General features: G+C 47.0%; 2 protein-coding genes across 2 annotated transcripts; both read left to right on the top strand.

Moving 5' to 3' along the window:
• Nucleotides 1-23,181: 23,181 nt before the first annotated feature.
• Nucleotides 23,182-54,638, top strand: LOC119390345 (uncharacterized). The gene is made up of 8 exons (XM_037657948.2): nucleotides 23,182-23,449; nucleotides 25,847-25,915; nucleotides 47,433-47,604; nucleotides 50,814-50,987; nucleotides 51,937-51,986; nucleotides 52,871-52,985; nucleotides 53,324-53,473; nucleotides 54,521-54,638. Exons 1-8 carry the CDS (start codon nucleotides 23,377-23,379, stop codon nucleotides 54,558-54,560), a joined length of 843 nt encoding a protein of 280 aa, XP_037513876.1. The 5' UTR covers nucleotides 23,182-23,376; the 3' UTR covers nucleotides 54,561-54,638.
• Nucleotides 54,639-61,366: 6,728 nt separating this feature from the next.
• Nucleotides 61,367-70,084, top strand: LOC119390346 (proteasome subunit beta type-6). Its single transcript, XM_037657949.2, has 6 exons — nucleotides 61,367-61,560; nucleotides 61,760-61,827; nucleotides 62,771-62,902; nucleotides 64,303-64,432; nucleotides 68,622-68,766; nucleotides 69,890-70,084. The coding sequence occupies exons 1-6, from the start codon at nucleotides 61,435-61,437 to the stop codon at nucleotides 70,015-70,017; spliced, it is 729 nt and encodes a 242-aa protein (XP_037513877.1). The 5' UTR covers nucleotides 61,367-61,434; the 3' UTR covers nucleotides 70,018-70,084.
• Nucleotides 70,085-72,089: the final 2,005 nt, after the last annotated feature.

A 72,089-nucleotide genomic window follows, 5' to 3' on the forward strand; every position in this document is an offset into this window, starting at 1 on the left:
CGTCAACGTTAGAGGTAGGGTTTAGAGGTAGGTAAGTTGAGGCGCGACTGCCTTGCTAACCTGGAGACCGCGGAAGGCAGCGCGTGGGCGCGTTCCACAACAGCCGCCGCTGACAGACCTCCGTTCATGCAGCGCTTTATTTCCATATATGGTATCGGTGGACGCTCTCGCCGCATACCTTAGTGATGGCGCCATCGACGGCCGCACGAAGGCACGCACTACTGTGGCGTCGCGGAACCTGTCGTCTTGTCATTGTCATTCCAGCGTCCTCGCGCTCTTCTCGCTATCGCTGTCTTTCATCCTCCGCTGCGCTCCGCGTTCGCACTATTTCGTCCTCGTTCGCTCTGCCGGTTACGACGACGCCGACGCCGCTCAACGCAGGATCGTGCGCCTAAGAGCTGCGCTCTAAAGCTTGTTTATTATGGGTTAACTTGTGCCCGGAAAACTCGATGTAAAATCTAAAGGCCTGACCACACGTATGCTTTGCAGCGTGTCAGCGCGTGGCTTTTTGGCGCGTCGCCGCGCCCTCTCCCTATAGAGAGAGAAGGCGCGCAGCTTCGCGTAGCCGCGCGCCCTCTCTCCCCATAGGGAGAGGGCACTGTGCCGCGTCAAAAGGTCACGCGCTGACACGCTGCAACGCGTACGTGTGGTCAGGCCTTAACCCCCGTATTCAGAAACGCTCCTTGACTTGCCACAGCCTCAAGGCAGCGCGTTTGAAACGCGTTTGTGCTGCCTTGGCACCGCCTAAAGGCAGCGCGTTCGAAACGCGTTGAAGGCGGTGGCAAGTCAAGTTCAAGTCAAGGAGCGTTTCTGAATAAGGGGGTAAGAGTTCGCGAGAGCGTTCCACACACAGAGTGTCCCTTCGACCAACGCGCGTCTTCTTATCCCAAGCCTCGCAGGTCAACCCACTTTCTCGTGCCCGTGCGCGAGAGGCATGCGTTGCGCTGTCACAAGAAGCTCGAGCAGGCACGAGGCATTGTAGACGCAAACGGAGCGGCTCGCTGCGCTCCGCGTTCGCTCTATCAGTTACGCCGACGACGACGGCGACGCCGCTCAACGCAGGAATGGACGCCTAACAGCTGCCCTCTGAACGGCAGTGTGGAATAAATAACAAACGGGGGTAGCCTATATTCTGCAGCCGACATTGTTAGGAAGTAATGGAGCTGTGATGCGTAAGCTGTTTAACCAGAGTCTCTTACATAGAGTTCCAAGGGATGGGAAGCGTATACAGATACAGTGACTCATTAGGTGGGATGTGTGTGAGATGCAATCAGGAACGAGAGAAGCGATAATGGAGGTCGTCGGAAAGAGGCATCTTGCGTTGAAGAAGGCGGAAATAGGCTTTGCTCTAGTAATGCCAGTGTAAGCTTACGTCTGCGGTACGCCACAGGGCCGATATAGGCAGGCGAAAAATTCGTGCAAAGACCGGCCTCAGTGACCGATTGCCGTCCCGCTGCGCATTTCTTTTTCGTGCGTGTGTACAGTGTCCGCTCACTCCTTCTTTTCCTCCTTCTGTTTCCCATTCTCTTAACATCAGTGCGGGGTAGCGAATCGGTCTGGTTCCCATCTTTACCTTGTCCCACATTGTTCTATCTATCTATCTATCTATCTATCTATCTATCTATCTATCTATCTATCTATCTATCTATCTATCTATCTATCTATCTATCTATCTATCTATCTATCTATCTATCTATCTATCTATCTATCTATCTATCTATCTATCTATCTTCACCCAGAGAGCGTAAGTTAGACCACAAAATTCCCACGTTGGTTGAATGGTCGTGGTTGGTGAGTGGCGGGTCAAACGATAATTTTCTATTAACACATACACGTACCACTGGCCGTCAGAAGAGTGACGACAATGTGTTCTTGGGTGGCGAAGTTTAAGTACGGTCACTAAAGCTGACAGAAGTATTGTGGTCAGCAGGAAACATCTCCCGACTGTTACTACAGTACCTAATGTCAATTTTGAGCACAGCTGTTCATGTGCTTTGAAATCGTGTTCTATCGTGTTCATTTGAGACAGCACACTGTACTATGAAATACGGAATACTTCGATTGGTATTGTTGCGATTAGTATATTAGGCTAATGATTTAGAGTACGGTGTTAAAAAAATGGTTGACGAACTGGAGTGTTATGTATACTCTGCGGCAAGCCGCCCCAGAAAGAAGTGGGCGTTTAGAAAAAAAATTGGCCGCGTATCTGCGTGCTACGCTGCAAATGTCGTCGAAAGACGATAGCCTTCTGCCGGCCGTTATTGCGCCGTTTCAGCGCAGCCTAAGAAACACTAGGGTCTTTAGAATTACGTGTCTATGTATTTTCTAGTAAATGAACACACCACATAATACTTAGGTATTGATTTTGCGCCTCAGATATGCGTAATATTTGCTTTTTGATCGACAATGTTCACAAGTATGAACGAACCTACCGGTTAAAGATGGCTGGGCGTTCAGCAAGTGCTTAAACTTTGGCCGGGTGGCTGAATCGCGTGATAGACACAGACAGACAGATAGACAGGCAGACCAAAATTTCTGCGTTTAAGTTCCCCAAGAAAGACTATCGTCTTTAATATCGTCTTTAAAAATCGGAGGCGTCATTAATCCTTGACTTAATGAGATGTTTGATAAAGGCACTGGCGTCTCGTGGTTTGTGTGCCCTGGTTTGTTGTTTGGTTTAATAATAATAATAATAATAATCACGCTGCCGGAGCTGATCTAAGAGGCCACGTAGGGAGAAGCGTGTGATAAGGATCTGCTCGGCCAGGTTCCGCAACGATCCCAGCTGCTTTCAAGAAAACCGTCTGACCTTTCAATGAACTCACGGAAATATTTTTCATTAATTATCCTGACACTTAAGGCCTTGGAAGCTGGTGATGATGGAGTTCCAAAAAACCCTCCTCGCTTCTCTGGCCCCAATTTTCCCGATAAAAGAAAGGCTCCTGATTTTTTTTAAGTACGCTTATGCTCCGATATAAGATGTATCCAACGTATCTGTCACGTCGAACCAGAACCATCGGTTTCGTACCAGTTTTATTTTTTACTACAATTTTTTTCTTGATACCCAGAAAGCTAAAGTGCTCGACTAACTTCAGTACGACTGCGCAAAAAAAAAAAAAAAAAGACACGGACAACAGAGAAGAAGACAAACTTAGCGCGAACTTTCGGCTAAATTTATTGTGCCACTTAATCTGTTTATATACTGAAACAGTATACATTACGCATGCGTGTACATGGACGCAAGAAAGACTGTACATCTGCACATGCATGTACATTGAATGGAACGGCTGGTTACGAGTTCGAAGATGCCGCCGCCAAGAAGGCAAGTTCTTTGTCGGTGAGGGCTAGTGAAGGTGAACTAACACACTTATCACCCAATTTCACAATCGCCTCAGCCTGAGTGACTTCGCGAATCGTCTGCGCTCTGCCACGGGATACAATCGTGCAAAGATTAAATGAAGGTATAGACAGCCACAATCTCGACAATGAATGGCCAAAAAACCACCGGTGCCATTTCTTACACTATTGTGGTGTTCGCGTAGTCGGTCATTGAGGCACGGCCCGGTTTGCCCAGTGTACTGCTTCCCACACGAAAGTGGGAGGATAAACCACACGGTCGACATGAATTTCGACACCCAACGAACTTGTTTCGGTGCCGCTTAGTGCACTTCCCTGGCGGGACGGTATTTGGATCGGTCAGTTTACAAAGCCTCCCGAGCTTGTTGGGAGCCGAGAACACCACCTTTACGTTTGCCTACTGGGCTATCTTCATGTCATGGGATATCCTGTGCATGTAGGGCACTGCACCTACTTTGTGGCGCTTGCCGGAAGCAACATCAGCGGCCGGCTTTTGCGCGCTGGGTCGCGCTTCTCTTAAAATTCGTTCCGCGACACACACCAGCACATGTTTGGGATATCCTGCCGAGGACAAACGTCATGTTTGCTGCTCAATATTTGCGCCCACCACGTGGCAGCAAGACTTTCTGAGAGCATTCTTAAAGCATAAACTGACAATGGCCCGCTTAACAAGCTTGGAGTGGGCGAACGTGTCCGGCAAAGTGGTTTGTGGGCTCGCGGCTCGTACGACCAACACGTGTGGCTATCCTGAAAACTTAGGCTAAGATCTAGGAGGAGAATAGAACCTTGGCAACGGCGGCTCGTGTGTAACATGAAGGGGAACTAGGCACTTTTGAATCGTGTCTAACGCTTTCCTTGCTTCTAAAACAAAACGGTCTGAACTTCTGAAGGGCAGTCAATAAATATAGGGAAGTCATCAACGTATCAAAAAATCTTAAAAACCGTAGTGCCTTGCACTTGAAATGAAATCTCATGGTCTAAACGGGATAAAATAATTCATACATTCGACAGAGAAGAAAAAGAATATTATACTAAGGGTTCAACTAAAGGCAAGGAAAACATTAAATTAATAATCATTGTTGGTGTTTTACGGCCGAAAACCACCATATGACTGTGAGGGACAGGAAAACATTGAAGGAATGTTTTGGGCAAAGAAGCTGAAAAGGCTTTTGCCTTGATGTCTCCTAGAAGATACTTAAGGACCTTGGCAATTTCTTTTTACTTATTTCTTTACCTCTTCAGTTCCCATACTCTCAAGCGCCTAGGCGTTACCGAAAGGAGAGGGGTATCTGCGCAAAATAACAACATAAGTTACTATAAAGTTATAGAGCGCTAGCGACAAATGCATTGGAAAAGAAAAAAATATCAAAAATATCGAAAATATCGAAATATCAGAGACATATGCGCTGGGAAAGAATGGCTAATAAAAGCAAAGCGCAGAATATTCAATTGTATGAACGAACAAGAGTTCCGGCCACGTGGTATTGTCACAATTCAGGAAAAAAGCCAACAAGTTTTGTTGGAAGAGTTCATTGTCTTCGATTGGCACGATATTGACGGGAAGACCATTCAAGTCGTTCTTTGGATGTGGTATAGACGATGGGTAGTATCGTTAAGCACGAGGACGGAGGCTCGATTTTTTTTTCTTAATGTAGCATACACAGAGGTGCCCAGTTTTATCTGCTCCCGCCGCGGTGGTCTAGTGGTTATTTTGCTAGACTGCTGACCCGCATTTTCGATGGAGGCAGTATGCTAGAACCCACGTGGTGCTCAAATTTAGGTGCACGTTAAATAACTCCAGGTGGTCGAAATTTCCGGAGCCCTCCACTACGGCGTCTCTCACACAATCATCGTGGTTTTGGGACGTAAAACCCCGACAATTATGGTACAGCTAATATTATTGGTTTTATCTGCTCATATTATAATATCAAGGCTTGACGAAGCCATAAATTTAGTATCTTCTCGCCGTTTGCTACTTAAGGAAGCATGCCGCCTGGGCCACGAAGTATTCAAACTGATACCTCGAACCTATAGCAGCTGCTTTGTTATTACGTTTTGCTCCGCAGCCCAGTATGATAACAGTATAGACAAGAGTATAGGCGTCTGTGCGTGGGGACTCCTTTCTACAGCTTCGGAAAAGTACATCACGCCAGATATACTTGAAACAACTGTTCTGTGTAGGCGCATTGATATAAGCCGTCTTATACACGTTGAAGAATAACGTGTTGAGTAAAACGTAAATAAGATTTAGAGTGTAAATAACATTACGTTTAGCTTTGGGGGGACAAATGTTAAAACGCAATTATGAAATACAGAGCACTAATACAGCGGTTAATTCCTTCTTCGTTTAATAATTTCGGCATTAACTAGCCATACCTGTACTATCAAAGCACAGAACACGTTGATGATGATTACGAGATTATTTGTTGCTATGAGCGATGCATTACGACGTCATGCTCGTTCAGTTCCATTATTGAAGATGCAGAAGCGATTAGAATATTACAACTAAGGATACCTTAAAAAAAAAAAAAACGTGGACGAACGAGGAATCATTTAGAAAAAAAGCTGCTGGGCTTAGTTAAGTCGCTCTGTGATTTAACCTTCTCTTTTTGACTGCGATGAGAGTTAAACCCCAGATATTATTATTATGACTGCGATGAGATGAGGTTCCACTTTAGAAGTCCTGTACTGACTCGGTGTGAGACGCACTGCTGTTATATTTCGTACGTTTTAAAAAGATAGCAGCAATATTCTGAAATAGTTGTCCGAACCATTTGAAATTGTATTTTGTAGAAGAAGTGTTCCAAATCATCGCCAGTAAATCTTTGAATAAAATTGGGACTTTTTCTTTTAGTAGTACAAGTCCTGCTGTGAAACTCTTGCTTTAACCAATGTTTTCTTTGTAAGTTTTCTGCCAGCTGCCACGTTACCTGTACATGACAATTTCGCGTTTCCTCGGAGCAACCTTTCAGGACGCAGTGGCGGTGGTGTTAAGGGCCTTACATACAACACAGGCACCTACTATACATACAGCAATTCTGCTACGTGGATGTATAATTGTTGCTGTTTGAATAATTATCGATATTCCCACTGTCATAAGCAAAACTTGCTTACTGCTCGTAAAAGCTTATACATATAAGATAACTTTGAAGCCTTGCTACTTTTAATGATTACTGGTATTTAACATCTAGCATCCAATTTCATATTGTACTTTGGAATAAATTAGGTAACCTGATTGATTCCTTGCTTGATTGAGATAGATAGATAGATAGATAGATAGATAGATAGATAGATAGATAGATAGATAGATAGATAGATAGATAGATAGATAGATAGATAGATAGATAGATAGATAGATAGATAGATAGATAGATAGATAGATAGATAGATAGATAGATAGATAGATAGATAGATAGATAGATAAAGAATTGAAGGACACTTTGTAGATTCCAAAGTGTGTTCGGCTAAAGCCTGTGTCCATTCGACTGAGTAGGCCATGGTATCGGGGGAATCCACATTCTTGGGGCGCCTCTCCTAACCGCTTGCCGTGGAATCATCACCGGGCCGTTTGGGAGCCCTCCGACTAACTCGACTGCTGCAACGAGACGTCTGACGAAGGAGCGGTGCCGCGCGCGCCGCTGTGCCATCACGTGATTGCTGAGAGAGTGTGTGGGGGCACGAACGGACGCCGCCGCCGCGTTGCGCGACAGTTGCGCAACGGGCGTTGTAAGGAGCAACGCGCAACTGTTGCTACGCGCCGCTGTGCCATCACGTGACTGCTGAGGGAGTATGAGGGGGAAAGGCCACAGCTGGCACCGTTCCAAGGCATGGATGGATGGACGGACGGACGGACACCGCGAGTATGAGACATTAAAGGCTTTCGCCTTAATCTGCCGTGCAAGGAAAGGCCACCAGGCCTTTTGACCTTTATCACCTAGCACAACTATTGGCAGTCCAACGGGCCCGCATCGTTGCGGCAGGAGAGGCTAGGCCTATCTGTCCCGACGTGGAAATGGCCCGAAGGACATAAATAAAGTTCTTCCATTCCATTTATCACCAAAATCTGTATGTAATGAGAGTTGTGTTTCGGTCCCACAAAAATGCGGCTCCGTGGCGTCCATTCTAACACGCTACCTCATGCTATGTTAGTGTTGTTATTCAGCGTATGTTTTTGCAATGTCATTTATGATAAGAATATCTTCTTTCATTGTCGATACGAATGTGCGCATAAGTCTTCGCACGTTTGCTTGAGGTTGCTTGTGACGTTTAATTGAGGGCATCATCAATGCGGGCGGTGTCGCACACTTGTACGTGGCCTTTTATTTTTTTCCCCGCAGCGACAAAATCTTGGCTCATACCAGAAGTGAAAGTTTGAAGTCCAAGGAAGGCCAGATGACCCCCACCTTGCAGACAGAGGTGAGTATGCGGTACCGTAATTCTTTCTCTGTCCCTTTCCCCAGTGTAGGGTACACGTCAGGTCCTGGTTAAACGCTGGCTATATCCAGGAAACTAGACGAAAAATGTCCGGTTTCCTGGCTATATATAGCCCTTCAAGCGGGACCTGGTTAAGAGAGTAGCATACCAGTTTTAAGGCGTTAGTTGCCACAACAAGCGCGAAAAGTGGCAAGCCAAAGGTCGCGTGATCAGAAATTACGGCTTGATGATGTCATCATGTGACGTCATCGTGATGTCATACATCGTCAAAATGTGTGACGCCAATGTGACGTCACGCGATGACATCATCGTACGGGATCATTGCATGGTCAAAGGTGGGCCGATCCCGGAGGCAGTGCAAAACCAGATGAAATGCAGACAGTTTGCGAAACCACGTTAGGTACAGAAAGCGTTCAAGGGCGTGGGGGGTAAGGATCGATACATAGACGTTGATCATACAGCGATCAATACCTCGAGTTTTCTAGACTAGTTAACATCCCTGCGTTTTCCTCCCTCCTTATTCTTCATTTGTTAGCAGTGCGGTCCTGTCAAACACATAACCTGGTCCTAAACCCTTATCAGAAATCACTGATTCGAAAGTGTCGCGGAGTATACAATTGTGTTTAACCTTTCAGAAAGGTAAAGGTGCACTGCATATCGCTACCCAGAGGTTCAGCAGCCATTTCGCTTGAGTACAGTTCGTTTTCTGCCACTTGTGGGGTGTCCCAGCCAAGAAACCCACTCTGTGTGCAGTCCATGTTTCGTTTGTACACTTTCATGCCCACAGTGCACAAAACGCACAAGAAAAAAAACATACACACACAAAAACAAACAAATACGGAACTTCTATAGAAAAACGACGCTGAAAACAGCACGGAATGCAACCAAAAGTGTAGAAAATATCGCTTCAAAAATGTAAATTGCCAAATGCTCCGCACAATGTACACACAGGCAATGTGCAGCGTGAACACTTTTGTTTGTTACATTTCAGAAAAGAGTACGAACCGAGGTAAATGAACGCGAAAAGCAACGCGCACCCTTCATAGGTTGCACAAAAACCACTCACCAAGCGCGACGCCGTAACGATGGGCATAGAATGGGAACGTTGCGACGTAATGCCACGTTACATGGACAAAAAAAAAGAAAGAAGGCGGGGGGGGGGAGAAAAAAAGGAAAAAGAAACAAAAGAGAGAGCTAGGGGCGACGAAGAAGATCTTTAGAAGCTGTAAAACGGTTTTGAGAGAAAGTGATTCAGATGTTATCTAAGTACTGTCATATCCCGAGAGAAGCATTTAGGATTAAAAATTATTTTCTGGCGTTTTATCTTTTATGTGCGAAAACCACGATATGATTATGCGACACGCCGTAGTGGAGAGCTCCGGAAATTTGGACCGTCTAGTGTTCTTTAACGTGCACTGACATCCCAGAGTACACGCGCCTCTATAGCATTTCGCCTCCATAGAAATGCGACGCGGCAGGTACCGAACCCGCAACCTTCGGCAACCGAGCACCGTGACCACTGTACCACCGCGAGGGATGAGGTCGTCGGGATGACTGAATGATGTGACGATATGTTGTTTCTTTCTTCGATGGGGAACATCGCAGACTATATAATAATAATAATAATTGTTAGGGTTTAACGTCCCAAATCCCCGATGTGATCATGAGAGACGCCGTAGTGGAGGCGTCCGGAAATTTCGACCACCTGGGGTTCTTTAACGTGCACCTAAATCTAATCACACGGGCATCTTGCATTTTCGCCCCCATCGAAAATGCAGCCGCCGCGGCCGGGATTGGATCCCGCGACCTTCAGGTCAGCAGTCGAGCACCATGACCACTAGACCACCGTGGCGGGTCGCTGACCACAGAGGACGAATGAAAGACAGACAGAGGCGCTGAGTGTCCTTTTGTCTCTTGCGCTGTTCTCCTTCATTTGTATACGTGTAAACTAGCCCAAGCTTGTGCTCTGATATTTCTTTCCTTCTCAGCACTACAATAATGTTACATTATTTTACACAAATGAGCTCTGCTTGCATTGTCTTTAACAACGAGTTCTTACCTGGAGACATAGTCCACCTGCACGCTGCGCAGATTTCGGAACGCGATCTGCTGTCTCCCGCTTAGACAACGTCACTCATTCGCATACCATGATTAGCCTCAACGTGGCTCCAAAGACGGGTATCTGCATATATGCTAATGCTAAAAATACAACATCAGAACCACGCCTTATGACCTGCCTGCCAGAGAGAGAATAAACTTTATTAAAACAAAGCAGTAATGGGGGTGGGGGGCGGGGGCGCAGCAGCTCGAAGGGCTTGACCCAGGGTCTCCAGTTGGGGGGCGCGACCTGCCGATGCGGTCCTGCGTGACAAGCGTAGCCCTAAACGCGGTTTCTCTAAGTGCGCGCTAACGTTTTGCAGCGTTGAAGACGCGCTCCTACCTCACTAAGACGCGGCCATTGTTTCCTGTCACGCATTGGCATCGCATTGTTAACGCCGGACAACAAGAAGAAGGCTGCTGGCCGGGGACGACTTCCGGGACACGCACGCGCGCGTGCTTATGCACGTATTTGCGCGCACGCCAGCGTTTTGGCCCCGTGTTGTTCTCGGTCTGATCTGTAAGCCTAATCTAAATGAAGCTCTGAAAGATTCCATAAACGTATAAAACAGCACATAAACCAGAGAAACCCATAAACGTAAAACAACAATACGGACCGCTGCAAACTTCCAGCAGCTCAACATGTCTTCTCGTCCCACCCGTCACCATGAACGTCGGTACGTTCCATGTCGGCGTACCAACTACGCGTTATTCAGATGCTGGAGAGTAGCTTGCCAAGGGTGCTAAACAAATATGAGCTGGCTGAAGAGCTGTTGCGTGTACTGACGAAAGAAAAATTATTTGAAATTATTTGCTGACACGTACCATATGGTCTGACTGTATTTGCAGGCTTCAGGTCTGCTGCCCAACATTGTATTTGACCTTGGATTATTCAAAGTGTTTTTTATCGCTTCCTTGGCTACACAGATGCCACTGTTTCGAGTGACGATTGTAAATGTTCAATGCACACTCTTCGTTACGCTATCTCGTTCTTTTTCTCTGGTTTATCCGCAGGAAGAAAAGCTGTGCCTGGTGGGCGCCCGCTGCCTCCACGAGAACCACCCAGATGTGATCGCGCGCCAGGCTCGGCTACTGCAGCGCCTGCAGGTGGACAGGATCGGAGGTGAGGAGGCTGGGAAGCACCTGAGCCGCGATGCAAGATCATTGCTCGAGGAATAACTTATCGTCGAATCTTCTGGTACCCAGAAAAACATCGCTTCAACGACAACGACACACGAACAATGTAATGTGTACTCACACTAAGTGTGCGCACTTCAACAGGATGCAAACTGTGCGAGTTGGTAACTGTTCATTTTAACGTAAAGCGCAAGCAGATAAGGACGGAGCAAGTTAACAGGGCGAGCGCATTCCGACAAATGATTGGTTTATTGGGAAAAACAGCTCATATTAATAGCAACCCCTCATCATGCTGTGGGCTATTCACCTGACATGCGCACTCTGCGAAATTTCATGTATAAGCCGTTTTTTCTTCTTTTTTTTCAATAAACATTTGAACTGCCAGAAAAGCGCTCGTCCTGTTTACTTGCTCCGTCCTTGTTTGTCCTTGTCGCTGTACTCTTAAATGAAAAGATGTGTGCTTGCATAAATGTATATCCGTATGTCTGTATTACAGTCCGTACAAAAGCAAAAAGCAACGGAAAATGCGAAAGTTACGCCGTGTAGAGCTACTTGCGTTATTGATTCGCATACCGCGCAGACCTGTGTAAGGGCCTCATCACCAACTTTACAGCCCGAAATATGAAGGAAAATATTCCAATGAAAAAGCAATCGTGTTCGGTACCTACACATGCTACTTCCGCACGTCGCTGCCCCTCATTTGTTCGTGGGTCCTCAGTGCGTGGCGTGCAGTATCGTCAGAAGTTGTTGCGAAGAGTTTTTAATGTAACAAGAATTTCCAACGCTATGAATGGCACCGAAGACGACATGGTTCACGAGTGTGATTTAAAAAAAACAATTGTGAAAAGCACTGGCCGTGAGACTGAAGATGATAGCCATATGCGCTGTGTGCGCAAACGAATTAATGAAGTCGTTATGAAAAAGGTAACATTCGCTTTCGCAGGTGGTTGGCGGGCATGGAAGATTACGATTTATTTCGTAGTCGTCGCTAGAAAGGTTTTACTAGGACGTTCAGTCCCGTGTAAGGACCCCGCCTCGTTAAAATCTTGACACAGAAACGCGCGTCCCTTAGAAGAGTCTATACGGCGTTGACGCCAGTTTCTTCGAGAGCGAAAGGTTAGCGATACGTGCTTGTGTGGTACTTATGTGGCATTAGATTTCTCACCATAGTGTAAATGTGTCGCTTTATGTTTACACTGCTCATGCGCGTTTCGCTCACAGGGATTTTAGCAGGTCACTATACGTATATTTCACTGCTGACACGCTATCCCAACTCTTCGTTTCTTGCAGTGTTCAGAACGCCAACGCCAATAGACCGCTCATCGGCAGACTCCGTGCCGACGAGGAGAGCGGAGCCAACGCAGAGGCCGTACCACGCCCTACTCACGCATTACCCGGTAAGCTTGTCCTTGAATCCGCAGTATTTCTGCAGAGGCCGGACTTATAGAAGGCACTTCAGCTTAACGTGTTCTATTTGCTTAAATTCAATACAGTTAAGCTCCTCTGACGCTTATTCCACCTGCGGTGTGGCGTGGAAACGCGGCACCTGCATCCCGAAGTGTACCTCTGTTTACACGTTGTGATGCCGCATGATTGACACAGCCGACGACAAGAAGCAACATAACGATATTGCACACTTTGCGTTGGCTTGATTTTCTGCGCTAACACAGAAGCCTTAATCAATAACATTCAGAAAAATATATATGAGCGCTACCAAAGGGCTTGTGTTTGAGCTATATGTCACGGTGCTTTTTACTCCGTAAGGCTAATAATAATTGTTGGGGTTTTGCGTCCCAAAACCACGATATAGTTATGAGGGGCGCCATAGTGAAGGGCTCCAGAAATTTCGACTACCTGGTGTTCTTCAACGTGCACCTAAATCTAAGCACACGGGCCTCTGGCATTTCGCCTTTATCGAAGTGTGGTTGCCGCGGCCGGAATTCGATCCTGCGACCTTCGGGTCAGCAGTCGAGCACCATTACTACTAGACCACCGTGGCGGGTGAGTAAGGAAAGATATAGTTGTCTGTCTTACTTGGTTGGCTTCGTTGCTCTTTTTCAAGACAGCGTCTTCTTCGTCCTCACGGTTTCTGTAAAGATATTGATGATGTCTGTCATGTCCACTACAACGTCGACGGTAATTTCCGGTGGAATTCAACCTGCCTCAAGAAGGACAGCCCTTTCAGATTTAGCTACCGAATTACGTTGGCTAACTGGTGACTAGTGTTGACTAAGTGACGGATGGTGGTGGCTAATTTTGGCCAATGTTCGTTAACGCTCGGCTAATGTCGGCTAATGTGCTTGAACATATTGGGTGGATTCCGCGCGATACAACCAGGACAGAGATGAAGACATTAGAATGTGCTTATCTGCTGCTATAGTCTTTGTTTAATCTCAGTCCAATATTCGGGTTGTGTGCAGTTGTTTTTGCGTCTATAATTGGTCTAAATTTAGTGTAAGTAGAGAAACCTAAATCGCGTTCTTTCGCAGGTTCATCGATACGGCCCCAGGCCGAACGTGCGAACCGCCGCCGGAACCCCGGCCACCGGCGTAAGCGGCAGCAGCGTCGGCGGTGGGTCGGACACGTCGGCCGGCGGCGTTGGTTCGTCGACAGACCCGCGACGCATATCCTTCTCGTCAACATCGACCACTGTCAACTCGCGCAGCCACAGCGTGCTGCGTGCCTCCCAGCAGCGGCAGCTGCAGGCACGCAGGCCGCACGCGACCACCACCGCGACGTCAACGGCGGCCAGCCGTAGCTACGCGAGACAGTCGCAGCCGCAAACCGGGCCAAGACAGCCGACTGGCTCCTCCGCAAGGAAGACAGCGGAGGAACGCCTCAACCGTTTCGTCAACACTTCGCGCGAAGGGAACACCTCGAAACGATGACTAGGCGGAGGACGAGCCGTGTTGCTCGGTGTCGTTCACCTCTGGAAGAGGGCATTCGGAACCAGTGCGGCTTCTGCTGTTGTCGTAAGAAGCGAGGTCCGATGCTGGTCGTCCTGGGAACGTGCGGAACATCGTCTCTAGAAGTCCTGGAGACGAACACAACGTTTGGTGTGGACGTATAGTCGCGCCCAATATGACTTGTAACGAGCTGCACGTGCTCAAAACGGCGCCAACAATGCACGGTGACGCCAATATAGAAAACAATCAGTGACGTAAGCACTTTTTCAACTACTGGTATTAGCAAGAACGATTTCAGGTTTGCCACTGTTACAGTGTAGGTAGGCTTGAGGCCCCTTCAAGCACGGCCACCATGTTGCAGCTCATATTGAGCGCCACTGTACATCATAGTTCGCAAAAATGGGAGAGATAACGAGTGTTCGTGAACATCATACAAAGGAAAGCACTAATGCGATATTCTAATGAAACGGGGTATCACGGAAGGTTCGGGAGTGTACCTTCGTCGAGAAAAGGAAAATTAAGTCGTGTTCATCCGCTGTAGAAACCCAAAGGAGACAGAAGTTCAGAGGAAGGTGGGAGGCATGCACTGACGAGGAATTGTTGAACAGGGGACATTCCCCAATCAACGATTTCAACGAGTTCAACTATAATATTATATAATTTATGAAGTCGACAGTAATTCGAGTAAACGCATTTGTTGTTTCTAGCTTAGCATATATACCAGCATCAATTTTATAAAGCAAAATTCATTAGTAGACCTTCATTAGTTCTCTCTTCCAGGTTCAACCGCTCGTCATGCAGTTTGTCGTAGTATTGAAGAGTGTATATTTTTTTCTTCCACAAACGAATTACCTTTAGCTTAATGGTGTACGCCGTCGTGAAAAGAGATCGTTTTCAAGAGGTGCATGCAAAGGTACCTTGCGCCGTAAATATTGCGTTAGCACACGACATGGAGAGTCAAGTCATAAAGCAAATTGCTTGTGAGGCTCTACCGATTGTAACAAAAATAAATGAGAGTGCGTTAGACGATCATCACGCACCAAGACATTTGGCAACTACGTGCGCCGCGGCGTGAGTTGCACCACATCGTTTAGACGGCTGGACTCTTGAACCTAGGCCAGCTGCAATCATCACAAAGAAAGAGTTATTCACGTCCAACATGCATGTTGGAACCTACCAGGTGCTACTGAACATTGTTTATGTCTTTCCCATCAACACTCTTCCATGATCAATCATGGCTACCGTCTTCATAATTTGCGACTAACGTGTATGCAACGAAAGGGAATCATGAACTTTCTTGTCTCCATTACATAGGAGAGCATACATTATGAAAGGGACTCCTCTTACCCGTAGGACAATTACTCCGAAGCATTCACCGCCGTGTTCATGTTTAAGTTGTTCACAAAGATGGTCGTAAACTGATGGGGCGTGCAAGTTTGAAGAAGCAACGTAAACTTTACCATAAATAGCCATTATATGGTCTGTTGAATGCCTTGGTATGAAACCTGCTCCTCACTTACGTACTGACCGAAATCACACGACCTTTCACTTAATGTAGGGCACATTCTCGTATTCACGAAATAACTGAAAAAAAAAAAATCATGCCTCGAAGGATGAACAGTGAACAGAAGCCCTCACAAAAGTTCCGGCATCGGCAAAAGTTCCGGCAAAAATTCCGGCATCGCGCTAATACATCTAAAGCTTGCCTTAGTCCGAGAACGGCATTCAAGGTCTTCAACGATCTCGCCATTCTATACACGTGTGAACTGATACATCCCTGATAAGCGTACAATAGCGTTTCTCTGTCGCGTCGATGCCTTACATTTATATACTGCTGGTTACTACACAGCTGCCGGCTTTTGCGTCTATTGAAGCTTAGGGCGGCACTTTCTTTCGCCTATGTTGTACAGATCTAGAAGTGCACCGGCCGACACACAAAATGTTACGGAAGACAAAGACAGAAAAGTGTGTCGGTTCAACCAACGCTGGTTCAACGTCAACCATAGCCAACTAGCCAGACATGACATCTTGTGTCTCTTGTTGCTTTGCCAGATTTAGGGGGTATGCACGTGATTTCAATGTACTACGCCATTTTGTTGTACGATTCGCAACGTTCACTGTGCTTTCGGAAATAAGCAGACGACAAGCGTACTGAGATGAAGCGGAGTTTTTCACCGCGCTGGCTATACAGAGAAATGGCAGCCTCGATGAAGTATGCCTATTCTTCACGAGTCTGTTAGCCATTCACAACGGTGCACGAACGCGGTGTCCTCTTTCTTGTATCTAAAGCATTCGCGCAAGAGCGACCTCTATCGCGTGAAGGTGTAGGTAGAGCCCTGAAGCTCATCGCCGACCCGCCTTTCACATTTTGCTGTGCTGCCCTCTGCCGTTTTGATAAGGTTTTGGTCGGGTCGGGACCACTGGTATCGCCAGAACGAAATCTTCCGAGATGAAGAGATATTCCGCGACATTGCCGCTAGGGGAAGGGCGCATGCGCCGTGGCTTCGTGGAGAAAGGAAGACTGTGAAAACGCGATGGCCGTTGTACCTCGTTAAGCACCACTTTGAGCGGCACTGAGCAGGAGCTAGCGTTCAGCGCCTTAGACATTATCTATGGCCCTGCGGCAAATAGCTTTTCGATTTATACTGCTACGTTTGCTTGTGCAAACCTCTATAGTTCAGCACGTTTTCCGCACGATTCTCCCAATAATTAAGAATTCCGTTTCCCGGCGACGTTCGGTGTATTAGTGTTGAAGACATGCGTAAGCTTTAGGCTGCATCCGCAGATTTCACTAGCACACGGCCGCCTATATACTTCCACGCCTCCATTACGTCAACTGTGACGTCAAACAGCCGTCAGGTCGTGTAAGCGTATAAATGCGGGCGTGGAATGCGCTGATTTTATTACTTTTCCCAAGAAGTGTTTGTGATCAGTTAGTCAGCTTTGTTATAAATGACAGCATAATCACTATTGCGAATGATCTCACCGTTGTGTTAAATACTCAATATGCTTTGTGAATGCGCACCCAGATTCTACAGATATGGCCACCTGATACTTGCGTGCTGTGTCCCAACCGCACTTTAATCGACGTTTCAGCTAGCATGTCTGTTTGATATATGGATGGTATTGTTTCACGTCGTTTTAATATTCAGCACAACAACACAAAATATTTGGCAAATGGTAACAAACCTCGAGTGCCGTCTTGGCGGAATTATTTCGAGAAAGAAGTGGCCACACCGGGCGCGTGCCATGAATGTTGATGTCGGCTGCGCACTTCACAAACGCGGGATGGGTTCGTATGTCTTTGAGGAGATAACCAGCAACTGGAAACAGTGAGCACCTCGTGATTACAATTACGACGTTCTGACTGTAAGTTTCACAATTTGCACATTCTCACGCTTCTGTCATCCATCCACTAAGCTTTTCATTCAAGTAAGCTTTTTTCTTTCCTTTTCCAGAAAAAAAATTCTGTACTTACAAAGCTAAATGCATCAGTACAGTGACCAGTACCATGCTGCTCATGATAATGAACCCTCCACACGCCTCTATACAACAAATATGTTGGGTGTTTCCACATGTCAGATCCACTCACTACCAATTAATTAAGCGAACATGATTTCATTACTGACTGACCTCACATCCGAAATAACAACACAGATCCGGAATCGTAATTAAAAGACGATGGTTGAGCGGTTGATAAAGAAGGAACCACATGGCCGTTTCTTCCGGAGAGAATCGGTATCGCTGAGGCTTTCACAGTGCCTGTTATATAATAATACTAATTCTGCAATGGCTAAAATTGTATAAGTTGTTGAAATCGTGTGACCACTTCCTTCAATAATGACTATATAGGGCCCGGAGAATACTACTAAAACAAATAAAAAATAAATAAACATAATGCGAAAGCAGCCACACGATAATATCATAATTTCACGGTTTCAACATGCGCACCAGGTGGTTGGCAATACGTCGCGTATACAATGAAAAGAAGTTATTTTCGTGCCGGACCGGATTTTGTTGCAGCTGCGTGCCTCACATTCTAATAAATGTAGAAAAAAAAACAACAAGGTTCTGCGCGGTTGAGGGTCTACACACAATTAATTAATTTCCACTTAGTCATCTTGGCTCACCTCTTTTAGAATGCTTGTGTATCGTACCTCTGTAACCGTGAAGAAAACAGCACCTCGTGCACACACAAACACATGTACGCATTAAAAAAGGGGGGAATGACGTAGATGTTTTTAGGAAAGGTGGCTCTCTTACAATAAGGGACGCCCTGTGGGAACGAGTTGGTTGTTATCTCGAGGTCGAGAAAAGAGAGAGGAGTTTAATTAACCTCTTTGTTGTATATTATGAATGTTAATAAATGCTTGTGATAAACACATGTCGGCGTGTGAGTGTGTGCTTTCTGCGTTGTTTGGAAGATTTCCTCATATGCAGGTAAGTTTATTTCATGAGGCGGTGTCATACAGGGCAACAGACGCATTAACTCTGAAAATACCAGGAATATCGGGACCCGCTTTCGAGTCGTGCGTTCTTACGAATTTCGGTTGATTCGTTGTGACGGTGTTTGTATACCAACATATATGTTCACAGCGTTCGCCAGCTGCAGTCCGTCTTTTATGTTTCAAGCGGCGGCAGCCGGTTGTGTGACCGGCAGACTCAGTAAGAAGCGTTCAAGCAGGCCATTCGTCCCCAGAGAAGCATAATACCCGCGGGGTCCCTTATGCACTCATCTATAAGACGACTCGAAGGCGGAAAGCCATCTTATTTTTCTACTCAGTCGATGTGTTGATCTTGCCCCGCCACCCTCTGGAAGCTTTCTGCACCTAACGTGGTTTTGCACTGCCTCCGTGATCGACCCACCTTTGACCAAGCAAGGTTGTCACGTGATGACGTCACAAATTATGGCGATCTATGACGTCATATGGGGACGTCACCGCGTGATGATGATTTTTTGTGTCACTCGTGTTGACGCCGCCGACGGAAGACGCCGACGCGGAACGCCGGTCAGTTTTCGCGTTTGACGAGTCATCTAAGGCCTTTGCCGTAAAAGTATATTCGCTGTGCTGTGAGCCAACAGGCGATGTGGACAGTGTTCTAGCAGCACCTTCACGGAAAGCAGCCAATAGTCCAGCCTTCGAAGTGTGTTCCTGAAGCCATACCAGAAATTTACTACGCTAAACTCTGGCGTTGGGAATTATTCCTGCTAATGCATGTGTTTGTCGAATCCTCGCAGGATAATAGATAGGAAGGCAAGTTGGTTTGCGTTCATATAATTATGGTTAAGGTAGCGCTAGACAACGAATACACATATGCGAGCTTCTCTGCAAAACCTGTGATTGAGGACAAGATGTGCAAGTGGGCCCATGCCGTGAAGACGCAGGTGTGTGAGGAGGAGACGGGACAGTGGCGGCGTGCCATGGAAAATAAATCCACACTGCTCACATACCGCACCCACAAGACCGACATTGGCATGGAGCCCCTTTGTGACAACATCGGTGGCAGTGCACTCCTTTTTGAGGCACGCAGGAGCGCTGCGTACGTTGGGATAACGTCGCAGGTTCGACACACCTGTGGACGTGGCCCGGGCCATAAGCCGAATATGCGGCGTTGAGGAGGAGACCACAGAACACCCCGTCCTCCGCTACCGGACTTCGGCGCGAGTTCAGAAGACGAACAAATCGAATCGACCGACGTGACCGGCTCGTTTTCTTCGCCGCTTTTCAGAGTGTTGCGGTGCGCAGGCGTTCTTCGTGCGCGAGCCTCATCTTCGCTTCACGGCGAGCCAGCTGCTCCGTATATATAGTAGGTCTGTGAGACGGTGGCCGAGGTTTTTGACACTAATGCTGCGCTGTATTGAAACTGTGAATGCGTCCACTCGGTCTGCGGAGGAGAACATGAACGGAACGTGCCGACAGCTGCTGGCACCTTATAAGGAGCATTTCCAGAATCCAGAGTTGTTCAGTCGCACCGGTTGCAAAAAACTCCATTCCGAAACCCGCGGACACCTCGCGGACAAATTTGCGGAGCACGCATGGATGGGTGGACGCTATGAGCGCCTTCTTTTGTAATGGGGCGATGACCGCAATGCTCAATTTTCAATTCAGCCTAATGTCTTGCCTACCTGAATGAAATCTTTTTTTTAAAGAAAAAAAATCTCCATAATTTCATGGCTTAACTTTCTACGTTTTACGGCAGAGTAACTTTGGCTTTCGTGCTCTCTTGTTTTTGTCCTTTCACCGTACAATGGGGTATGCAGCGACTATAGGCGGCGCCTCGGTAGGTCAAAATGGCGGACGAGACGGTGATGAGGCGATCTCGCAAGCGTGCGTGTCTCGAGTAGCAAAGCTCGTCAGGCCCTCTAGTTTCGCTACAGATGATACTTTCTATCGCTAAAGAAACGCAAAGATGTTTGAATGAAGGCGAAGCGACGTTCGACGCCGGTCACATCCCTATGTACCAGTTTGGGAGGAGGGCCGCGTGGCACCGCCTGCGTCGCTGGAATGACCGAATGCCTTTGTCTGTCGGGGTATAACACAATATCGTTGGAAAGAAATAAACCAGGGAGCTAGTGCGATATCGCCACGTCGATCTGTTTGTATGAAAGATTTAAAACCCGCGGTCTTTCCATCCTGTCCTTGTACATCATTAAAAACAACAGGTAGACGGAAACACTGGCATCCGACAATCTTGGGTATATGAACGTTCTCCCGGATATTTCTGTCTTGCCATTCTACGAAAACTATTTCTTCGGTACATCTCCCCCAAAAGCTCTCTATGTTCTTCCATTATATGCCAACTTATTTCGACGTATACCATATAGCGTCCCGATTAACGTCATCATACGCACCATCATGCGCCTGAAAAGGCCACGAATAAAGGTCTGTTTTTCTATGTGTTTCCGTACACTGCTTAAGAACGAAAGTGTTCTCACCTTACCACATGTGCCTATTGGAAGTTCTGTAGTTAATTCTCTTAAATTACGAGTACTTTCAGTGAGAATTTCCGACGCGAAGTTGATGTACTGAGAAATGATGGAACGCACGTCTTCGTGGACCATCAGTGCCCAAACAAAGGCACGATGGTGTCTCTTGGATGAGCGTAATTCATTAAACACACACACACACACACACACACACACACACACACACACACACACACACACACACACACACACACACACACACACACACACACACACACACACACACACACACACACACACACACACACACACACACACACACACGCACACACACACACACACGCACACGCGCACACACACACACACACGCACGCGCACACACACACACGAAAACAATGATTCTTAAGCTTTCGATATATGGGCGACTGGCTTTGCAACACTTGTCGCAGTATCCTTTCAAAAGCGTGTGCCTCCAAACTTGCTTGAAAACATCAAGAAAGAGTTCGAGCATGCTCGTTCTTGTTTGGTCAGTTCGCCATCGTGCGTCAGCTCTAAGCAGAATACATAGCGCAGAAACGAACGCAGGGCAAGAAGACGACGCGACGAGTGCTATAGCGCTTGTCCCGACTAGCGCTCGTTCCGTCGTCTTCTTGTCCTCGGTTCGTCTCCACGGTATGTATTCTGCTTAGTGATGACCAACCAACACGCCCAAACCCTATCTCTTCTGATGCGCGATAGCTTCCAGCAGCGCCCGCTCTTCCGCTGAAGCCGTTGCTCCGGTATTGCACCCAAGTCACCCTTCTTCAACTGTTCTCTCCTACTGCTGCCCTCTAGGCATTTTCAGCGTCAACTGGGCCGGATAGAGACTACAATCACAGCTGCGAACGTGGGCAATGAGTGTTATCGAAACCGGGTGGGCAGGGCATGATCGCCATGCCCGTTGTGCCGATGCAACGCATCTTCTATATCTTTTTTTCTTTTCAAAAAGATAGAGAAGACGCTGGCTGGGGAGATGATGGTCGCATATAGGGGCAATAAAAACAGAAAAGAAGTGCGGACCACTTGCGATACACAAAAGCTCGAAAAGGTCACGACATATTAAACGCTGGGGAGGCAAAACGTGCGGCATGCGAGCGCAACCCCCCCCCCCTTGTATAATAACGCACCCGTAGACAAGGCATGCGAGCGTTCTCTTGGGGCGGATGCAAACGCCTTCCTCACGGATGTGCCATTGACCTCAGACCCGCCCTAAAGTTGGCCGAGAAGTATGGGGCACATCACACGGATGACTCCGCTGCTTCGTTTCTTTAATTTTTATTTCATTTCTCTCTTTAGCATAGGTGCCTTTGCGCCGTCCCTCCCTTTCGCCAGAGGTGTACACAATGAGCTGTGCCTGTTCCGTGAAATTTATCGAGAGTGAGACGCTCGCCCGCATTCGATGTGGCCCTAATGCCTACTCAGCGGGCTCGGCGAGGATTCCTAGTCACGCGCGCGTGTTTCTTCTGGCGTTGACCGAAGCGTCTTTTGAAAGTTTTATTTCGAATATCTCACAAGGTGCCCGGATGCAGGGGCCGTACGGGCTCAAAGCTTTTTTTCCACGTATTCTGTAGAGCCGGTATAGATTGCGCTCGCGAGCGTATAGCCAGACGTCTGCTATCGCGGACAGCAGGTCTGCTTGTGGCAACCGAACCAGCAGGGTGGCTCGCTTCACTGACACGGTGATAAGAGGTGGGTGCCGAACCCCGTTTTTTTCGGGTGCCTCTCGACCGTTCATCATCAGAGCGCGCGGCGGCGTTATCATCATCCGCTTGGCGATTCCGGAAAGAGCCATTTCTGAGAAGGTTTCAAATCCGTGAGAAAGTGAGTGTGTGAGGAAGAGAAAGAGAGAGAAGCAGACGACGAAAGAAAGTCGGCAGCAGACGGCCGCTCGCAGACGACGAGCACGCAACGTTCACAACCCCAGAGGATCTACGCGGCATATTTGTCGACATCTCGCACCGCGGGTTGAGCCACAGCGAGCACAGCTGGCACGATATGTCGTGTGGTGCTGGTGGGGAGTGATGATCACACGCTGAGAGGCGTTACCCCCTCCGTGAGGGGTTCGACCCCCCTGTTCCCCTCCTAAGAAAAAGGGGGGGGGGAGTGAGCGAAACCAACGTCGACGGTGGCACCTAGGCCGCATCCAGGTGTGCGCCCTTTCTCCAAGGACGTACAGGAGGATCTTGAGAAGAGAGCGGTTGCGTCGGTGCTCGGCGGCGGAGCTTCTTGCCTTCGCCCTCTTCCAGTCTTCTCTCCTCTCTTCGTTGGGGTCTGGGGCCAAAGACAACAGGCAAAAAGAAAGTTCTCAGCGGGTCTTCGCTCCCCTCTCTCCGTCTCCGCAACACCCTCTCCCACTACGCCGTACTTTCTTTTTCGTTTTTATTCCGGCCAGCGCAACCCGACTGCCGCTAGACTCAAGCAGAGCCGTTTGCCGGCCTGCAGTCGAGTGCGGTCGCGTCTGTATCGGAAGCAACAAGCATGTCTACCGGATTCGCTTCCAATATCCTCGCCTGCGTCGCGTTCCTGCTCCTCACCCATCATGCGGCGCGAGGTAAGTCCCCGTCGACTCCTTTGTACAGAAGTTTACGCGACTGAACATTCGCGTAGGTTCCTTACTGAGAACGAGTTGTTACTTTTACCGTTGCACGGCGAGCATTGCAGTGCGCGAGGACACAAACAGAACGAAGACATTTCGTATCGCATGCCTGCGCGAAGTCTGGCACTCAGAAATTCTGGTCGTTTACACAATTGTGAATATGATTTGCAAAATCTGCAAGTGGCGGGAATGGCGACTGGATGAGTTTGCGAAACAGCCTCTGTTCACTGTACATCATTTGTCTGTCGTTCATAAACATGCGGAGGGCAAATTAAAAAAAAGAAAAGAAAATATGAAGACAAGTACGAAGAGTACCTTCGCAAATCCTGCTACTTGTGAATCTAATCGTAACTTCTGCAAATTACCGAAAAAATAACACTAAAGGGTTCAGCAGATCTAGGCGACGCATTTGGTTCTTATTCGGCATAATTAGGCATTAATTAAATAGCTCGGTGGTGGTGCACACTGGGTTGGCGCGATGCTTGTTTACCTTTTCTTCTTATTATTGAAGATTGATCTTTTAGTTCGAAAAAGACACCTGGGATATTTTCCTCCATTTTTAATGTTTAATTGGTATGAAGCCTGGCATGCTTACGTGAAACAGTCTGCCTCCGCTTTATTTTTAATTGATTTTGTTCAGCGGGGCAGGCTAGGCTGTAATATTTACATCCAGAGTCCACACATTTCGTACATGCGCGCTGCTGAACACAGCTAGGGTCTTGTACAAGTTAAAACTGAACGTTTTTCAGTGTGCAGACCTTATAAATGAAAAGTCTAGATAACAACCTGAAAGCCGTTGCGAGGAGCTAAGTGTGCCTGGCGAGTAACAGCGTTATTGAAACTGCTTGTATGCCTCTTACTTAAAGCGTAATATTTAGCATCTATTTTTTTATACGGAGCTGCTGCCCCTAACGTAGAATTAAAAAAAAAGACAATGTGATGCCGCGTTAAGGAAGAATTATATGTAGCAGTGAAAACCTGACATAAAACACTCTCACTCTTAGTCAGGTCACAAAAGTGCCACTAGAGAAAGGTACCACCCAAATAGATATACACGGTAAAACACATATTTACTATAACTTAATTAGATGCATCCCGTCTGGCTCTCCGCTAAAACAACCCGTTTCGTCAATGAAGAGTGTATTATTGACACTGCAGGTTCATTCCTGTTTAAACAGTGCCGTGTACCGTGTGTTGTTCTTTTGACTACACTATCTTTGTTTTGTTTTTTAATGTGACCTGTATAAATGCATACCACGTTATTGTAGCAGTTCGATTGTCCAGGTTGGCAACATGTAGATAAAAATTTATTTGCGCACTTTCGCGCGTAACATGAAATCACGTTAACTAACTTTTCTGATATTTGATATTTGGTCGCCAAAACGAATAGAAGTTTGGAACACGTCCTCGGAACAATCTAACTTGGAAAATTTCGTTATACAAGACGTGCGGGCAGGTATTTCACATTCGAAGGCACCTTCAAAGCGAAATTTCTGCTCCCTGCACATCAGCACGCATTTTCTATTTGTACAACATCGAATCAAGGCGAAATTCTTAAGTCCTTCATCAGAAGAAAACCGCTGCATGCGGTACAAAAACCCGCATGACGTTAATAAAAATAATATAAAAATCAGGGTTTGAGCCTGAATCCAATCCAGGTGTTCACCGTGGCAGTCAAGTATTGCACCACAGAGCCACGCCAGTGCTTGAAACCGCTTTGGAGAAAGATCCTATACCGTCGTCACATGTTGCAGAGGCGTAGATTTGCGCCAGGCGTAAAAACCTGTGAATTGCGCAGCGAGTGGATGTTTAAAAGCAGCCAAACCATTAAAGTGGGCTGAGCTGTGTCACTGCACCCTTATCAGTCACAGCATCAACAAAGTGTGCTGCTACCCGCGGGACCTCTTAAGCTGCGATGATGATGGTATAATAGCTCTAAGGTTTTCGCCTTCGAGTCGTCTTAGGCAACTAACACTGTGAGCTTTTTCGCTTAACCCTGCGAATTACGCCGTGAGCTTTTGTATTCCCGTTATCTCTCATACTTATCATCAGGTTAACGTCCTCACCTTCTGAATTTCATGCACCTCTCTCTCTCTCTCTCTCTCTCTCTCTCTCTCTGCAGCGAATAATAGTGCCTTGCTTTCCCACATTCGTTTTGATTATTTTTCGCGGGATCGAATCCCGCCCGCAACGCCCGCATTTGAATTGCGCTTAGATTTAGATGCACCAACCCCAATTGTTCTAAATTTCCGGGGCCCTCCCCTACGGCATCCTTCGTAATCATATCGGGGTTTTGGGACACAAAACCCCAGCAGCTATTATATTATTATGGTAATTATTTTTGTCGTGCAGCCGTGCCAACGACCACGCTGGGGCCACCGACGGATGGCAATGTCCACCACGACAGCGTCGGCAGCGAAGGTGAGCGGCTAGAAACGTGCGCAAGCTTTTTCTTCGCGCACGACAGCCTGCGCCCGCAGTCACGTGACACACGAGATCGCGAAAGTCAAAGTGACCGTTCCTATACTGAAGCCACCGCAAAGCGGTCTCCGTCTTTGGACGTGTCGACAAGAATGGCTCGGTAATCAGGGCTTCCCTTCGTTAAGCTGTAGAACGAACTCCCAGTTGAAATTACGATTTATTTGGCATTAAGGTTTATTGTTTTCCATTACATTTATTACACACCTTGCTTGCCAAGGGAGACTTTGTAAACAGTGCCAATGCATGTTGGCATTAGTCCTGTATGGAAGGGAAGGTACCGCTTTTCCGTCTATTTGTCTATCCAGTCACGAAGTTTATACTTTCAACTGGCTTGGTAAATACGTCCTAAGAGACTGTTATCCCACTTTTCCCGTTATAAGTTTCTGATATGGAGCTCTTTGCATAAACATAAGCATAAACATTGACAGAGGAAAAGAGTGCAAGAGGGGAGGTGTAGGTAAAGGAAAAAAGGAAATACGAAAGCTTTCTTACGTGCCCGGTGTTACATGCATTCCGATAAGAACTTTCTTGGCCGTCGCTCAAGTGCGCGTGTTAAGTATAATAATATAGAAAAGACACAATCTTTAAATCTACGATGGCAGGATTCCTCAAAAGTCGGAGGTCGCTTAAAAGCTGAGATTCTCAGACCCAGGAATTGAAGGGCACATTCCGATTATGTTTACGCAGTTTACGCAGTGATGCGAAATTCACGTCTTGTCGATCACGCTCAGAACATACCAGCACAAGACGCGAATGACTACGTAAAAATGTTTTCACGACTTCCGGTTTTCTTATAAAAGATTCCGCGAGCACTTTCACGGGATTTCCACTAATTTGGGCGGAAGGAAACGATATGATCAGCTGCATCAAAGTAAAGCCGCCCCAAGCTGCCGCCGCAGCCACACGTAGTATACACACAGCGTAACCAAATTCCTGTTGCTCTTGTGTTCGCTCTCAGCCCGATTAGATACAGTGAGGTCGCGTGTTCCGCCGCATTACACGAAACAAGTGAGACATTACGTAATTTCATATCCTTTCCTTCGCGAGTGCAAGCACACTTGGTGAGAGAGAGATTCCTCGTACAAGATTACGTGGTTCTCTTAAGGACAGCCTGCAGGCTCTATTAACGGTGCCTTCAAGTCATTATGCATTCGCCGCTCTTCAAGAGAAAATGGATAATCACTGCACTTACCAGGGACGTACCCAGAAATCTTTTTCTGGGGAAAAGGGAGGGGGTGTCAGCCATACCGTATATATGTTTATGTGTGCGTTTGCACGTATGCGCGTATATATTACGCATGAAAAATTGAAAATTTTCGAAAGCGGGTGTGAGGGGGGGGGGGGGGATTGAGCCCCTCAACATCTAATTCAACACACTGACGTAGCCGGGAGGCGGGGCTTGGTTACACCAGTGGAATTTTCTTTAAGCGGCTGCTGTAAAGGAAAGCGAATTCGAATAGCTCTCGTTATATATATTGTTACGGTGCGATATGGACGTGAACAATCGCGGTGCTCTCCGAAGAGGAAGACGACGAGTCGGCGTGAAGCGCTTGCGCGAGGGGCTCGTCAGCAGGGGCGTAGCCAAGGGGGGGGGGGGGGTTGGGGGGTTCAAACCCCCCCCGAAATTTTTCAATTTTGCATGTGTATATATACACGCACACATACAAACGCACGCACGAACATACATAAAGTATGGTTGAACCCCCCCCGAAAAAAATTTCTGGCTACGCCCCTGCTCATCAGCCATCTTGTTTGGCCGCCTGATTCACTGTTGTATATATCTATTAAATCGGCATCTCACCTCCGTCACAATATATATAAAAACTCCACCTTTGATGCGTAGCTTGGCGTGTCCAGTCAACGTTCATATAGAGCTATTACGCATGGGTATCGTTCTATATTCTATAGCTTATTTCGAGCACCCTCCACCTGTACACGATTGTACAAGCTGGCCGAACCTACGGCCTATTTCAACGAAATCATCTCGACAGCAATGAATGTACGCAAGACCACGGGCGAGGTGACTGACGAGACGACCACGACGGGGTGTGTCTGTACGCGCTTTCGAGCACGTGTGCACGTAGAGCACGAGTACGCAAATTTTATTGACCAGTCAACGCGGTCACGATAGAGGGGTGGCCTCCTGCACGTAGAAAACCCTCATTAAAACGCGATCCCGCGTAAAGAAAGTATCCCCGAGTTCTGCAACACCTTCCGGTGGGAAGGAGGACACCAAGGTCGGCAGTGTACGGTGCACTGTGAAAAGCGACGTCAAGGATGCGCGTGACAATGTTCTCAGCATTGCTATTATAACTCACGGGATGACTGTTCTGCGGAACAAGCCTTACATTGTCGCTAAGGAGAAACCGCCCAGGTGGATACCGCACAAAACGTCATGCCGCTGAAACGTGTGTCAATAGATAGATAGATAGATAGATAGATAGATAGATAGATAGATAGATAGATAGATAGATAGATAGATAGATAGATAGATAGATAGATAGATAGATAGATAGATAGATAGATAGATAGATAGATAGATAGATAGATAGATAGATAGATAGATAGATAGATAGATAGATAGATAGATAGATAGATAGATAGATAGATAGATAGATAGATAGATAGATAGATAGATAGATAGATAGATAGATAGATAGATAGATAGATAGATAGATAGATAGATAGATAGATAGATAGATAGATAGATAGATTCACGCTAACTTCCGTCTTCAGCAAGTTGTGAGCACGCAATCGACGTCCCGACTTCTACCGTCACTTACTGAGCTCCACTGAGCTGTCAAGTTCACATAAGTGAAGCAAAGACGAAGCTTCCGCAACAAATAATTCCCCTGTGTACACATACCGCTTTCTTTCTTACTCGGTGAAGGAAATGTGTTTAACGAACTATAGCACAAGCTGCATACACAACAGCGTAAACCCGGAGACCCTCTGGGGTGTTCGGCGCTACAGACCAAGGAGGTTAAACCTCCTTGCTACAGACCAGTCGGCGGGAGCCCGCGCTCTCTCGTATTGTCCGCCAGGTTCCGTAACTCGAAAGCGCTTATGTTCCGCGCTAGCCCACGGCAGCAGGACCTCTTCCCCTTCTTTGTCCGCCTGATCGTGCCGCGAGGGCTCCTTGTGATAAATGACCGCTAGCCGTTTTGAGACAATCCAAAAGAAAAAAAAAACAAGCCGGCCGCTATTATGACTCCGAGCGTTCCTCATTACGGGTGCTGCAGCGGGCGCAGATGCGACCACCGCGGAACACAGCGATAGCCGCGGTCTGGCCCGAATAATAGAGAGAGAGAGAGAGAGAGAGAGCAACGAAAAGAAGGCAAGATGGGCCTCGTTGGCGGGGACCGCAAGGTCAGGTTCATTGCTGAAGAAAGCAGCAACCTGCGCTGTTCTTTTGTCTCTCTCTCTCTCTCTCGCTCTTTCTCTCTTTCGGCTTTTTCTTCAGCGTCGGTGTGCCAGCTGACTCTGTTGCTGCTCCCTTCCCGGAAAGCCGCCGCTGCCCTCGGCGACGACGTTGGGGCCAAATTGCGGGCGCAATTAAACGCCGATCCCAGAACCCTCTTACGTACGTCGCTTTCACGCAGTACGGGACGTCCAACCCGGCAGGCAGAACCCCTTTGCTCCTCCTTCCGGTGCCGTTCTCGTGCACTTACCGGCCACTCCTTGAACACTACACGAATCCTTCAGTACCCTGTACACTATACCGTGTATTACCTGATGTACCGTCTATCCCGGCTGGTCGGCCTGAGCACGAAGTTTCCACCGGTTTATCGGTTCCCGGCAGTGGTACGTGGTGGATGTACGATAACCCATTTGTCGTGTATCGAATAATAATGAAAGTCACACGGCTGACCTAAGAAGACTCAAAGACGAAAGCCATCTTCTTTTTCTTCTCAGCCGAATGTAATGATGCTCCCCCCCCCCTCCCCTCCCCTTCCCCAGAAAGCTTCCTGCACCCAACGTGGTCTTGCACTGCCTCCGGGATCGGCCCACCTTTGACCAAGACACGATGTCATATGATGACGTATGATGTCGCGTTGTAATGTCCTAGTAATGTCATGATGACGTCATAATTTTTTGCGACGTGTGACGTCATTATATGATCATTTCTTTGCATCACTCGTGTTGATGCCGACGCTGACGGTTACTTTTTGCGATTAGTGAGACATCTAAGGCTATCGCTTTAATAATAAACGCTAAATATTTCCCTCGTAAACTGTTCCTTGACATGGGCCGGTCGCCTTCGCTAATGATACGCTCAGCATCGTGCACGATTGGCTGAAGTTTTCTCTTACAAACAAAATATCGTGAGGATCTTTTTGTTTGTTTTTTGTTAATATGCAGACCAGCACTACCATTATGTCACTTCATTATGAGCTGAAACTTGCTCGATATAACGAATTCCTTACTAACGACATAGACTTAAATTCTGTAAAACAAAACATCAGTGACATACACGCCTAAATTGCGTCTTGTGGGAACGAAGCCGCTACGTGCTTTTTCAGCAGCGAACCTTACCATATCGCGCATAAAAATTTGTCAGTTACGAGCTTTTCATATAGCATACAATGTGGTAAACTGTTGCGAACTCGGCCGGATCCAGAGGGGTGGGGAGACCCGGATGTCCTGCCCCCCCCCCCTGCCCTTAATTTTTGAATGATTACCTCCAAGAATACGGATATGCGCCCCAAACCAGGGCTGGGCAAAGATACTTTGAAATTGTATCGCGATACGATACAAGATACTCTGGCAAGAAGTATTTGAGATACAGATACAAGATACTAGCGCAATAATTGTATCCGATACGATACTTCCCAATTGTATCTTAAGATACTTCGATACATTTGCAAATTTACCAATATAGATCGATATAGTGAAGCAGCAAGGACCTGTTTACAAAAGTGTTTACTGGAAAATTTCTTAATGCGACCAACTCTGTATAATTTTATTGAAATGCCTGTTTGTATCTCGAAAGCTCTATCCCTCTTGCTGAAAGTATACTCGTTTCATTCCGAAACAACTTATTCAGACTTCTTTGGCTGTTTAAAATGGCAGCTCTTTATACACTGCGCTGTCAGTGGTTTTTGCTTGACACTTTTGTAATTGATGGGTGTCGCTGCTCTACTTGGCGATCAGCTAGCGGGTTGCCATCTATTTGCAAGACCACCATTACGAAGCTTCCGCACGATGTCGCGATTGCCGATCTGCAGTCTTGCCTTGTCCATAAGCGTATTACCGTTTTCGCAATACCGCATCACCCGACAGTTGTAGAACAGCAACGCTGGTAGCGATATTTCTTGTCATGCATCGTTTGCTGAACAGGACGAAGGCGGCGGCCCTCACACAACTGCAGACGCGCACGTACCCCAACCCCGCGCAGTGTAACAGATACGAATACATACCGGAAAATATATGCAAGGTCTGCCACACTGAGCTCGAACTCACATGCTCTGGGACTGTTGTAGAAACCCTCAAGGTGCTAACTCCGGAACCCTTCCGCCGCGGTGGGCCGCTGCTTTGCGCAGCCCTAGCATCGCCGACCAACTTTGGGATCTAGCAGGCCCGCGAGGCGGCGGTGAGGCAAGGCCTCGACGTCCCTACGTGGGAGACCTAAGGCCCGGTCGGCGAAAGCTCTGCAGGACTATCAATAAAGCTGTTACTAACCAAATCGTTTGAAGATGATAACTACACAGTCAGCGCTCAAAATTAACTCAGGACATAAAACTGCAACGGGTTTTCATATTCTACTTATCAGCTGGCGTAAAGCGTTCGTTAGCAACATATTCGCTAACGTGCAATCTTGTACCATTTCTTCTCCGAGCGGAGTTGTGCCACCCAGAAACGCCTCAGACGTATAGTATACCGACACAAAGCATCGCAAGATATCGCTGCTATTCACACTATTACCACTTCTAGCTCTGCTACCTGTTGATTTCTAAAAGTAAAAAAAAAAAACAAAAAAATACGGTGGCCTAAACAAGGAAAACGAATATAAGCGAAATAGCAGGGCGCTTCAGTATTAAACAATCATATTGAATAAGTATACACGTTTCACGTAAGCAGAACCAAATATTTTAAAAAGAGGTGGTTAACCGCGACTGAATGAAACCGACGGCATATAGTCTACCGTCATGTGGCGCTCGTTGTAGTATTTTTGTATTAATTAACTAAGTGCAATTATGCAACATTTTAAATATTCCCTTTAGGGCCAAGTGCGCTTCGTCGCGTTAGAGCGCATTTAAAAGCGACCGAGAAAACTTTTTTGGCGTCGTACATGCTGCGTGGTGAATGAAATCAAACCACGTGACTGCGCTCATGCGCTACCGTACGGCAGCGCTCTGAAACGTGCTTCCACCGAAACAACCGGCGCGCGAACCTTGAGCCTATCGCTTCTCAGAGACGATGGCGTTTACTTGCCGTGTGCGGCAGTCAGAAATGCGGACGCACTGTGGAGGCGATGAGCGACCGCTCATTTTGTCATTTTGGCGCGGTCCACTTGCCGGTCGTTGCGCTCGATGCACGTTTGAGAGCGCTGCAGTACGGTGGCGCACGAAGGCAGTAACGTGGTAATATTTCTCCGGCTTTCTTTAAATGCCTGAAAAAATCAGTACGTAGCATGTACAGTGGGGATGGAAAGAAATCTGAAGAGTGTTGCGCGCTGTTTTCCTCACGCTGCGACCTTGGTGACAATAAAAAAAGATGCTAGAATGGTTCTTGATTGTATAATGGAAGACTATTGGCTTTTATTACCATCCAGGCTACAATAGCTTGAAAAGAAATGCGAAACAGTGGAGAATGTAGATGCCGCACAGTTTGCGTTTCTTTCCATCCCCCCTGTACGTTTCCACAAAAAGTTGGCTCGGTCGCTTTGGAATGCCCTCTACAAAGTGACGAAACGCACTTGGCCCTAAAGTGAATATTATACATGTGGCATAATTCATCTTAGTGAATTAACAAATTAAGCGATATATAAAAATACGGCATGATTTACTACATGACGATAAACCATGTCGTTGGTTTTATTCAGTTGAGGTTAACCACTTCTTTGTAAATATTTGGTTCCAGTTACGTGAAGAACCCTGTATAAACGCGATCCAGGCGGCACCCCTAAAAATTATGACAATAGAGCATGATGAATCGTCAACTTAGATCTTAAGGTGAGCCAAGAGAAAACTCACTGCCTATGGAAAATAGCATGAAAAGGCTCGTGGGGACGCTCATGAGAACAACGGAGTGCTTATTATTATGTTTCTTAAATCCCCGTCCTAACATTTTTTAAATTTTTTAAAAATAATTTCATTCATTATAATGCAAACTCAATTTCGCTATTTTACTAAATCATGAGCAGAATTTTTGTTACGGTATACTCTAGGCACGCTCAGATTATTCTACTTTTGTCCTCATCATCGCCTTTACATAACGGTAAACTCACATGGAATCTATATATGGGAATAGTAGCAATTAAAAAATAAAATAAAGCAGGGAAGGAACTTAGGAACAGGTTACAAAAGACATATTACAGTAAACAGGCGGGCAAAAACTATACAGAAGCCCAGGTAATGCAAACGGAGGACAGCAAAGAGAGCACTGTACTAACGGTCAAATTATTATTAAAATAACTTCTTGAATGATTCAGCAGGAAGTACAAAGATACAGTGCGCCAAAATATCTTCTGTTTCGTAAATGCTCGTCTCATTCTACTGCATCTAGCATCGGCAACGGGGGTGCGATAGTATTACCTCATTTGTATATAAGTGAATCTCGTCGTATGTAAGTGAAGCTTACATCCACGATACATCACTAATAGCTGATGTGTGACAGCAGCGGGACGCAAAGCAACCCCATTCTTGCATTCCTGAGACTGCAAACGAAGCACAACGTGAGAAAAACTTCGATGACGACACTATCGATAACGATAACGACACATCAGAATTTGAGCGGAAGGCGCCGCACGCATTGGAGTACGCAACACAGTACCGTGGCTACGAACAAATGTCATAACACTGACACAACTACAAAGAAAGTAAACATCGAGAAAACAAAAGGTCGCGAGCTGTAGTTTTTGTCGAGATGGCCCGAGTGCCATCACGTGACTCTGCTCCACCAATGGGGACGCGTAGACCTAATAGCATGTGCTCGCTGAAGCACTCTGGCGGAAAAATACAAGAATGTCACTGTCACCTAGTTTTATTCTGGTGGCTTAGTGGTAGCAGTATCGGCTGGAGAAGCGGAGTTCAGCCGACGTTTATTGTTTCGCTCGGGGGTGTTTCTATAGAAGTATCTTGTAGCTTAAGATACTAGATACATTGTTGAATGTATCGGAAATACAGATACAGATACTCGTTTTGCGGGACGTATCGCGATACAGATACAAGATACCCAAAGAGTATCTAAGTAGTACCTAAGATACATGTATCTTCGATACTGCCCAGCACTGCCCCAAACTCAGCTTTCTCTATTTTATGCTAACCCTCCCCCACCCACCCTCGATAAAATCCTGTATCCGCCCCTTGTTGCAAATCACGCATAAAAATTTGTCGGTTACGAGCTTTTCTTACAGCATACAATGTGGTAAACTGTTGCGAACTCGGCCGGATCCAGAGGGGTGGGGAGACCCGGATGTCCTGCCCCCCCCCCCCTGCCCTTAATTTTTCAATGATTACCTCCAAGAATACAGATATGCGCCCCAAACTCAGCTTTCTCTATTTTAAGCTAACCCTCCCCCACCCACCCTCGATAAAATCCGGTATCCGCCCCTTGTTGCGAAGCCGTATTTCCGGCTCTGCATCGAAGTACGCTATCTTAATTCTTTATATGCATGCAAAAACACAATTACACTCCTATCATCTTTCCTCCCTCGACTTTCTCTCGGCCACGCGCCGCTTGAACGCAGGCGCATTTGCACCCACTAGAGATGCGAAAAGTGCAACACAACGCCATAATCTTCCGTTGAACTCTCCTATATACGGCACAGGACAGGAGGAGTCCTCCAGCGCGGCAGCCGGCTGTCTCTGCAGCGATCATCATGGGAGCGACTCAACGCCGACGTCGGTGAACAAATTGTCGGGGCAATTTGGCCTAAACGGTGACCGTCCTCCTTCACCGACCATTTATTTTCACGAGCGGCCGCGCTCACGGCGTGCGGTGGTCGTGAGAATAACCTTCCCGCTCCTTTCGGTGACGATGTGTGGCCCTGCGGTACAGCAACTGTATAAAAGGCAGCGAACCGCGAAGCTTTTATTGCTCCGTAAATCTCCCTCGGTTGACGGTTGCCCAGTTGAAAAGTTTGTCCTGCTGGTCCAGGATGGGACGTTTTCTTTTTTTTTTCAGAAAAATTTTCAACTTGCCTTTATTCGAAATTTTCGATTGCAAAGCTTTCGTCTTGAGAAATTCGTAAAGATTTCATTTGTAACTTCGTGTATACAATCGGGTGGGTGAATATCTTTTGTTTATTTTCATGGACATTAGATTCCTAAAAATTGAATGGGGCAATTTCGCAATAATTTTTCCATCCATGGAGTGATTCCGTAAGATGGAGGACTTACCTAAACTGTAAAGAAGAGTTCGCACGATGTTATGTCCGATGTTATATTCGCTGTTCTTCTAAGTTATGTTCGCGTTGTAAAATAATTCTCCGTTGTCCGCTGAACCATTCACTGTCTTGTTAGAATAACCTCCATACATGTAAGGGTCCAGTGGCTTCACCGTGCTGCTCTGCATACCTCGCAATATCTTAGCAGATTCGATTAATGGCCCTCATATACCATGCCTTGCCCTCTCCAAAGAATGCTTAAGAAACTTGCTTCGGGTGAAAGGAGGAAAGACAGCTGGCGAGGTCAACCAAACACGCGCCCGGTTCGCTACCCTGTTCTGAGGGAAAGGGAGAAAAGAAGTTTCCGACACGTGCCACATGAGCACTTATTAGCCCCGAGAACGAACACTGGAGGCGCGGCAGTCGCGGCGATGTGACGTCACGGCAAGGACTCGCTTGCTCCGCGGCTGATGATCGCCTTTGTCTGTGCCCGCCGCGTACCCGCTCTTTCGCGATGCGGTGGTGATTACTGCTCATTCTTGCGATGAAAATCTCCCAAGGTGGAAGTTTACACTACTAGCGAAAGTTAAGTAAGCTTTGGAAAGTTTGAATAATATAGCTTATAATGGGCGAATGCCCGTCCGAACGGAAGATTCACTGTGAAAATGGTGATGTACGAGAGCAAGACATTCGTTGTTTTCACCGCGTACTCCAAGACATTGGCGCTAATAAAATTTACGCTAATGGTTCTAACTTCATTACAACTTGGCGTAAACTCCACGGTTAGAACACGCGTCCCGAAGAATTACAAATGAAATTAGCGCGTTTTCAATTCATAACTACATTGCGGTTTATCGTACAAGTTATGTCTGCCTTTGCAGATTATCTAGGTGATTTGACAGAATTGCGCTTTCTGCTAAAGGATACTTTAGATGGATCTGTCTATCATAAAGAATCACTTAATACATCCGGAACATTAAACAAAAAAATTGGCAGATCCCACGTACCGAGGGAATCGATGTTATGCGAAGCATGCGCGGGATGTTGACTGTGGCATAATTTTTCACGTTGAGCGAAACGTTACGGAATGACGCTAGAGAAATGTGCAAGGGGTATACGCACACTCATATGTTGAAGAGTTGCATATCTATTATATAACAAGGTGTGTACAGTTGCGTAGCGATGCCAACAGCAACATGGGTGTTACCAACCCCAGACGCGGTAAACTGATATGTAGTGCTTATATTCTTCAATACTAGATAGCGCGAATCCGAACAGGACGAAGAAGGAACACAGATGCACAGGACAGGCGTCACTCGCAACTAAGCTTCATTCAGGAAAGTTTCCCTAGAGCCGAATGGCACGCGCAGGCGCACTGCACGTACGTTACAGTCATAGTTACAGTTGTTATGCTTATACTTGTCCGTCATGACGGAGAACGCACGCACGTTTCACGAACCCCTGTGTACGTGTAGAAGGGGTTCTTGACAGTTCTCGAACAAGGTCATCATCACCGTGATCAATGAGCACCAGCAGCTGGACCGGACTTGTTAATAGGATCCGTTCGTGATCGTGGTTACGAGGGGTCTAAGTGTAGTTAAGTGCGAGGTATAGTACAGCTGGTGGAAATCCTCGAAGCCTCTTACGATGAAATGATCTATGATGCCTATGATCTATTATGCAGCGATGTCTTTTGATGCCCTCTCCACATCCAATCCGTCTTTCACGCAATATAAGGACCAAGCATTTTTGGGTCTTGATAAATCAATGTTCAAGACACCGGTAATGATGAGAGGCCTGGTTCTCACAGCAGTTTTATTGTAGGAAGCATTGACGCCGGTTTTTGCGTAATCCCCGTGGTCCACGTTACGCACCATGTGGACGAGTGGATGGTACTTGAGCGTCTTCCAGGGGTGTTCTGTCTTCAGTTTCCTCACATTCTTTGCGTTCGCCGCGATGGTGTAGCGGTTAAGGTGCTCGGCTGTTGACCCGAAGGTCACGGGTTCGATCCCAGCCGCGGCGGTCGCATTTAGATAGAGGCAAAATGCTAGATGCCCGTGTTCTGTGCGATCTCGGTACACGTTAAAGAATACCCAATGGTCAAAATTTCTGGAGCCATTCGCTACGGCGTCTCTCATATCATATCGTGGTTTTCGGACATAAAACCCCAACAATTATTAATATTATCCTTTTCCTTGCGCGTCAATGTGTGCGTTCGCGGTTACTGTGTTGGTTGAGACTCTGTATCACCTGTGGCACATACCCGCATAACATTAACTCTGGTTTACGGGTATGTGCCACACGTGACTGAGAGAAAGGGTTTCATGACGTACGAGGCAGGTATTTTGCGTTATCCATGTCATGACCAGTGAATCGTGTTCGTCATACACTGTTCCCCTGCTAGGCCAATTTTGGTATATTACAAGCTATGGAGACGACCAGGAGAGCGCCCAGACGTAGGCGGCTAGATAGATAGATAGATAGATAGATAGATAGATAGATAGATAGATAGATACGCAGATAGAAACGGCCAAAGTGCCTGAGGTTCGCTAAGAAATGCTTCGCATTTAAAAAATTCGGCAAATCCCACGTACCGTGGGAGTCAATGTTATGCGAAGCATGCGGCGGGTAGGTGACTGTGGCGTAACTTTTTTTACTGAGCGACACGTTACAAAATGACGCTAAAGATTTGTATATATTTTATACGCACACATATATATGTTGAAGAGTTGCATATGTGTTATATAAGCAGTTGTTTACGGTTGGGTAACGCTACCAATGACAACGTGGGTATTACCAACACCACAAGCGGTAGGCTGATATGTAGTGCTTATACGTATCCTGAGAACGCACGCGCGTTTCACGAACCCGTGTGCATGTGTGCAAGAAGTTCTTGGCGGTTCTTGAACAAGGGCATCATCACCGTGATCAGTGAGCACCAGCAGCTGGTCATGACTTGTTATAGAATCCGGTCGCGACCGTGGTGAAGAGGGGTCCATATGTATTGAAGTATGTGGTATAGTAGAGCTGTTGGAATTCGTGGATGCCTCGGTCATTTCGTCGACAAATTGTCTGTCGACAGAGCCGGCGACATGTCGGAACCTAAAGCCACCTTTCACGTTGGTGAGGCATAGGCCGTCGAGGCTGGTAGGCCTGGATAGTGCTACGTAGACCAACATCAGTGGATGGTGTTTTGTCCTATTCGTAGACTACCTGGGCGTATGTGGCCTACGTAGCCTAGTCTACAAATGGCTGTCAATCAATCAGACATTATCCTCGGTCAGCATGAGGCCATCACCCAGCCTCTTAAGAAATGAAGAGGACACTTCGTCGTTCTGGTGGACGAAGTGCACTTTACGATGCGGTGATGTGGATATCATATGTAACTTTCGTTATTGTATTCAACCGGGGTCAAGCAATGCTTCAATATAGCTTGCTGAATCATAAGAATACAAACGTAATGTTTATTAGACTGCTATAAAAGCGGAGCCAACACTGGAACTACAGACGTCAATCTGATATGACGCCCGTATCGTAGGAGTACACATCGTAGGAGTATCATGTAGTGTTTATTGCTTTCTTGTAAAATGAGATAGTCAGCACCACAACCACAATTGACGTTGCACCGATATTACGCCTGCGTAGGCTGTTTTTCCAAACCAATTTATAGACCTGGCGTGGCTCAGTGGTAGAACACCTGAATGCCACGCAGAGTGCTTGGGTTCGATTCCTGATGGGATCCTAATTTTCATTATTTCCATTCGTTGTGTCAACGCTGCCGATGTTGGTTTTACTTAACTCTCTAGCATATAAGTTACCAATGTCTGTTCTCGCCGTTCCTGGGTAGACATAATCTGTCAATCACCTGTGGCGCATACCCGTACACCGCGGCCCGTGGTAAACGGGTATGTGCCACACGTGTCTAGTGGAAAGGGTTTGACGACGTATACGACAGGATTTTAACGTTATTTATGTCATGACCCGGCAGTCATATTCGTCAAATCCTCTTACCCTCCCATGCAAATTTTGGTCTATACCAAGTTAAGGAGGCGATCATGAGAGCGCCCAGACGTAGGCGGCTAGATAGATAGATAGATAGATAGATAGATAGATAGATACGTAGATAGAAACGCTCAAAGTGCCAGAGGTTCGCTAAGAAATGCTTCGCATTTAATAATACTGCCATACACACAATGGTTTCGGAAATGCTGAGATGTTAGTATACTTGGATTATGTAAAGAGCTCTTCTCAACACTCGTATGGGATTATATGGGCGTATAGCCTGATTTGCATGAACTGCTGGTCCGATCAACCGGCGGGTCACGAGCAGTAATGTTAAATTCTCGTGGAAGCGCTGTTGATAGCAATCGCTCACAAAACAAACTCCTGAAAGTCGAAATGAGTGTTCTGAACTGTTTCGATGGCGCTCCTCAGCGAGGTGGCCCACGTATTAATTAAACGTCCTTCGCCTCAATGAGTCAATGAATGGTCTCGCACATCATGAGGTTGATCATGCTCAGAGGTGTGTCAAATGCAAGGATAGGTAATTTACGAGCTGGCTACCTAACTATATATATATATAGTATACTTATACAAGTGTAACAGCGCCGTTGCTGCGATGCTGCACGAAAATACAATCTGACAGCAATTAGAAGTTTCCGCAATTAACCTCAACTTGTTTTTGTGTTGAAATGAAGCCCTTAAATTACTGCGAGGAAAACGTGCAACTAAACAACACGATGACTGAGCGAGTACACAAGAAAAACCAACACAACTCCGGCGGTATTCTCAGGCGAGCACTTTCGAGATATTTTGCGAAACTCAATACTGTGCAGTATTGAGTTACAAAAAACGCATGCAAAGGCGTTTTTGTAATCGTGCGCTGGGCTTGGCATACCGGCAGAAACGCTGCTCGCAGATCGCAGATGCGTCCGATGCAGATAACATTTGTGGAGGCGAAGCCATCATATTTTTTAAAGGAATCGCCCGTGAACAACGCAACCTAATAATGTGAATAAGGTGTCTTGCGTGCCAAGACCACGACATGATTGTGGGGCACCTTGCAGATTAATTTTGACCGCCTCGAATTCTTGAACGTGATCCTGTATCTAAGCAGAGGGATGTTTGCTTTTCACACCCATCGGAATGCGGCTGCTGTGGTCGGGAATCAGACCCATCCCCGGGGTTAGCAGCGCGACACAACAACAAACCTGATCACCCCTTTCAAAGTGTGCACGATGGAGCACGGGCACCATTGGCGATTGTGCAGAAAAAATGTATAGCTTTTTGTCGTTTTACTAGGAACATTGTCGATGCTGTTTTCGCCATTCATCCCAAGCTTGAGACAGGCAAAAAGCAAGCGCAAACAGCGGAGCAGCGTACGAAGCAAGCGCATGATATGCCGGCGCGTCACGGCGGGCGTCGAAGAGTCCGTGCCGTGACGTCATCCAGGCCTCCCGTAAGGCGACGCCACCCCAAGTTGTCGGGGCTAATACCGCCGTGTGTTTCAAACTTCCCTGGCCGTCTCACATTACATAATGTGAGCCACGGCAAAGCCTTGTGTTGCTGTCACGACACTGTTAGTCACAGCTCAAAGCTGCCGCCGGCCCCTTTGTGCCCAACATTCTCTTTCAAACTTGAACATGTTCAACTTAGCGCAACGACAAAGTAGCCGGCTGTGTTTATTCTGGGTGTTGTCAAATTTCGGGAATCAAAAAGACTGGCCCAGGAATCTTCTATCAATTTTAATAAAGGCTCCCAGCATGCCGCTAATTTCCCCTTTGAGATGTTGTAAATATAGGCGTGACCCCCCCCCCCCCAAATGCAGTACCGAGGCAGCGACGTCAGCCCTTGTACTACCGCGCAACAGTCCAGAAAGGAGGGGATCTTTCTCTCTTATGGAAAGGTCCATATACGGCTTATCTGTTTGATCAACAATGCACCATTTCAGAATTTGACAAAAGGACGGAATTCTACAATGTGGAGAACATATTCTGTTCCTTCCATACTACATACTTGCCGGAGTTCGCGTGATGTACAGTGCGGTCCACTGTTGAAGGGAACCCTCGAATCAGCATCTTTCATATTGTTGGGCCCTTTACGGCAAGTTTATGCAGAGACGTTGTTCGTACGCGGCACTAGTCGGCCAAAAGGAGTCAGAATTGTCAACCAGTAGTATAGTCTTATGCAAATCCACTAGATTCTTCAAGACAGCGAAATTCGGACATGTCCTGCATGCAAGTGTTCTCTTTAGCAGTGGACCCGTCCGTACATAGCTTGAACATTTAGCTCCGCCTACAATACAACTCTCGGCTTTCCCGAGGTGTCGGCAGATCAAAGAAAGCAATCGAGTTCCCCGCGTGCCAAGACCATTCTTTGATCCCGCGCGTTCAGTAACCTTCACGATCGAGCTTGCAGCGCTTAATAACGAGACGCAGTGAGGACATAATCGCATTCACAGCATTGCACCCGCCAGTCGTTAGGCAAGACGTTACAAGTCGAGCAAGTTACTTGCGGCAGCAGCGCACGCGCCTATTTTGATAGTTCGAATAAGACGCTGGACGGCTTCGCTCACAACCCCACGCTGCAATCTCGATCCCCCTGCCACAACGATTGCAGCACCAGGCGCCACCTGGCTATGCGCGTGAAAACACGGAACACGCATGTACCTCATTATACACACACCCGGTGCGTATACGAATGGCTTTCCACCGCGCAGTCTCGGGTGAGACAGCGGCCAAGCTTATGCGGGCGTGTGTATGAATATAGTGGCGTCCATTATGAGGGCAACCTGCCGACTAGGTATAGTTATGAGCACCGAAAGAAATTGCGAGCTCGGCAGCGTGCACGTCTGCGTAGGGCGTCGGCATCATTTGTTTTCTCTTCGCCGAGCGTCTACAGAGTTGGCCGCGCGAGCATTACGCGCACCGAGCCAGCCCGTCGCTTCGTCAAGGGCATCTCTCGGGTTATCGTCGCCTCAGACAGCGCGACGACACCGGTCAGACCCCTACATATGGGGGTAGTGTTGAAGTCAAAGGGATGAAGTCACGCATTTCGAAAAATGTTTCTTTTTGTTATCACTCTTTCTTTTCAAGGGCACGCCCCAGCCTTCTGGGCTTCCCTCCCAGGTCGAGCTGCGGTGAGCTTCATCTAGCCGTGTAGCATTCTTGGCTATTTTCCGCCGCGGTCCTTTTGTTGAGCGTTTGGGCACGGTCGCTATTAAACTGTTGCACGTTAAGGTGTCAAAGCGAGTGCTTCTTCTGTGTACATAACCACGACGCGGGGGGTACCTGCCCGGCTGTGGTTCGTGCTCGGAATGGTTTATGACCGAAAGCGCCGAGCAGTGGTCGTTTCGCCACCTTTCTTCTAGTCAATGCAACCTCGGAGAAAGGGAGAGTTGGGCCGGGTACGACGAGTCAACCGTTCTCATCCTGTTTCTACTTACTTCATTATATATATATTTTTTATATTTTCTTGAAGATTGAAGGGGTTCTTCGCCGAGACGCGGCCAAAGTGGTGTTTGCCAACGCACTGACGTCGACGGCGCGTGGGGCGCAGCCTTGAGACTATGCAAACAAAAGCAGTTAAACGTTCTGAAAAATGAGGCCTATTTTGACTGCGACATCAATTCGCGGAGCGCCGAGCGCGCTTTCGCACCACAGCCTCATCGCCTGAACAAGCGGCTGTTAAGCGAACGTGACGTGAATGCGTAACTACCAGCTTTTCTTTGGCTTTGTCTCATTCTTCCATGAAGTGGAGTTCTCGGTAGAAGGAATTGCTGTACTGAGCAGGAACTTGTGCGCATCGGCGCGTAAATTTGCAATCCACCGTATTCCTTCACTTAAGCCAATAATAGACGCAACCGGGCTGCAACATTTATTTGCTCAGAGATCGCATGTGCCATGTAAAGGACAGCGACCGTATATGTTTATGAGCCGTGTGCATTCGTGCGTTGGGATGCTCGTTAATTTGCCGGTTCATAACACACTGCGCCGTACAACTGGTGAAGACTAAATGCATGAATTAACGACGATTTTAGCTCGTAAAATGTCGTGTCGCCGCCCGGTCCCCTTCTCTAATCGCAGTCGCGATTGACGGACGTTTGTTGTTACGAAGGACACTGTCGTGTGAACTCACACTTCGGGAACTGCGCACTGGAATCGACGTCTATACTGTACTGGATGTACCACGACTTAATCCTTTATGCGTGCTTCTGGCCAAAAAAGAGAGGGAGAGAGATGTGAAAGCATTATAACGCGTATAGAGCGCCAGCGATAGCCGTATTCGCGGAAATGTATGGCGACTTTCCGTTCACGTAGTTCTGTTTATATCCGCGTTTTGTTCGTGCCATTTCCATAATGTTCCAAGTTGGCGCACCGAGTTGTCGCAGTCCTATAGACGGTGGCATTTCGCTTGTCCACGACACAGTAATTAATTTTAATGAATAATAAAATTAACTTCCAGACGCTACACAGACATCCGACTGCTAACATTCACTCTACAGCGGGCATGGCTGTTGATCGAAAGGCCAAGCCGTAAAATATACATATATATAATAAATTAATTGAAAAGGTATTTATACCAAGGCCCGTTTCGTTGTTTGAGAGGCCTCTAAGGTTTCTCGTCCGAGAGGAGAGGGGCGTGTGAGGAAGCGAAGATGCGTTGCCTTTCAAGCATGCCATCCACGTACGGCGGCAAAACAGCCGAGGCGTAGCAACGATAAAAACTGCTGCGCGGTCGCTCGTTCACACGCGTACACGCATACTTGGCGACCAGGACGCCTTTTGAAAGCTCCCTCAACGAGTACGCGCCGCGGTGCCGCTCGCATGCGGACTTGACTTTCAAATGAGAGCCCTCCCTTCCTGCTTGCCCTCAAGATGTCGATCCTCCGTAAGTTTACAGCTGCGCGCGCAACTCTTCGCTGGGGCTGCTGGGATACGCTGAGTGCGCGACCACTTTGGGACACTGAGGAAGAGGGAGACGAGAAGAAGATGAAGAAGAAAACCGTTTATTCTGCGGACCTCGCGTGAGAGGGAGCGTGAGCGATCGTATGTTAAGCCATGGCGACGGCAGTTTTTCTCGCTATCACGACGTTTGATCGAACAGGCTTCTACAAATGTAGTACGGAAGTTGATGTGCCATTTCTTCATGCAGGGATCAAGGGAGAGATAGCGAAAGTGAGATAAGACTTTATTATTGTTGAGCGGTTAACGAGCAGGTCAGCCTCTCTCGAAGCAGTGCCTGATGACGGTTACACGATGTATACGCTAAGGTGACCACAATCACTCACTTCCCTCAGCGTTTTTTTTAATGTATTTATTCGTTGAATCAAAGCAGGAGTGGGCGCAAAGAAAAAAAGTACATCAAAAGAACGCTTCAGCGAGGGCAATAAGAACCATAAACAAGAAATGAAGGCATGAAACGCTGCCATTTCGACGAGCTGGCGGTGAGAGATAGAGTGGGCATAAAGTTAAGTCGTTGAATAGATAACGTTAAGAATGACTTAATCTCTGGATGGTAACGAGGCAACTAAGAAAGCTCGCGTGTAATCTCGCGAAGCACGCCATAAGGAAGCGCAGCGCGGTTTTGCACGGCGCTTTCGGCCCATTTCCGCGGCCGTAAATTACCCATTTTATTATCTTTTTTTTTTTTCGTGTTTGCTCGTGCCTCCGCTGTTCGACGGCTGACAACACGAATAACGGCCAGCAGATGAGCTGGGCTGACTGACTCCTAGGTAAAACAGCGCAAGGATGACGGAATTTATGTTCTCGTCTATGTAAGAAAGGGACGAATAAATAGACGGAAAGACAGGGAGGTTTGCCAGTTCCAAGACCGGCTGGCTACACTGCCCTGGGGAAAGACAGCAGGGGGAACAAAAGTTGATACAAAAATGAGATGCCACAAAAAAAAGAAAAAATAAAAGCAGAAATGGGAGTACGACACCTATTAAAGTCTGTCTCTAATACCAGTTATACGTTAGAAGCGCAAGAACGCTTTGAACGCCTTCCATGCGCGCGCGCGTGTGGGGGTGGGGGGGGTGGGGTGCGGTCGTCCTTCCTTGTCACCTAAAAGGGTCTAATCATCTAAAAGGGCTCTAATCACCTAAGAGTCTGCTCCATACCTTTACTTAGGCGGACTTGTCCCACCATTGTTTAAAGAGAAGGGTTATGGCCAGGGTTATGGTCTTTGACAATAATGGCAGCTGAAGGCCCCCATGATGTTGCATTCCAGGAACTGTTAACTTCCCATCTTGACTCGCAGAAAGGCAGGGACTAGAGGCAGGTCATTGTGAAGCATGTTGTCTTTTGGACTCGACCAACGGAAAGGGGAGGGGGGGGGTATGTGAACTTGAGGATGGTTTCGGCAACTGTCCCAAGACCCTGCCCTCCGACAGGACGATTGTCAAGTCTGTCTAACGCGTTTGAAAGCTCTTTATTGTGCGCACTGAGAAGAGGGACACTCACATAGAAGACGTTCTTGGGGCAGACATAGAAGTCTGCCCCAAGAACCGCGCGGCACGTCCCTTAGCAAAATATCTTGTTGTGAGAGATGACATTTATCTCACTGACCAAAAATATGGTTATGAAATATGCGGAAAGACACCTACGTGATTTGTACGGGACGCATTCTGTTTTTTATGCTGCTATGACGTTTCAGCGCGATAGCGTTAATGAGCCCTTGTCGTAGAAAATGCGGTGTCGGCGTCGGCAGCCTTGGTTGTGAACCAAAAATCCCGATGAATGCAAACAATGAAAAATCAGGGTTCGAGGCGGAATCTAACCTAACCTGGGCTACAGGCTAAAGATACTGCCACCATCGGCGGTGGTGATTCATTGCTGCCACAAACCACCTCGTTGGGCATCCTGCACTCCCAGCCAAGACTCTGGTGACAGCTTTGGCAGCGTCATCAGCATGGACGTTGCCTTGTATTCCACAGTGGGCAGGTATCCACTGTGCTGATGACGCTGCCAAAGCTGGACATGACGCCTCGAGAGAAATCATCAAGATACCTTTCTCGAGAAAAGATGCCGCGACAATCGTATCGGCACACGCTTGGCGGCTCCAGCGATCCCTCTGGACAGATGCTAATCACCAGTATGGACCACTTTACAAGATTGACCCATCGTGTAACTTTGATATGCCGCGAGACCTAAACAGGCAAGATGAAACATGCTTGCACCGCATCAGACTGAACGTCGCATACACCAACTACTTCAGGAGCAAGATTAAGCTGTCGGACTCACCAATGTGCGTCCAATGCAACGTCCAAGAAGATTTACATCATGTTCTTTGTGAATGCAAGCGATACGCATCAGAGAGACAGTCTCTGAAGGCAGCCTTGCATCTTCAACGGGGATCGTGCTTAGAGTTGCGACATGTTCTGGGTCCATGGCAAAGCAGCACCTGTGCGCTACGTGCCACGAAAGCGCTGTTGAATTTCTTGCGGGCCACGAGCCTGAACCAAACTTTGTAAACTTGTGTGACTGTATGTGTTATGTGGTTATCACTGTATATATCATAATCGTCACCCAGCACCTGGAGTAGCATGTCAGGCGAACAGCCAGGCAAACATCTCCAGCTTCATTAAAATGTTTATCTATCTATCTATCTGGTGACAGCGCAGATGTTAAAGTACATTATATATGTTCTGAGCCCTAGGCCCAACAAAGCTATCGCGTTCTACTCTTAAAGGCGAAGCTTAAGCGTCCTGCAAGTTTTTTTTCCATGTGGACAGTCATAGGCGTACGCACGAGTGGGGCGCAGGGGGGGGGGGGGGGGAGGGGGGGAAACTGCGGTGAAACTTCGCCCACTTCGCCCCCTCCCCCTTCCCCCTAAAGCAGAACCCTTCGAACGCCTGTGTTGACAGTGAAATAAAACTTCCACGTTTCTCATTTGCTTCCCCTTCAGGAACAACCACAGAGCTCCATGCGCTGACACCAACAGAGGCGCCGCGAGCCGCAGAGAGCCCCGGAGCCTTCGTGTGTGGTGCGCCTTGCAATGAGTCCTTCCCGGTTCCGGTGTGCGGATCGAATGGCCGAGTCTACAACAGCGAATGCTCAATGATGAACGCCAACTGTCGGTAAGTAAAATAATAATAAGAATAATAATATCTGGGGTTGAACGTCCGAAAACTACGATGTGATTATGAGATACGCCGTAGTGGAGGGCTCCGGAAATTTCGATCACCTGGGGTTCTTTAAATAGCACCTAAATCCAAGTACACGGGTCTCAAACATTTTCGCCTTCATCGAAAATGCAGCCGCCGCGGCCGGGATTCGATCCCGCGACCTTCGGGTCAGCAGTTGAGAGTCATAACCACTAGACCACTGTGGCGGGGCTAATAACAACAATAATTGGTTGGGGTGCATAGCACAAGAAAGACACAAGACGAAGGAAAAGAAAGGTTAAGGTCCCTAGATAAAACAAGTTTTATCTAGGGACCTTAAGAAAGATGCATCAGACGTGCTCATGTGCGGCGTCACGAACGCGCGTGGTGTTTGTTCCTTTTTCTTCACCTTGTGTCTTTCTTGAGCTCTAGGTTTTTCTGATAATTCTTTATTGCACAAATAGTAAAAGAATGCGATCCATGCAGCAAATACGTTCTCACACACACACACACACACACACACACACACACACACACACACACACACACACACACAAAAACGGCTGTGCAGTACGAGCAATCGGTTTTTTTCAAGAAACTCTCTAGCAGACGCTGCCTGCGTTGGCCTTGTCTCTCGCGGGCGAGGGCGCGTTCTCGTTCCTCGCGAGCTGGTAGTTCAGCGTTCATCGCAGGAAGTGCGTTTCCATAGCCAACGCGCGCCGTTCGCTCTCTCTCGCCACACTGTGAGCGCTGGGGCGGTGGCGGCCCTCTCTTGCGCTCAAGCAAATGGACAGGACACGACGATGCATGCAAGCAAGTGGTCACGACGATGCAAGCGGCGACAGCAGACGGCAATGCACCACCTACAAGCAGAGACTCTAAGGTGCTTCGCCACTAAAAGATAGATCGGTTGTTTTGGAATGCCTTCTACAACGTAAATAAACGCACCTGGGTCTAAAATGAATAGTAATAAATAGTATAATCGACATCAGCTAATTAACTAATTGAGCACAACATGAAAGTAACATAACCAGCGCCACATGACGTCAAAATGTATGTCTTTCGTTTCATTCAGTTGCGATTAACCACTTCCTTTTCAAATCCTTGGTTGTTGTGACGTGAAACACCCTGTATATGTATATATGAGGGAGCATGCGCAGAAAAATGAAAGGTAACAAGGGGGAAAATAAAGCATCCTAACAGCAAGTCAATAGTGTTATCATAAAGTCACTTGTGCAATGAAACGCAATCTACACGACATGGCTATGACAATCTCTTTAGATACGTGACTTCACTAGGCGTGAGCGTTGTGTTTGAAACATCTCTTGTCCTTGTCTTTCGCGCTGTTTCTGTATTTATCTGCCAGTGTAAGACTATTTCACTTTAGGGTTAAAGTATGGAAACGAATAAGTTCACAATTTATTTATTTAACTTTTTCCAAGCAACACACGAGCCGTAAAAAAGACGCAATAAAAGAGGGCTTTCATACCCGCGCCGTCATATCGCCTTGCTATGACTTTCATATTCAGCGCTTGCCTATCTGAACTGGTTATATAAGTACATATGCTTCTTGGCAAAAAATTCGGTAGTACCACTCGTTCTGTTTTGTCTTCCTATTTTAATGTGCCTTGTGTCGTAAGAAGGAAAACATTGCTGCCAATGCACATCTGTAATGTCTGTTTTCCCACTGAAACGTATGCTTCTCTGCATCAAGGGTCATACTGCGGTGAAGCAAATGCTGCTGCTCTGTGCGGTTGTTAGGTTGGCTTCACCTCATCACGTGCATGCATTGCACAAAAGTTTTTTTTGCGCCCTTACGGCGATAATTTCTTTTTTTATATCTTGAAACTTTTCTCCTACTTGGAACGCAACAAGCAAATTTCGGATCAGACGCACGTGTCCTGTCTTTTTCTCGCGCATGTCGCTTTGCGGCGTTATCATTCGCTGGCTAAATAAGGAAGCCGCGGCATTTGCACACACCTTAACAACCACAGGTTGTTAAAGTTGTTTCATGCCCAATTTATACGATACATGTACGATTAAAGCGCTTCAATGACTGGCGGCCACGGGCTGGCGGCAATGTGCTCGATATCGGCAACACTCTCAGGCACGCGGCCATGCCCTGTGAGCGTGAGGTGAATAATGTTTCTGGCGTACAATCGCACTCCAATCAAATAATTTCCCTCTCCCCTTCCCCTCTGAAACGCGGGCTAGACATGCCGAAATTCTCTCCTGCGCAACGCCGCGATGAGCTCGAGCGCATGCGCGTCCCCTCCGCTTCTCTCTCCTCTCCGACGCTGCCCCCCTCTCGCCCGCCTGTCGACCGCGTTCCCCGCTCGCCCTGTGAGAATTAACGGCCAGGCTAGATGGAAGATACGACGCGCGTAGCGTCCCTCTTCGCGTTCCACGACGCGAGGTCGGTAGCATGCCCAACGAACGCCAACGGAACGCGATCGTACAAGTGCTCCGGCTTCGCATCGCCTCATGGTCCCCTTTAGCGGGAGATGGTGTAATTTTTCTTTCTTTCTTTCTTTCTTTCTTTCTTTCTTTCTTTCTTTCTTTCTTTCTTTCTTTCTTTCTTTCTTTCTTTCTTTCTTTCTTTCTTTCTTTCTTTCTTTGTGTTTCTTGTATCTCTCTTTTTTATCTGTTTCTTTTTATTTATTTCTCTCTCTCAGTCTGTTTCTTTCTCTCTATTTCTTTATTTCTGCTCTCTATTATCTCTATCTCTTTTTTGTATCTGTTTCTTTCTATGTCGTTCTCTGTCTATGTCTTTCTCTGTGTTTCTATATTGTTATGTCTTTATTCCCTTTATTTCTCTCTCTATTTTTCTCTCCTTCTCTCTCTCTCTTTCCCGTGTTCGTTTTCGTTTAACACTCGCACCTGCTGTAGTCGGTAGTGGGGCTTGCCCAGCTCCTATGGCGCATACCCACTTGTGGTTTTTTGTTCGCGCTGGAAAGATTACGCCCGACTTAAATAGTTCCGCTGTTAGAAAAGATATGACTTAATATTACAGTTTCATAATACCAAAGTACCTACACTAAGGAAATGAATAAGTTACCTATGTTGGCACATCACATACATTTCCATTCTTTAAGGAGAAACATGTTGACAGACCCTTCTGCATACCGGTGATTCTCAACTGGTCACCCTTTCTCCGCTTTCCTGTTTCCTCCCTTCCTCAGGAAACAGAGAAGGAAGCGCGGTTCCTTGGAGCCGGTGCGCGTGGTCGAGTGGGAACGCTGCCGCGGCCGGCACCCGCTGTGCCCGGACAAGTGCCTCGACATCTACGATCCGGTGTGCGGCAAGGACGGACGCTTCTACCCCAACCTCTGCATCATGCAGCGGAGAAATTGCGGGTACGTTGCCCGAGTATACTCACGGAAATTGTCTTCTTTGCTCACTAACCAAAAGGCTCCGCGACAAAAATGTTTGTTTGAAACATTAGAAAGAATGACATAAAACGACGTGCACGTGACAACTCCCACCTTCCCCGGCCTCTTCTCCGTTATGGGCGTACGGTACGACGCCCATGCTTCCCTTTTTCGCAGGATTATTGCATACGCGTTCAGCACTCAAAGCTTAATCCATGTCGAAGGGTAGCGCGAGGAAAAAACAGGACACAGTAAAGAACACACAGGACAGCTAGGCGCTATCCTGTGTGTGTGTGTTCATTACATGTTGGCACAGACATGAATCTATACCAACTTGCCTAGTACTCTACGTTACTAAAGAGCTTGATATCAAATTCATGTGGTTACATGCCGGGTTAACGAAGTAGAGTGTGAGGAAAATAGTCTTTGCGAATTAATTTATCTTTGTCGCAATTAGGAATTGACCAGCTGAAACGTGTGTGCGTGCGCGCGCGCGCGCGCCCGCGCGTGTGTGTGTGTGTGTGTGTGTGTGTGTGTGTGTGTGTGTTGTGTGTGTGTGTGTGTGTGTGTGTGTGTGTGTGTGTGTGTGTGTGTGTGTGTGTGTGTGTGTGTTCAGAATCATTCTAATTGAGCGTTTTTCGCTCAATTATGTAACGTCCCAGATGTGCCCCATGCCACTTGAACTATATAGACAGCGTTGAAGAGACGACAACTTCTTGAACGCGAGGTTTCGCTGGGGCCGACGTTTCGACAAGCGGACTGGTCTTCTACAAGGCAGGCGATTGCTGCCTTGAAGAAGACATGACCGCTTGTCGGAACGTTTGCTCTAGCGACGTCCCGTATTCAAGAAGTTGTCGCCTCTTCAAGCTTCCATTGTCCCCTGAACTTCCGCCTTCATAGACAGCGTTGTGCATATGTGACCTTCATTTTCCAGGAAGGTCATTGGCACCCAGACCTTGGCCGTATGCATAGCGAGCGCCCGAGGTGAGCTATATTTCTCTGCCTGTTTCCTTATATTTCATATAAATATAAACATGTCTTTCAAAATAAATTGCCGAAATGTATCTGACAAAGGGATCGCAGTGCGAATTCTACGAACATGGAGTATACTGAAAGCGGGACTTCTACCGCTGGACTGCGGCCGTATGCTTTTAATGCTTCCCTTAAATTAAGAATGAATTTCAACTTTGCCCTACTGGCCTTCATCCAGGCGGTTGTGAATAGCCGCAAATTGAGCCCGCCAGTTATTTTGCGCTTCTTGCTTCTTTACTATATGTCTAGCAATATCGTTTACGCTACGGCGCCTGCACCGAAAAGGGCTTTGAATGCATTTATTTCGCGCACGTTACATTGTGCCGAAATATAGCGTCGAGATGCTGCCCTTCTGTAAATTACCTTTAAATTCACCCGCATCCTACAATACAAAGAAAACACAGTTAAAATTCATTGTATACGCCATCCATCCAGCACAGAAAAGAGAGCTCCTTTTTCGTGCGCAGAACGATGTTCTGAGCTATGTTATAGGCAGAGTGCGTTGGCAGTGTTACTCCGTAGATTGACCGTAACCAGGGTCCTTGAACTGTTTCATTAGTAACCAGTCGTGGTGGCTCTCGTATATTCTCCTGCTGATCGCGAGGTTTGGCTCGGTCGATCGTTGGTTGCTGCTGCACAAGGATGAAAACGGACCACACACATACACACAAAAATATAATCTATGCACCTCAAGCCAACCCCAAATGGTTGACATTACACCGGAGTGTAATGTCAACCTATCTGGTCCTCCCTAATATGTGTCTTCGGAGTGTATTACTTGTGACAGCATAGGTGTACATAAATTAATTGTGGCCCTGCAAATATATATATCGCAGAGGCGCGCAAGCTGCATTCATGTCCCCAGGATTGCTCGGAGCTGTACGAACCCGTGTGCGGCTCCAACGGCGAGGTGTACCTCAACGAGTGCTTCTTCAAGAAGGAGACCTGCGGGTGAGTATATACGTGGTTGTGTGTAAATTTAAGAGGTGCGCACGGACGACCGATTGGTTCTCTCGTCTTTACGGCCACGGTTCTCTCGTCTCTAGATGCAAGTACCGGGCGCGCGCTGATGACTGAATTGAACGAATTAGTTAATGAATTAATTAATGATTGTTTATTTTCTGTATAGCGCGAGGAAAGGCACGCGAGATAGATGGCGATTATTGCAGTGTGACGGAAAGACGCTCTAAAGAGTATCTTTGTTCCCATATATCCCTTCCCGGCCGCGGCATTCAAACTTTCTAAGATGCGTATTTACCCCGAGTTAAAGAAGAAACCCACGCATGCAGGAGCAAGGATCCCGTGCAGATGGTGCCCCTGAGCCGGTGCCTGGAGCCCCCCAAGTGCCCCAAGCGCTGCCTGCCCATACTGGATCCAGTGTGCGGCTCAGATGGACAGCGATACCTCAACCACTGCCGCATGCAGCAGAGAAACTGCGGGTAGGCTATTATTATTATTATTATTATTATTAGTAGTAGTAGTAGTAGTAGTAGTAGTTGTAGTAGTAGTAGTAGTAGTAGTAGTAGTAGTAGTAGTAGTAGTAGTAGTAGTAGTAGTAGTAGTAGTAGTAGTAGTGGCATTTTGCTTTGTTCGCCGTGGTCGCATTAAGCGTTAGATTTCTCGTATGGTGTAATTAAGCAAACAAGTGCGTAATCTTGAAAATGTGAAAAATTCATGCATTCTAGAAGACTGCGCGCACGTTTTTCAAATTAAACAGAAAAATGCTCATAAACACGCAGTGCAATAGCTACGCAATGTCAGTGCCCAGGTGGTTCAGAGGCTTTTTAGGACACAAACTTCGCGACAAATTATGTTGGCGGGACCCGCAGTAAAAAATGGGGGAAAAAAGACTTCCTAATCAATTTTTTTTTCGCTATCAAGATAGTAATACGGTTACTTTGTTCGATTCTCCTGGACTGCTTCTATGCAGATATAGTAATCTCCAAGTTAGAAGCTAATAATAATATCTGAGGTTTAACGTCCCAAAACCACAATATGATTATGAGGGACGCCGTAGTGGAGGGCTCCGGAAATTTCGACCACCTAGGGTTCTTTAACATGCACCTAAATCTAAGTAGACGGGCCTCAAACATTTTCGCCTCCATCGAAAATGCAGCCGCCGCGACCGGGATTCGATCCCGCGACCTTCGGGTCAGCAGTCGAGCACCATAACCACCATAACCACCGTGGCGGGGCCAGAGTTAGAAGCTCAGACAGTTAATTTCGCATTGGCTTGAGTTTTCAACTGTAAAAGAAAATAATAAAAAAAATAAGAAAAAACCATAATCGTGATAGCAGGAAGCCTAATTAGGAAGACTGATTTTTCGAATAATGCGTTCTATGACTAATGTTCGCGAAAATTATGTCCGCAAGAAACTGCCTATACAAGCTCGTACAAGCAGACTTGTTGCGCGGCCAGAGCACCGCGTTTTCATTCAGATTGATGTTAAACGAGTTCTCTGTTTTGTATTCTTTCTTTTTTTCAGCCGGAATGTCGTCGTGATGCCAAAAAGTTTCTGCTCGTGACCGAGTCCGCGTTTGTCTTGTTTTCTTTTTGTTTGTTTACCATTTTACGAGATTCAATAAAACCTTTTTTTCCCAAAATAGCTCTGTGTTTCCTCCTTCCTGCTCTCCCTTTATAACGAGCACTTTTAAGCGAGTATTGTTCAGAGTTTATTATTCAGTTTATAAGAACAAAATCAAAGAAGAAGAATCATTGGATATCTGAGAAACGTAAGAGACATTTACAAGTCGCAGAACAACCTCTCCCAGTAACCAGATGAGCCCCCTTTTTTTTTTGACTCCGTAAATTTGGCGACACATGCGTGAGCCATTCATCTGTGCCACGCCTTCAAGGAAAGATATATTAAAGGGACACTAAAGAGAAACAATGAATTGGTTTAGATTGATAAAGTGTGCTCGGAGAACTCTTGTGTAGTTTATTTCACCACCATAGGTTTATTATTAGAGGAGAAAACCAAGTTCAAAGTTTCATTTTTAAATTTCGCGCCGAACTTTGTAATTCGTGACGTAAAAGACTTCAAAGAGCATTTAACGTATTTTGGCGCCACTGGCTCAACGAAATTTCCACAAACTCGTTATGTCAAGTCCCTGGCCCCCTCAGAGGACAATGTACTTCGATTTAACCGATTAGGAACTACGTAGGCCCAAGCAGGCGCCGTCAAAAATACGTGGCGTCACGGCAAATGGTGCGGGAATTCCAAGGTGGCGTCGCCACTTGTATTTTCTTTTTGCGCGTTTTCTCGCTTATTAAGCGTCTTCTCGCAGCAAGCGTGGTGTTCATCTAATGCCAAAATTGACCGGCGTCCCGCGTCGGCGGCGTCAACACGAGCGATGCAAAACATCATCACGTGATGACGTCGCCATATGACGTTGGTGATCTGAGACATCGTGTCATCATGACGTCACAGGTCGCCATAATTTGTGACGTCAGTATGGTGTCATCGTGACGTCAATTAAGTAACGCCACATGATGACGTCTTCTCATGACATCGCAACTTGGGCAAAGGTGGGCCGATCACGGAGGCAGTGCAAAACCAGGTGAGTTGCCTCCGATCCTGGAGGCAGTGGAAACCAACGTCAGGTGCAGAAAGCTTTCGGAGGGTAGCGGGGCAGGAACAATGCAATCGACTGAGAAGGAAAAGAAGAAGGCTTTCGCCTTGGAGTCGCCTTATGTGAGTGTATCATAAGGGATCCTGCGAGTTTTTTTCTTATCGGACTAAGAACACCCATGTCCCATAGGCGGAGAGTACGGGGGGGCTGGGGGACTTGCCCCCCCCCGGACTGCCTCATGAGGGGGGGGGGGGGGCAGAGCCCCCTCTGGCGCCGGCCCAGGGTATTTTTTTAAGAGCTTGGCTTAGGTCCCCGGGTCGTCCTGCCTGGCAGCTATTTCACAGGAGGCTGTTTATGCCCGCTTCTTTTTCATTTCAGCCATTTAAAGTTCGGCACGTGGGCCAGTGACAAGTCAAGCATTCAATAGAAAAATGCCCCTCAAACGAATTTTTACGTGCAGAATATGTTGTGCTGATGAACAAATTACAAATTAAAAAAAATCACAGCATATCCACGGGGTGAATGATGATGAGTGGGGCGAAGCTACGGAGGGAATCATCTGTAAACCGTGAAACTCTTCCGTGAAATGCGCCCAGTACATAATATAAAGAGTGTGAAACATCGTGTATATATTAAACATCAAACTTTTATTGTACTGTTGGTTTACGTGGTCCCTTCATTATCACTTGTGATCGGTGAAATGCAAGGAAGAAGTCCGCTCCCGAGCGAAAGAGCGCCAAGAGCGACCGCATTCCCCGCTCGCCCTGTGCGAATTAAAGGCAAGGCTAGAGGGAAGACAGGACGCGCGTTCCACGACGCGAGGTCGGTAGCATGCCCAACGAAAGCCAACGGAACGCGATCGTGCAAGTGCTCCGGCTTCGCATCGCCTCATGGTTCCATTTAGCGTCCCAAAACCAAACATATTGCTCAAGGTGTGCCTTGCGTTTTTCGTAGAAATAATTTCTTTATCATGTACATTAAGACGAAAAGTTGAAAGCTCACTAGAGTGTATCGCCCGCAAAGTATGTCTTTTAGTGTGATTTAACTCTCGTACGGCAGGGTCCTCGCGCCGTTGCCGGTCCACCTCGCCCGTTGACGATCGGGCGAGGTGGCTACATACAACTACTACTACTACACTTTAAGAAAAACATCTGGCGTTCTTTCGTTCTGCTTTTACAAAACATCTGGCGTCTTTCGTTGGTTTATTTCATCAATCAACGGCGTTTTGAACAAAATTTTTATTGTTTAATCACGCACAGGAGAAATCTCACCAGGCACTACCTTGGAGGTAAACAATGGCTGCTAATGGCAATGAGAGACAGAAGAAGTCGGCTTTTAGCTAACACTTACACTTCTACTTCTACTAACGTTTCCTACTGGAACATGCCAATGGCTGCTAATGGGGAATGAGAGACAGAAGAATTCGGCTTTTAGTTAACGCGCACGCTGCGAATTTTTTATTGTTCAACAACGCACAGGAGAAATCTCCCACTGGCACCACCTTGGAGGTCAAAGCGTAAGACTTGTTACTCACTACTACGACCACGACGACTACGAGGGACGAACGGGTGCCGCCTTAAGGAGCTTCGCCCCTAAAAATTCACCGGCGATTACGATACTGCCTAATTCGCTGAGCGCAGCCTCGTGTTCGGGCAACGCCAGCTGTGTTTGAAGTTTTGACTATCCGTAGTTGTGGCAATGTAACATTCGTTACATATTGCCACAGAAACTGCCAGCGCTCGAGTGCTACGCACACTATATATATATATATTGTGACGTAGCAGTTGACACGCCTTTTAATGGGCCTTCGCGACTCGGCGAACCGATCACATCCAAGGCACAGAACAATCTCCAGATGTGTCCCCACAAGCGAAGGTGATAAAGAACACCATGTGATGATGATAATGTACAGATGATAAAGAAGTGTCTGATAAATGCCCACACTAATTTCCCCTGCGTGCAAGCGGCCATCCTGGCCGCAACTTAAAGGTGCGGAGACCGCCTTGTGAAAGGCTTCATACGAGAGACATGCACAATCTCGGTACCGCGACGGCGCCGGTCAGTTGGAGCAACAACAGGTTCGACGCGATAATTAACCGGAGAGGTCTGCTCCAAGACTGTGTATGGGCCAAGAAACCGAAATTGAAATTTGTCGCACAAGCCAGGAGTGCGAACTGGTGTCCGGAGTAGCACCTCGTCACCGGGGCGGAAGAACACAGCGCTGTGAGATGCGTCATGGAGATTCTTGCGGTGCTGTTGTCTTGCTTCAGTGTTCACTCGGGCGAGCTGGCGACAGTGGAGGATGCGGGACACATATTGTTCAGTGGAGGATGCAGATGGAGTGACAGGGGCGGTCAAGAACGAGACGTCAAGGAGGGAAGGTGGCGATCGGCCATAGACAAGGTAGAATGGCGCGTAGCCAGTTGTGCGTTGTACTGCGGTATTATAGGCAAAAGTAACGAATGGCAAAATTGCGTCCCAGTTTGTGTGGTAGGGCTCAATGTACATGGCTATCATGTCGGATAGTGTGCGATGAAATCGCTCAGTTAGCCCGTTGGTTTGGGGGTGATAGCTGGAGGTTGTCTTGTGGGTAGTACCGGAGGCTCTGAGCAATTCCTCAACAATTTGTGAAAGGAAAGCTTTGCCACGGTCGCTCAGAATGACACGAGGAGCACCGTGACGGAGTATTAAGGCTTGAAGCATAAATGCAGCCACTTCAATATATATATATATATATACTCTGTACATTGCAGCTGTCGCGAACCAAGTGAAACGCCCACAGCCCCGTTACGACAAGCGAAGCCAGCCGCAGTGCACGTGCCAGCCCTGCATGCGCACGAGCTCCGACGGAGGGGACAGCGCGCGCGACAGAGGAAGAAAGCGAGGTTAGAGGCCAGTATCTCGTGATATCGACAGACTCCGCGTTCGCTCTCTTTAGTCCTCGTTCGCGCTATCGGTTACGCCGCCGACGCCATGCCGCTCAACGCAGGAACGGACGCCTAAGAGCTGCGCTCTAATTGTCTTGAACCCCGTAGTGAATGGTTTTGAGAACACAAAAACGATACTGAGAATACAAAGCAATCCCGACACAGTCAGTCAGAGAACGCTTTCGCACAAACTTACTCGCCAGTAAAAAAGCGGGTAATTTCTTGGTTGCCTACATATTGGTACCCTTCGACATGCCTGCTTATAAAAGTGCCGAGAAAAGATTGTACGCAGTTTTGATTTATCAGTAAAGGGTTTTACTGAAAGTTCGGCCACCAATGAGCAACTCCATTACTCGTCCAGATTCATAACCGCAGCTTCGCACAAGGTGTAGTGGTAGCAAATGGTATTTGCTACCATCTCAGAATTACTTTCGGTCATCTTGAATTGAACTCACTGGCATATAATTAAAGCTTCCCGTGATAGCGTTAACCTACTGTCTCCTGTGTGGCGCATGTTTTAACAAAGCAAAGCCTAACCCCACGCATTGCGTGAATCGATTTTACGCGACGCGGTCAACGAAAAACGACGCCTACGCGACCTTTTTCGCTTCGAGCCAAGAGTTACATTAAATTCTATAATTTGGAAGTTGGACTCCTCTCTCTCTGTCTCTCTCTCTCTCTCTCTCTCTCTCTCTCTATATATATATATATATATATATATATATATATATATATATATATATATATATATATATATATATATAGAGAGAGAGAGAGAGAGAGAGAGAGAAATGTGGAAGAGCAAGTCGGGCCCCCGCCCCCTCCAGTAAAATGAAAACTCTCCGCCTATGTCCTACACCGCATGCCCTCTTTCGCCCCTCTTATAAATTCTTGCGCAAAAGGTGTGCCCGGGTAAGCAATAAGTTGACTACTACAGTCGGATACAACTTTAAAAGTCCGCGGTATTTCCTTCTCAAAGGTGGATGCACACAAGTCTGCACCAATGGGCGCGCACTCCAGACTGACGTCATGAGCCGGACAGTCGGTAACCCAGGGCCCAGCCTTCGGAGAACATTGCCGAGTGCCAGGGGCGTAGCCAAGGGGGGGGGGGGGGGTTGGGGGGGTTCAACCCCCCCCCCCGAAATTTTTCAGTTTTGCTTGCGTATATATACACGTACACATAAAAACGCACGCACGAACATACATAAAGTATGGTTGAACCCCCCCCGAAAAAAATTTCTGGCTACGCCCCTGCCGAGTGCATGAGCAGGACTCTTTCTTTAGTCACGCAGATGACCGGCTGCAGCGCTTCGGTCATCTGGGCGGGGCCTCTCCGGACTTCTTCCCGATACGCGCATCGGCCTAGTCACGTGTCACTTTTCATATTTCGCGGGCTTTCTTGATCAACCGGAAAAAAATGTGCGCGCAATTAGCACGTTGTTGGAAATAGCGCAGTTAGATGCCCTTTGAACATGCCTACATACGCCTCATTGACATTTTGACAATTAGGTGAGTACTTGTTGAGTTGCAAATATAATTATGACTAATTCATTAAACCTCATTAACGAAAAAAATTTGCAGTGGCTACTCCAGTGTACTATATAGGACAATACGCAGCAGGTTTGCATCGCGTAACGCTGTTCCTCTTTTCTTAAATCGTGCTGCGTGATAGCTGGGACACCCTGTATATATACGCGCACATACACACGCACGTGCGGACATACATAACGTACGGTAAACCACCCCCCTCTCCTCGAAAAAAAATTCTGGCTACGCCACTGGCGCGCGCGCGCGCGCGCGCGTGTGTGTGTGTGTGTGTGTGTGTGTGTGTGTGTGTGTGTGTGTGTGTGTACAATTACCGGCTGGGCAGCTAATTACCTTAGCACCACAATTACCGGCTGCATTTTGTCGTAGGTGTGGCATATATGTGCTGCTGGAATGAACCTTGCGTACATCAAGATCCAAATTTCTTTCACAATAATTAAACTTATTTTGTGTGCCGACCTGAATGGACCGTTATAGGCGGTCGTCGGGGTCGCGCAACCCCAATTCATAATTTACATGAAACCTAAGCCTTCGCTGCCGGCAAGGGTTTCCATTGTAGCGCTCGATCGTCCTCAAGCCTTGGTCATTTGGCTGGTTTTCACCTTCACTCCTTACACGACAATGTAATTCAACACAAACTGGCACAATCAAACGCCAATATATATGTATGATTTTTTATCATTATTTTATGTGGAAGTCCGTCTATTGGGGACCGTGATAACTACCGGCAAGTGCATGGTGTGGTGTATACCGGGCCATTTAATGTCACGCAATTTACATAGCTCATTTCACGATTTCAAGAATTCCCGCCAAGAAGTGGAAAACCGCCGAGAGTCATATCGCGTGATCGCCATATGCTGAACTACAGTGTAGCTGAACAACCAAAGCTGTGACGTCAGCCAAAATGGACCGTCTGCTCCATTCGCAGCTTTTGCAGCTCTCCTGCCGTTTTTGATGACGGTCATCGCAAAAAGCTTGAAAGAGGAACCACATTTCGTTTCTTGACTTCAAAATTCAAGCAACGTTTAATTCAAGTAAGTTGACACGCAAAGCTCACGATGCAGTCAGTACGAACGTTGGTCAGTGCATCGTCCAATTAGTGCCACCATCTCTGTAAGTTGCATTTACGGGACAAAAGTGAAAGCCATGTGTTGATGAGACTTTGATCACCACTGCCCGCGCAACTGTGCTTCCAAACAAAACCAAAACCACCAAAATGCGGCCAAAGAATACGGTGACGTCATGGCCGCCATGTGTTGGTTCTGCCCGAGTCTTTGGCCGTTACTTTGGCTAGAGTTCTGGCTAGTAACTGCACAACAGTCGCATAAACATCGAGATCAGTTTCAGGCGTAATTATGGCGATGGCAAATATGTTGGGTCATTCTTCGTTTCCTCAAACCGGCACCGATATGAATTATTTCGCACCCCCTGACTTGAGCGACGTCGTCCCCGACTGGATGAGATCCGAACATTCGACAGGGGTGAGTGTGTTTCAGTCTAGCAAACTACGTACTCGTGATAAATAATTAATGGTTTCATGTGTGCTGCGTGCATGGTGCGACCGACGCTGGCAGTGACATGCATTTCTGTCAGAGCTAGTCTCCCAAACTAGTGAATCCTTTGACACTCTATTGTTTATTTGCCGGATATTCGTATAAGCTTCTCGCTTCTTCGTTCCAGACAACTGTGCTTGCGGTGGAGTTCGATGGCGGCGTCGTGATCGGAGCGGATTCTCGGACGAGCACAGGGTAAGCTTAGTTTACCAAGAATGCTTGTTTTTTCTGGTATCTATTATTTTCTTGGTGTTTTTGGTGTGTGGAATACACGTTGAAAGCTAGCCGGATCTGCGTGACCAGACTTGTGTTGAGTTAGTCGCGAAAATCGTAGTGGTGGTGGCTCAAAAATGAGCTTACTCGCGTTGTTGTAGGTCTACTTTCGCTCTTAAGCTCGGAAGATTGTGGAATCACTGATTGCATTCTGTTTTACGAACGTGATACCTTAGCAGCAACCAAACATATATTAATCTCACTGTATGAGAGCAGTTTGGGGTGCATAACTGCATGTGTGCGTGTTCTATGCGTGGCTGAGCGTGCTGGAAGCACATGAGCTGCTGTGATCGCGTCACTCGAATCTAACACTATATCTGATGATATAGATTAAATGGTAGACGTTCTTAGTGTTGGCATGCGAGCAAGCTGATGTTTTGCTGTTTATGATCTCATTATCATCAGCTTATTCAAATGTTTCGCAGCATAGGCGCGTTTACCAGTGATCACACGTTTCCCTTGTCCTGCACTAAACGAAGAGGTCCTATCCCTGCGAATTTCATGATCTTATCACTTCGCCTTGATCATTGAGCTCCTCCCCCTTCCCTTGACGACCACTCAGTTATTATAAAATACCATCCGTTACCTGTGCACAGCATAATGTCAGCAGCCTAGCTCTATTCACCTGTTATCTTCTTTAGAATGTGTTGTGCCTTTAGGTTTTTGATGGAAGGCCACAGATATGGCATTCATATTATTTCGGCTATGTCGTCTGTTGTTCCTTGCCTATGGTCTACCAACTATCTGCTCACTGAAAAAGTGGATTGTGTCACTATGTGCTTGTGTATTTCTTTTGCGGCTTGGTTATTTTAAATGTTTAAATGCTGGGTTAATCGTGACCTCAACCTGACTGGCTTCCTTACAGGGCTTACGTAGCCAACCGTGTCTCCGACAAGCTGACCCGCATCACTGACCACATCTACTGCTGCCGCTCGGGTTCTGCTGCAGACACGCAGGCCATTGCAGACATAGTGACCTACCACCTCAGTTTCTACGAGTGAGTCACAGTTCGTCATGCATTCCTAGGTCACGAGGCCACATTCAGGCTTTGTCAGTTTAAGAACACGGACAATAACATTGCACTATAATACAGAATGAAGCTTAAATTATGCTTTAGTACAACTTGTTTAGCTTTGTCAACATCTCATTTTAAGCTTGCACAGCCATTAGCAACATTACAGAACAGTACACAAGCAATGTTATGAAACAATATCATGCGGTTTTGACATTTTCTTTGGCCATCTTAGACCTTTAGGGCACTTCGTCCTTGTGGTCCTGCTTTGCTGTTTCATGTTACACACTCTTGCAAGTAATTTAAATGAACATTAGCTAAGCCGATCTCGCACCCTTTTTTGAACCTACTTTAGTTGGGAAAAGGCCCTCTGAATGCAACAGCTACTGTCCACAATTTAGAGGAATGCCAACGCTGTGTTTATTTCTTAGCACGTTACCACAGTTTACATGTGTGAGATGTGTGTTACTGCGATGCGATTGTCCGTTGTTGCACTCATGTAAACGTGGCAGCTAAAAGAGCAACAAGCTATCGTTCACTCAAGGACAACAGGTACTGAATTCATTATAATGTGGTGTCTTTCACTTGGGTGCTAAATGATAATGAAGCACATTTCATAGTCGTATGCGAATAATGCTAATGATATAACTTGACCATTTTGCTCACGCAAAGGCAGCAGTGTTAATTAATCTCATAACACTTGCATTGATGACTCGCTGCGGTGGCTCAGACACTGCGACATTGCACTACTAATCACAGGTTTGAGGTTTCGATTCCCAGCCATTGTGGCTGCGTGTCAATGTGAGCGAATTTCAAAGCTGCCTGTGTGCTTATATTAAGCTACTAGTTAAGGAACGCCATCTGGTCAAAATTACTTTGAAGTCCCCATCCACGGCATGCCCTGTGATCATATACTTGTGGTTTTGAAGCGTAAAGCCGAATAATTTAAATTTTAATTGGATCTGCCTGTCTACAAAGCAGGGCCTTAATTTCGGAACTCAACAGTCTTCAAAGACGGTCATCTCTTGAGATAAGAACCCTTCTTGAACCCTTCTTGAAGAAGCACCATACAAGTTCCATTGCCAGCAGCTAAAGTAGTTATGAACTTTGCTAGAGACACTGGTTTCATGGAAATACTTCAGTTTGTCTAGTGCTGTGGCGTGTCTTGCATATGTTCCATATCCTACACACACTGTCTCTATCACTTCATTCTTAATCATGCCGATCTGGAATAGCATGCTAGGCATACCCCCTGGCAAACCTTTCCAGTATCATTAAAAAAAATCTTTTTCTCTAGCATGGCAACATTATGTGTACAGGCTCTCTTGGAATAGTGATCGTGCATTTGCTTGACACTGTGATGCACCGATTTTTCAATATCAAAGAATGGAGACCGGTCAGCCAGCCAAAGTGGAGACTGCCGCCAACATTTTCCGGGAGCTTTGCTACAACTACCGCGATCAGCTGGTGGCCGGGATAATCTGCGCAGGATGGGACCGTCAGAACGGTGGCCAGGTAAGATGGATAGATTGTTTCGATCTCGTTTGTGTTCTCTCGGTGCATACGTTTGTGTTTCTTAGGCACTGCAGACTGGGGGTCCAAAGTCGGCTAGGTAGGCATAGAAACATACGAAAATGCAATAACAAAAAGTATTGTAACTTGTCGGGAATAGTATGAAGGCGACTGCTACAAAACATAGACCAGACACTTGACAAATGGGAAAATGAAAAGACTACTTCTTAATGTGCCAGTCTTGGCAAAAAATGGATTATAGTACGTTGACGGTGATGCGTATTCCATTGACCGATGGCTAGTTTGCGGGGTGAGCAGCCTCAGTTATGTTTGTCGTGTGGTTCTCTTGCACCTTAAAATTATTGAGCAAGCACTGTCATTGGTCTCGTTAGTGTGGATCCCTAACTTCAGAAAGCGCAGGAGGGGGGTTGGAAGGTGGCACAAGTATGCAAGGCAGGTGCTGCTTAAATAGTGCTGTACTCCATGGCGTACACATCGATGTATGCATAACACCGGAAAAAGAAAACACGAAAAAAATAATAACGGACGACTAGCCAAGCAGCAAACGTTGAAACGAGATTAAAGTGGGGACTGTTTAGTGTACTTCCTTCTATTCAGTACTATCAGAAGTCGTGGCTCAAATTATATTGTTGGGGTGCCACTGTAGTAACCGCAATACTGAAGATAACAGTACATACAGTAGAACCCCGCTGTTACGTTCCTCACTGCTGCGTTTTCCCGGCTGTTACGTCGTTTTCCGCCGGTCCCGGCATAGCTCCCATAGGATACAATGTACTGGGAACCCCGCTGTTACGTCGTAACTGTCGGACCGTTCCCGTATGATACGTCGCGAAGTGCGCTCGGAGCCGACCGAGTGACTACCAAAGAGAGCGGCCATGGTGCATTTTCACGCAGCTTGGCCTCGTTTGACCGTAATATTAGCCGCATGACAGGCGCAAGCAACAGAATCTTTCAATTGATGCAAACAAAAGCATGGCCTTCGAGATTCAAATTGCAAAGATGGCGTCTATGACATAACTGCTCGCGAAAGCAAGGCCTTCGAGATTGGCATTTACTATTGACAAAAGCATAGCCTTTGACATTTGTATTGCACAAACATGGCGTGTATGACGTAATTGCTTGCGAAAGCAAGGCCTTCGAGATTGGCATTCACTTCTGCCATCGCGTTGGCGTAAACTCATCATCATCGTTATTTGTCGGAGAACGGGAGGAGTTCAAGCTGGTTGGAGCTCGTATGGTCGTGCGTGCGGTTCGTGGTTGGACTCGCCGCGCCGGTCGTGATTGCGTGTGCTTAGTTCTTTCATGCCTACAGCTGTTGGTGTTAAAAAAATCACATACGTTGATTACATTTCTGTGGATGAGGCAGTCCTAAGCTCCGCGTTTCTATCCGTCGAGCTAGATCGCGGCTGAGCGCGCCAATTTTCGTGCTGCTCGTAAGAATTGAAATAAAATTCTGTACCACTAAATATTTTGCCGTTTTTCCTGTTTTTCGGCTCTTACGTTTCCCGTCTCTTACGTTTATCTCCTACGGTCCCTTCAAAAACGTATCAGCGGGGTTCTACTGTATAAGGTTGTGGAATTTCAATTTTTATGATGGATGCCTGCAAAACCAGCCTGGAATATCGCCAGCGGTTGGGCATCAACTTCGGTTTTCTGCCTTTTGATGGCTGACTCATTGTTAATGTTGGGCAGATGGTTGAGTATTACATATCTTAATCATTGTGTCTTGGTCATAGTTGTGCAGCTTGAGGCATCTCCTTATGTCTCTCCCTAGCTTTCTGTCCAAATCCCAGCATAGCATGACAATGTGCCCCAGATTCGCGGTACTTTTAACAGAAGCAGCTTACGCAAGAGCAACATTTTTCTTCTTGCATGCATCACTTATGAGCTAGATAGGACATTGATGCCTTCCTCTGCCGTAGGTAACTGGAGTGAACACATTTTTTTATATTTCAAGGTATCTTTCGTTTCATTATTTTTGTGTGACATACAGTTTCAAACATTCCCTGTATTTTTGAATAATGTTCTTTTTTTAAAACGGCCATGCACCGCCCCTCGGGCTTGGTGAATAAGAAACAACCTGCAGAAAGCGGACGCTGCTACGAGCAGCTCAGCCAAATCTTGCAGTCGTCTGTGGCTAGGAGAGTTTAGAAGCAAAGCACGAAGTTACAATTTTATCAGGTGCCCTCTTTTCAAACAGAGGCTCGTGCTCACTCTCTTCAGAGCTGCCGGCTCCTGCTGTTTGACATTGAACAGCAGATAACGTACTATTGGCTAATAGCTGGCATAAATTAAAAGTGGCCTTTGGATCAGATGCGCTTCATGCCACGTGGTGCCACCAAGTGCCGGCGCCTTGCTCCATAGCCTGCTAACATTACATTGTAGCCACAATAGGGCCCGTAGGAATCCCAACAGGAAAGAGCGGTCGCGTTTCATTCTGGGCGCTCAAGGCCATGACGCACGCTTACGAATCTTCTTTCTACCACGCCATCCCTCCCTGTCTAGCTTCTAGCATACTCGTTGGGACTAGAGAAGAGAGAAAGTGCTTAGTGCGTGCGACAAATCCTTGCAACTCCCCTCATTCTTGACGGATTCGAGAAAGTTATGCGGCAATCAATTCGTGAGGCAATGAACTCCGATACTGAGGACATTCGATGATTACTTGGAAAAGTGGTTCAGGACCTCTTTAACAAAACGGACAAAATAGTCAAAGAATGCTACACACTCAAACCTCATTATAACAAAGTCGCATCTGCCACGAAAATAACTTCGTTATATCCGAAAATTCGTTATAAACGTTTATTTGTAGCATTGTAGCTATGACTAGACTATTCTTCATTTGCTTCGTTATAACCGATAATTCGTTTTATCCATGTTCGTTATAACGAGGTTTGAGTGTGTAAATGCATGACAACGGACTGCTTCTCTCTCTCTCAGCCAACTTCCCCCATTGGACACTGGCATTTAACCCTTTCACTGTTGGGTGTTTCTGGCTGTGGCGCATCCCCCAGTGTTGGCTTGGTTTCGGGATTATCGGGGAAGCTTGAAATAATCAACTTCTTGTGCATCCAGTTGAAGAGTTGGGCTCGTGGACGGTCCGGAACATGATGTGTCGAAAGGAAATGGCATGAGTGAGAAATCTCCTTTCGAAACCTGGAGTAGCAAGCCAGACTATAAACCAGGCTGACATCTCCGGGAATTTTATTGAAGATATTGTCTCTCTCTCTCCTTTCGTCTGCATATTTTCGGTTTGCCGAGCACACTTCCAGGATAATGGCCCCACCCTGTCTACATCAGTATCTGATATTGACGCGGTGCAGGTGGAATCTGCAGCAAATGGAAGAACAACCCTTGTACGTGTAGTCGCACACTTTTAGGTGTAATCACACGCGCGCCACATGGTCGCTCAGCCCGAGAAAGTAGCGCACGCGGAGCGACCATATTCTCCATCAAAGAAGGGTGGGTGCAGTTGTTGTGTGCTCTTTAATTATACATACCAACACAGTGCGAGGCGAAAATACGATCTTCTAGAAAGATTCAACAGATGGCACGACCAGTAGAAACACGCCACCTTTTAATTTCAGCGCAAATTTAGGTACATACCATGCAGAACGTGCCGGTATGTCAGTGACAGCAAGAACGTTAGAGGGGCAATGAAGCAAGACACTAAGCCTGTTTACACTGCTATTTACTGGTTGACCATTCTGTCTTTAATTTCATGATCATAGGTTCACAATTAGAACAGAAGATGTAGGTCAGTGTTTTATATTCAAGTTACATGCCAAAGCTTCAGCACCTGAATGTCACTGTGATATCATGGATTTCAGTTTCTTTTGTATTCTGGCCACATTGGCTGAATGAAATTTCTTGAAACTTGACACATTGAGCCTCTAGCTTCCTTGTAACAAAATACAATTATGTACCTGTAGAGCAGCTGCTGTCAGAATCGATGATGTCATGGTGAGCTGTTGCAGGAAATTGTAGGTGTTCTTGCCACCTCTGTTTTCTCTTCGTGTGTTTTCTTGCCTGCAAAGCACCCTTTCGTTACTAGAGTGGGGCTTGCGGTGTCATACGAGAGTAATATGCTAATACTAGTAAAATCATTTTGCTTTTTTGTGTCCCTTTATGCGAATCTCTAAGATAGATATTTCTTGTCTTTGTGTACGTCCAGGTATACATGGTACCACTGGGAGGCATGCTGCTGCGTCAGCCTGTGGCAATGGGTGGCTCGGGCAGCACCTATCTGTATGGCTACGTGGACGCCAACTACAAGCCTGGCATGAGCAAGGACGAGTGTCTCAACTTCGTCAAAAACGGTGAGCTTGATGTGTAGTTGTCAAATCTCAATGGAAAACTTAGTCATGTCGTGAATTTAATTGTCGAAGTTTCTGTGTCTCTGCACTAAGAATAGCCTAATGAAACCAACATACAAAGAGCCAAGAAAAGTTTAGCGGACATTATTTGTAGTCTATAACTGTAGCATAGTAATTATGATATAGTAACTGTAAAGAAGTAAACATGGACAAAAATACAACTTACCGCTTGTAGGGACTGAACCTAAAACATTCGGATAACACGTCCGATGCTCTACCAATCGAGCTACAGCGACGGTCGACCTCCCGTCTACAAGTAAAGAAAATGCATATTTCCTAACCCGTGTGTGTAGCATATGCCCGTCACCATTCAGGCAATAGAGCCAGTTTCGTGGCTTTCTCTGCATCACCACCCTCGCGCACCTGTCTCATCACTTCCATAGCAAATCTGCGTGCTATATGATTTCGTTCTGATTTTTCAGCTGCTATATTTTAGGCATTTCGCACGTGGATCACATCCATCCACCCACTGCTTCCGTCACCTTTGGTTCTAGAAATTTAAGTGGTAGAAGATGCGTGACAATATATTCTAATCACCAAGCAGGTCTGAAAAATCAGTTTGTGGCTGCAGTAAAATAATCTTTGACTTCTCTTGCTCTAGAGCCTTGTCAGTGGCAGTGCTATGCTCACCAAAATTAGAGATGTCAATCCTTCATGTCTTCAAATTTAAATTTGTTTGTTCCAAACTTCCAGAAAATTTTCAGTACTGAGTTTATGTAGAAGCATATACGAAACAAAATATATTTTTTTAGCTGCCCAGAACTACTTTTGCCACCATTTGCTCTAATCCACATCACTGTCTTTCTGTCTTATGACATCAAAACCATCACTTTTCCATCATGTATGCGTGGTCCTTAACTTCTCGTGCTTCTCTCATTGCTTCAAATGGTAATAACTAGCATAATACAATAATTGTTCTTCTCGATTCAAGGATAGTAGTAAACTACCACTAGTCCTGGCTTTGATGTGGAGCACTGCAGCGAGGGTATACCACCTGTGAAATGGATAGCAAGCTTCTTTCAAATCCAGTCATGTTTGCGGGTTTTTTTTTCTTGCCTCTTCACAGCAATCGCCCTGGCCATTGCCCGTGACGGCAGCAGTGGAGGCGTCGTGCGGCTAGGAGTGATCACTAAGGACGGTGTGGAGCGCTCGGTCCTCACGGGAGATGAGATACCGCAGTTTTACCAGGGATGATCGGCCCCTCCTCTTTGTAAATCTGCTGCTTTGTGGAGATCAATAAAGTTTTTGTGCTGGCCAGACATTGATTTCAGAGTGTTATGAAGGTACAATAATATTGCTTGTTCAGAATTGGTATCATTGGTAACAACTTTGCTAATGATGCCACCCGGTCCAACTACAAGGAGCTCCACAGTTGCAGTATGCATGTTGAGAACAGATTCTGCTAGGGGCCTTCATTCGCCTCCCGACACAGTGTTTGGAACTCTTGCCTACGTAAACTAGGTACGTCAAGGAAGCTGCAAATTTTGTTGCACCGCTCCCACTGTGGCGCAACTTCACAGTGCAGCCTGTGGTTAGGAGTGGCTTTCACGAAAGCATACTTATTTCACGTAGGAATGTTGGACACCTCCAGATGATGCACAGTGCCACGGTGTCCCAGTGGTTACCGTACTTGACTGCTGATCCAAAAGACGCAGGTTCGGCCCTGGCTGCAGCGGTCGCATTTCGATGGAGGTGGAACTAGAGGCCCATGTACAGTCGAACCTCGTTAATATATACGTACCCGCTTTAAGCGTACTAACGGTTAAACCGTAGTTGCGATGAATCCCCGACCGAATCTCATAGAGCCTAATGCATTCGCTGACCGCTCAGGCCGTAGTGCTTCGCCCTACGCCTACCGGTTAGTGTGTACCCTGCATACCGCGATAACGTTTTGTGCCATAAAATTTTACTGCGCCGCTAAACTTCCCGACGCCACAATGTGCCGCCAAAGGTTTTCCGTCTTTTCAAGAAGTGCGTAGATCGGTCGATCACTGATTCCGACTTCCGCGCGATTGCGGCGACGCCTTTGCGGGTAAGCATCGGGAAAGAACGAAGGTTAGGCGGCGGCCACCGACGAGCACGCCAGCATGACTTATCGCCGACAGCCTTATCACAATAAGTATCTTCAGATATCTGCTCGGGCACCCGTGCGGCGCAGCACTTGCTTTAAGCCTACTGCACGCTTTTAATAGGCGACAACCTGAACGCGCTGGGCCGCCAATCTCTGCCGCCTCGTTGTGCGGGGCCGTGTTCAAGCGCGCGCCGCTTTGTTGAAACGAAAGCAGCTCGCTGTTGCGGAGTTGAGCGTTGCTAGTCGTGGGCGACGAGAAACCTCTTTGCACAGACGCTATCACGCTAAACGCACGCGTACGGTTCAGCAAGCGTAGCGCTGTTGTAACGATACTGCACGCTTTTATTGGGCGACCACCCAAACGCGCTTCCATCCGCTGCCAGGACCGCTAGAGCGTCGCTGAGTGCGCATCGCTTGTAGGAAGTTCGTCATCGCCGCGTCAACCGAACAAGCTCATCTGTGCTCATCGCCGCATCGATGCACGGTCTGAATTGCGAAGTGGGTACGAAGAACACTCCCACGACAAATGCGCGCATGCGCTACAGCAGCAAGCGGCCCGGCAGTGAAGACGTGAGCCGAGAAGGCGACACGCTGCACGCAACTAGCCAGGAGACGATCGGCTCCACGCAGCCGTACAGCGCGTTTCACTGGAACAGTGGAACTGTGTCAGTTTTCATTTAGTAGCGGATCGCGGTACAGACGCACACACATATATCGCGGAAAGCCGACACTGTCCGTTCTGTCGCTACGTCGGTCACTGCCAGGGGCGTAGCCAGAAATTTTTTTCGGGGGGGGGGGGGGGGGGGGGTTCAACCATACTTTATGTATGTTCGTGCGTGCGTTTGTATGTGTGCGTGCCTATATACGCAAGCAAAATTGGAAAATTTCGGGGGGGTTTGAACCCCCCCAACCCCCCCCCCCTTGGCTACGCCCCTGGTCACTGCGTATACTGGACCCTGTAATAGTTCCGAAATGCTCCTTGGCGTCGCCACCACGCGCTATCAGCACTATCGGACGGTCGTGTGAGAGTACCAGAATCTTTTCTCCAGTTTGGCAAAAAGAAAGTAAAGGCTTTGCAGTGGGTACTTTAGGCAATATTTGCTGTGGCACTGTATTTATTTCTTTGCTGGCGGCGATGGCGTACGCGAGGAGATGCAAATTTTTACTTGGTGGTTAATGCGTACTACCGTTTAGT

This window comes from Rhipicephalus sanguineus, chromosome 4 (assembly GCF_013339695.2).
Source record: "Rhipicephalus sanguineus isolate Rsan-2018 chromosome 4, BIME_Rsan_1.4, whole genome shotgun sequence".
NCBI lineage: Eukaryota > Metazoa > Arthropoda > Arachnida > Ixodida > Ixodidae > Rhipicephalus > Rhipicephalus sanguineus.

Coding starts and splice junctions, on each gene's coding strand:
- LOC119390345 (XM_037657948.2), top strand. CDS start 23,377: ATGTCTACCGGATTCGCTTCCAATATCCTCGCCTGCGTCGCGTTCCTG. Junction 23,450..25,846: donor CACCCATCATGCGGCGCGAG/GTAAGTCCCCGT, acceptor TTTGTCGTGCAG/CCGTGCCAACGACCACGCTG. Junction 50,988..51,936: donor ATGCAGCGGAGAAATTGCGG/GTACGTTGCCCG, acceptor TTCATTTTCCAG/GAAGGTCATTGGCACCCAGA.
- LOC119390346 (XM_037657949.2), top strand. CDS start 61,435: ATGGCGATGGCAAATATGTTGGGTCATTCTTCGTTTCCTCAAACCGGC. Junction 61,561..61,759: donor GATCCGAACATTCGACAGGG/GTGAGTGTGTTT, acceptor TCTTCGTTCCAG/ACAACTGTGCTTGCGGTGGA. Junction 68,767..69,889: donor TCTCAACTTCGTCAAAAACG/GTGAGCTTGATG, acceptor GCCTCTTCACAG/CAATCGCCCTGGCCATTGCC.